General features: G+C 47.7%; 1 pseudogene; it reads right to left on the bottom strand.

Moving 5' to 3' along the window:
* Positions 1–17,395: 17,395 nt before the first annotated feature.
* On the bottom strand, positions 17,396–55,101 carry LOC144140080 (RILP-like protein 1; annotated as a pseudogene).
* Between the last annotated feature and the right edge of the window lie 16,988 nt (positions 55,102–72,089).

Here is a 72,089-nt window from a genome sequence, read left to right as displayed (position 1 = left end):
CAACATTCATTTTTCGAAGAGATGTGATTCAGTTTGACATAGCGGCAGTTTTTTTCCAGGAGCACAGCGACGAGGTGATCCCCATTGTATTCACTGGTCACACTCTCTCAGAAGCAGAACAAAACAATTCAGTCGCTCAGAAAGAGTGCCTTGCCATAGTGTAAAATGTATCTCTGTGGAGCCGTGTTTGCACTAAAGACTGACCACTAGACACTCTCTTGGTAGCCGCGATTGTAGAACCAGGTTGGTCTACTCGGTTGGTGACCCACGGGGACTGCATCCATAAGTACGATTGCAAAGGGAGTATAAAAATGGTTGGTCATTAACAGTAACAGAGTGTATCGCTGGAGAAGGCAATTGCAGCAGGAGGTGGTAGAAGGTTAGGTGGGCTGATGAGATGAAGATATTTGTGGGGATAAATTGGTCGCACTTAGCACAGGACCGGGATAATTGGATAATAATAGGAGACGTTGGCCCTGCTATGGGCGGAGATAGGCAGGTGATGACGATGACTAGAAAGGGTCCACAAACAAGGCCGCGGACACCTAATCCGCGCTCGCCTGCCGGCACATGGTAACATGGTACCACAGGTCCTCGGCGTTACAAACTTTGAGGAATCCTGAAAAACACTCATTTGTCGCCTGCAGATGCTAGGCGTGGAGCTCGCAGACGATCAGTGCAGTCGGATCAGTCAATGAATTACATCTGCAGAACAGAATCAGGCTACAATGGCGCCGGAACCCGTATACAAAAGCTGCGGGAAAAGCCTGGATAGCCTTCATGTGCTGTACTTTGTCAGCGAGGACGCCGAGAGTGGTGAGTCTACATTCCATGTCTTCATTCTTTGGCGCCTGAGGAGGCAATTTCTGAAGTACTACGGTAAGACCACCCGGACAGGTCCAGTAACGGACCAAATACATAAAAAATCTGCGAAGTAGCTACATTGCCTCGCATGAGAAAGGGTGTTTTGTGGTATGTACAGATATGCTATATGTGCCAGTGGTTAAAGCCAAGGCGCGGTAAATCATCGGGCATAATTCAGTCTGCAGAGATTTGTTTTGCGTGATACAACGTGTTGTACCACATAAAGGGCCCCTACCCACTATCTGTCAATACTTTATACTACCTTCTACAGGATTTCCCGCTCAGTATAATTCAACCGCCAGTGAATATCATCATAGCGCCAGTGAGTATAATCCCTGTGCCAACCAATATAATCTAGGACCCACACAGTGCAGGATACTTGCCAGTGCTTTGTAATTTATTTGGCAACCAATACCATCCGGGAGCAGTTTATTTTCATTCAAGCTGAATGACCTAGTTACGTGACGACTTTAAGCAGATGACCTGCGCACAAAAACTGTCACGTGGCTATCCAACACTCGCCTAATTACTGTACGGAATCCGAGGATGGTGTCATAGTTATAAATTGAGGCATTTAATTGGCTCGCTTAATCAAAATTTTTGGGGAAACTGCGAGATTGCCAAACTCTCGAAACCCAATACGTGCACGAACGGGGCACACAATGGCAGCACTACTGGCGCTGTTTACCATCGCCACCCGCGGAAGCAAATCGCAAAAATGGCCCGGAGATGTCCTGGCGTGTAGGTGTGGAGAACGGGTTGTTCCATGTTGTTTAAAGGGGCAACCACTCGTTACCGCGTTAATGTTAGGCATACGAAACTCCAATTTTTTTTGTCAGAAATTAGGTCCATCGACACGCGTTCCAATAAATTATTACATAATATAGGTAGTTATTTTTATAATTCGATATTGATTTATTTTGTTAAGAGCCCATTTGGTGTAATGAGGCATTGTTATATAACGAAATAAAGGTCTGGTTAAGGGGAATTACTTGGGGGAATTTAAAAATTGATTTTGCTTCCTGTTTATAGTAATGAGAGTTGGTCACATGAGTCATAAATTGGGTTAAATGTCCAGGTAATCCTAGTCGGTGTTGTGAGGTATGAAATTAAATATCACAATAAGTGCAATCGCCTGGGACAATTAAAAATTGCTTCCCAGCTGTAGACATGAGATAGCCACTTGATTCCCTAATTGTGTTAAAAGTACAAATACTAGGACTAGGGCTTGTGAAGTATCAAATTTAATTTCCACATGAGAGGAATCTATTGTGGAAATAAAAAAAAAGCTTCCTGGTTATAGTCATCAGATAGTCACATGAGTCATATATTCGGTAAAAAGTTACATTGATGTCAATAGTGCTTGTGAGGAATCAAATTAAAGGTCTCGATGAGGGGAATCACCTAGTACAAATTAAAACTTGCTCCGTGCTTATAGTCATGAGATAGCCACGTGATTCACCAAATGTGTTAAAAGCCAATGGGACACCACTAGTGCCTGTGAGGTATCAAATTATTGGTGTCTATGAGGGAAGTCACGAGGGATCAATTAAGAATTGCTTCTTGGTTATAGTGATGAGAAAGCCACGTGTGTCATAGATTGGGTTAAAAGTCAACGAGATGTCCCTAGGGCTTGTGAGGTATCAAATTAAAGGTCTCAACGCAGAGAATCACGTCGGACAAAGAAAAAAATTGATTTCTTGTTATAGCGATAAGATGGTCTCGTGAGTCACAGATGGGGTTAAAATTGAAATTGATGCCACAAGGGCTTCTGAGATATCACCATAACTCTATCGATGAGCAGAATTTGGTGGGACATTTTAAAAATTGCTTCCTGGGTGTAGTCATGAGATAGTTACATGAGTCATAAATATGGTAACGTTCAACATTATGTCACTTGGTCTTGTGAGACATCTAATTAAAGGTATCGAGTGTGGGAATCACTTGGGATGAAAGAAAAATTGCTTTCTAGCTATTGTCGTGAGATAGTCACGTGAGTGATTTGGTTAAAAGTCAAAGCGATGGCACTAGGGCTCGTGAGGTATCGAATGAAGGTACCGATGAAGAGAATCACGTGGGACAAATTAAAAATTGCTTCCTGGTTATAGTAATAAGGTAGTCACGTGCGTCACAAAATGGGTTAAAATCGAAGTAATGCCAAAAGGGCTTGCGAGGAATGAAATAAGGGTCTCGATGGGGGGATCACGTTGTACAAATTAAAAAGAAACGTACGCCATCGTCCCGTGGGGAACCCCGATAAGGAGGCGAAGTATCACAAGGGTTCCGTGTGGTTCCATTGTGTGGCCGTTATGTTGACTGATCTGGTGTTTAGTAGCGCCAGAGGAAATTCTGCGTCCAGGTCCACACTGGTGGCAAAGGCACGGAAGTACTGTTGTGTGACGGTGAGTAGGCGGTGGTTCTCGACACGCCGAAGCTCGTCCATCATGTTCTTCACGATGTTGTCGTCTCTGTGGTAGAATCGGTAGTCTCCTTCAGTGTTGCTGAGGTAAAGGTTGCTGAAGTTGGTGCACCGGCTTAGAGCAAAGTACACGCACTCTTTTTCGCAGCTTCGTCTTTTTCTACTGCTTCTTCTTCAGTGGTTCCCCTACGGGAAGATGACGACGGTGGTTGAACACGAAGCTATGTCGTGATGAACTGGCAACGTACACCCCTTCCTCTTCACAGCTTTGTCTTCTCCTTCTTCTTCAGCGGTTCCCCTACGAAGAAATGACGGCGGTGGTTGAACGCGAAGCCCTCTCGACATGGATTTTTTGGTTGGCCAATCCCTAGGGGCATACTGCCACAATCATCATCAGACGCGCCTCGAAAGGGGCCCGGACAGTGACATCCCCACTAGCAAGATATACTCCGTATCTAAAATAGCTTCATAGTTATAATATTGAAATAGTTATGTCACTGATAGTTAAAAGTCAATGCGATGCCACTACGGGTCTTGAGCTTAAAATTATATGTCGCGATGAGGGGAGTCACGTGGGATCAATTAAAAATTGCTTCCTTTTATATTCATGAGATGAATACGTGAGCCATACATTCGGTAAAATTCAATGTCGTGCCACGATTGTCTAGTTTAGTGATGTTACCTTAAAAAAGTATAGTGCTCTTACGTTAAAAAAGTAACTCTGAAAAACCTCCTGCAGGGCGCATCGTGGCATTGTTGTGCCGCGCATTCCCTACGAGTAGGTGACTTTGCCACGAGTATTCTTGGTGACAGTCATCATGGACGGCGGATGCCATGACTGTGGCGTCACTTGTTCTGTCGGGGGCTTGCCACTTATTCTCTTGAGCTTGAAGTCGTCATATCATTTCACTACAGGAAAGTCTTGCAGTGTAATCAGATGTCGTAATGGGATTGCTGTAAAAGGTTACATTTTTGCTTTACAGGCCTTTCAAATTCCTGTGCTTCTGGATGGACAACTCTCTGTTCTCGATGGTGGCTCGAGTTTTTTTCCACCTAGCAGCACGACGTGCCCTGTGCACTACTTTGGAGCAAGCAATTCTTGGTTTCTTGAGGTTCTGGTGTTGCTTTTTTCAGCTTGTTAATTCGAGGAAAAGAGCCATAGAAAAAAGAGCTCTGAACAGATAGTTCCAACGCAGTAAAATCGAATCGCATCGAACAAACTTCGACTGCATTCATTATGGGGGAGGTGGAGCGAAAGAGACCAGGGTCGGGGGGAGACAAGGGGGTGTAACAGGCAAGGGTGGCAGAAGAATGTTGTCTTTCAATGACATTCACAGCAAAGGAAGCAGAAACAGGACCTTTTTTGTATAATTTCTGTCCAAAATCCAAATTGTGGGGTTTAACCGCTCTGGGGCTGTGCAACTCAGCTATAGAATCGAACCCGTGTCCTTGGGCTCAACACCATAACTGAGCCACTGCAGCCGGTGATATTTCCGGTTACTTCTGTAAGACTGATAAGAGATGTAAAGCTGCTTTCGAAGCTCGCTGGTTCGTTATGTGTATATTTTACTAACACAAAACGTAAAGCACATAAACTTATAGATATGTTTACGATCCTACTACATTATTTTATTGGTGCTACTCAGCTCCACATGACATATCAGACACGAGTAACAAAGTAGCAATAAAAAGCAAACAAATAATTGAATTTATTGTATGTATAAAACCAAAAGCATTATTACTAATTGCAAAGGGATGCCACCTCAGTAGAGTTGTAAGTTTCCATCATATAGTTTCCATCACTTTGATTTTCAACCCAATCTATGACTGACGAGAATATCTCATGATTATAACCACGAACCAATATTTATTTCCCCGACGTCATTCTGTCATCGAGACCTTTACTTTGATCCCTCACAAGCCCTAGCGGCATCACATTGCGTGTTAACCCAATTTATGACTCACGCAGCTTTCTCAAGACTATTCCAAGCAAGATATTTTTATTTTGTCGTGGGTCATTACAACCACCGAGACATTTAATTTGATACTTCAAAATGCCCTAGAGGCAACACTTTGACTTTTAACCCAAATTGTGACTCACGTGATTATCTCATGACAATACCCAGTGAAACCTACACGCTGGGCCAGTGGCTGGGCCAAGACAAAGCGTTGATTGCGATAGCGCGTGGTAATGTAGCGTTGTGCGAGAGCGGTTAAGAGGGAGGGAAGGAGAAGGTGCAGTGGTGATAACGGTGGCGTCGGCTGGCGTGACGTCAGAGATACATCATTTCGCTCCCTTTAGGTGAGTCGCGGTCTGGCGGTTTTCTTTGCCGGCACGACCAACCCAACACCGGAATTGTGCTCCCGGCGATCTCGTTGCTCCATGGCACTCACCTCGGCGTTCCTCCTGTGAGGGGTCCGCCGGCAGTGTTTTGCGCACCCGGATTCACTGGAGTCTCCCATGGCTTCACCTGGTCGCTGTGACGCCTAATGGTTTCCCCATCTGAATCGCCGGCATTCAGTGGGCGGGCTCCAACTGTCGATTTATTTCTGGCTGGAGCCCACGGCTTGCCTCGCCTGGAGCGAGACTGGCTCACCGGGCTGCCACACATCGAGGGAGGGATGGTCAACTGGCTAGGGCTGAATTGACACTGTGTTGTCTAGACTGGAGCGAATATCGTAGCCCATTAAGAGTCGCGCGGCTGTCCGGCCCCCGGCCTGCGGCGTCCTGCGGCACCTGTGCAGAATCCTCGCCAGTCGGGTTTTCTGTGACCCCTGCACATTCTTCTTCAAAGAAAACTTGACCCCTATGACACCCAAGGAGCCCCGTGTTGCATGGCTGGAGATGGATGAGCGTTGGGCGAGGCTACATAGCCCAAACGCAAACTTTATTAATCTACATATCGATTTTGCGGGGCGATCGATGGGTACATGCTACTGATTGTGGTGGATTCACACAGTAAGTTGATAGAGGCGATACACAGGAAGAGGTTCATCACGCATGCCACTGGTATTCGATAATGGCCTGGTATCCGACGCTGGTACCCGATAATGGCCCATAGTTTACGAGTTCGGAATTTCGCAATTTTATGAAGCTGAATAACATAGTACACCTCCGAACAGCTCCGTATCACCCCCAGTCCAATGGGCTCGCGAAGAGGGCTGTTCGTACTGTCTTGGATGCAACTGGGGCAGGACTTAACCATTTGCTCAGTGTCTTTATCGATCCGGGGTTACACATCAAGGAGCGGCCTAGCCGCTTCATTGCGCAAATGTCGTGATGAGTATCATGCAGCAGACGTAACATCACTGATCGCGCACTCTAAGGGACGAACACTCGATAGCCCCAAAAGAGAAGCTCGTAAATCCCCGTTATCTCAGCTTTCGGTTTGAAGTATGGCACCAAGTGCCGGTCCTCAGGCCCCAATTTCTTGGCCACTCTCGTGCACCCATTTTTGCACGTTAGCTAAATCGTCATCGTGCTCCGTGAGAGTGCCCAGTTGCTTCGCTAACATGACACCATCATTGAGGGTTTCCGTGTGCAGGACATACTCACCGTCCCCAGTTTCATCCTGCATCTTTGGCTGGGAAGTTGCGGACGTGGGTAGCCGGCTGAGGGCATCTGCGGGAGCGTTGTCTTTTCCGGACAACGTACACGATTACGTAATCGTGTGCACTGAGCAGGAGGGCCCATCGCTTAATTCGTACAGGGGCCATCACGGGTACTGGCCTGTCTGGATGAAAAAGTCCCAGAAGCGGCTTATGGTCCGTCATGAATGTGGAAGTATTTCCCAGCAAGTATTGCTGTAATTTCGATGCACCAAACACAAGTGCCAAGGCTTCACGATCCAGCTGCTGGTAATTTTTCTAAGCTTCCGTCAATGACCGAGAACGGAGCCCTAAGGGCCGAAGTACTCCATCCTAGACATCGTGTGAAATCACTGCGCCGATTCTGTCTGGGGACGCATCGCATTCCAGGACTAGCGGCCTGTGTGGGTCGGAATAAGCAAGAAAATTTGCGGATTTGAAAAGGTCTTTAACCTTGCTGGTTGCCTGCAGTTGAGTGGTACACCACCCCCACTAAGCTTCCTTCCGGAGTATTTGATATAAGTGCGCCGTAGGGGACGATGCGTTGGGGAGAAAGTTCTCGTAGTACATAACCATGCCAAAGTAGGACCTTAATTCTGAGGGATTCCGCGGTGCCTGAACCTTCAGGATGGCGTCTAGGTTCTCCGTCTTTGGTTGAAGACCTCGCGCGCTGATTCAATGTCCCAAAAAATCCAGCTCTGGTTGGTAGAACTCTCACTTGTCTGCATTCAAGCGCACGCCATATTCCTGGAATTGCTTCAATACTGCGCGCAGTGTGGTGCAGTCATTGCGTTTATCTGCCACGATGACGTCATCTAGGTAGACATGAACACCCGGAAGCCCTTAAAAAATGGTCTCTTTACGATGTTGAAGCACAGCCGGCGCAGACGCCACTCCAAAAGGCAGGCGAGTGAAGCTGAACAGTCCCTTATGCGAGTTAATGCTCCTGAGTGGCATGGCTTCCTCGTTGTGCTGGTTGTGCGCCTCCCACAAGTCTCTCATGGTAATAACTTCACCACCTTTTACTGTCGCGAGGATATCCTTGAACCGTGGCATCGGATATTGCTCAGTGTCACAGGCTTTGTTTACCGTTAGTTTAAAATCGCCGCAATGGCGGATGCAGCCATTGCGCTTCACCACCGGTACCACTGGAGCGGTCCACTTTGAATGTGGCACCAGGACAATAATACCTGCGCCCGAAAGGAGGTCCAGTTCAGCATCGACATTTGGACGAAAAGCATAAGGAACTTCGCGTTCTTTCCAAAAATTCGGCACCACGTTTTCTCGCGTCTCGAAGTGTACCAGAGGCCCTTTTTTGAGAACGTAAACCTGGCGCGAACACATCAGCGAATTCTGCTAGCAACCGGTCCACGTTGATGTCGTCAGCACCGAGTAACAGCAGTTGCTCACCTGGCGTGTTCACGTTCATGACCGGTGCCTCCAGCATGTGGAACGCTTGAATCAGGTCGCGTACGCAAAGGTTGGGGCCGGAGCAACCAAGGAATTGTAGAGATGTATCCGTCGACCTGTTTCCGCACGAAACCTTGAGCCTCATTTGTCCCCGCACTGCCACCCGTCCCAGGAAGCAGGTCATTTTCAATGGTGAACCACGCAGCTTGTGCCAAACTGTTTTTTTACGTTCATATGTGGGCCACGTGATTACCAAAACCTGTGAGCCTGTGTCGACCTGCATGTCAACTGGAACCCCAGCACAATCCAAGGTGCACACGATGGGTTGTGTGATGCCGATGTGGCCGAAATGACTGTTCGCGGCCTCCAGCGCGAACATACCGTCGATTCCCGTGTCTTCCTCCCGCGCCGACAAGACGTGTACTTGGCCCACTGGTGGCACCACCCCGAAACCCATCTCACGGCGGCAACAGGCTCGGGTGATATGACCTCGTTGTTTGCACTTGAAGCATGACGATGATCGGAAGCGGCAATCCTAAGGTTCGTGCCATTTTGCTCCGAAGCAGTAGTACGCCATCTGTGGCCGGCTACTTGGGTGATAGGGCTGGCCTCCCAGTGCACGCAGAGTTCTTTCAGAGGCGGGGCTTATTATCTCTTGCGCGTTTGCTTTGGCCATTTCGGCGGATATCAGAATTTCTTCCGCTTTGCTCCTCGTCAGCTGTAGTTTCGCGAGTAGCTGCCGACGCATTCCTGCGCTTTGCCGTCCACACAAGATGCGATCTCGTAGAATTCTCTCTAACGATGTACCAAAATTGCAGGTGTCCGCTATCTGTCGAATCGCCACGATAATATCCTTGACCGGTTCGCAGGGCAGTTGGTTGAGGCTGAAGAACTTATAAGACTCTCCTATCTAGTTCAGTTGCGGTGAAACGTGCTGCTTAGGGAAGGCTACCACTTGTAGGCACGGAAATTCATTCACCTTATCCGGAGCGCAGGGTCCGCTCTGTACGTCGATGGTCTGGGTGGACAGTGCCGTCACCAGCAGTGCCCTTTTAAATGCAGAGCATTTCACCCGCGTTGACGTCCGTAGTCGGCACGCTCACTGCGCATGCGCGTCGAGTCGAGGCGATAGCGAACACTCTCTCGCGAGGGGCATTGGATTGAATTCGATTGGATTGGCTTGGATTGGATTGGCTTGGCTTTGCTTGGCTTGGATTTGTATTGGATTGGATTAAAGTATATTGTGTTGGATTGTGTTGCGTCATAGCCGCGGCACGTTGCGTGATAGCCGCGGCAGACGCGCTGGGGCCGGCGCATGTGCAGTACTCTCTCTTCCGCGGTTTCCTCTCCTTCGGGCGCACTGCGCATATAACCGGTGTGCCGTTCTCCGGCGAACCAACATCCGCACTTGGCTCAAACACCTAGAGTCCACGCCGCTTTACAAGTACGCCAACGTCGTCGACTGGGACCGGCTTACGCAGTCCCCTCAACGTATATAAGCGGCGGAGCGCGCGTTCGGAATTCACCCAAGGACGTCTTTGCTTGGCTTTCGCTTGACGTGACGCTTTGCTTTACTCGAGTAGATGCGACGCATTTACTCGAGTTCCCCCCGTGGGAAGATGCGGGCGGCTTTTTTTCTTTTTGTCTTCGTTATGCCATTTCCCTCAAAGAAGGCTTCCAGCCGGACCTGGTAATCGGGCCACTTGTCGCTCGTTTCGTCGAACTGCGCCGGGCTTGCGTGTCCTCCCGTGGGTGCAGTGGTCATGGTGGACTGACTTAACGCCCCGTTCTCAACCCATCCTTGTTGCCACTGAAACGAACACGCCAGGTCACTGGCTGGGCCAAGACAAAGCGTTTATTGCGATAGCGCGTGTTAATGTAGTGTTGTGCGAGAGAGGTTACGAGGGAGGGAAGGAGAAGGAGCAGTGGTGATAACGGCGGCTTCGGCTGTCGTGATGCCACAGATACATCAGCCAGCAAACAATTTGTAATTTTTTCCACATGGTTCCCCTCATCAATACCTTTATTTCTTACCTCACGAGTCCTATTGGAATAATAATGACTTTTTACCCCATCTATGACTCACCTGTATCATTACTATAACCAGGAAGCATTTTTTAGTTTGTGCTACGTCATTCCCCTCATCTAGATATTTAATTTTATTCCTCAAAAGCCATAGTGGCATCAGTCTGACATAAAACCCTATTTGTAGCGTGACTATCATGACTATACCAGGAAAGTAATTTTAATTTTTTTCCACGTCGTTCCGATCATCAAGATCTTTAATTTTATACCTCACAAACCCTGTTAGCATCAATTTATATTTAACTGAACCTATGACACACGTGACTAGGTAAAGAATATAAAAAAGAAGAAATTTTTTATTTGTCCCACGTGATTCCCTTCGTATGTACCTTTTTTATACCTCAGAAGCCCTAGCAGCATCACTGTGACTTCTTACCCAATATTTGACTCACGTAATATCTCATGGCTATAACCAGGGCGCAATTTTTATTTGTCGCGCGTGACTCCCCTCATCGAGACTTTTAAATTGATAGCTCACCAGCCGTAGGGGCATCGCATTGTTGACTTTTTTGTAGCACCCGCATGACAATGTGATTACTATGAACACGAAGCAGTTTTGAATTTTTACTACGTGATTCTCCTCATCGAGCTTTTTTGATTCGTCACAACACCTAGTGGCATCATTTCTACTTTTAACCCAAATTTGGGACTCACGTCACTATCTAATGACTATATGCAGAAAGCGATCTTTATTTTTGTCCTACGTGATTTGCACAACCGAGAGCTTTATTAATATGTCTCGGAAGACCTAGTGGCATCATGTTGACTTTTAACCATACCTATGACTCACGCGACTAGGTCATGACTATACCCAGGGAGCAATTATTCATTGGTCACGTGAGAGTGCCCTCATAAATACCCTTCATTCGATGACTCACAAGCCCTAGTGGCGCCACTCTGACTTTTACGAAATTATAGAATCAAGTGGCTATCGCAAAAGTACAACGACGGAGTAATTTTTAAATTGTGCCATGTGATTCGGCTCATCCAGGCATTTCATTTGATACCTCAATAGACCTAGTGGCATCACGTTGACTTTTTCCCAGCTTTATGACTCACGTAAGTTTTTTATTACTATAAATAGGTAGCAATTTTCAATTTGTACCACGTGACTCCGCTCATCCAGAGCTTTATTTTGATATCTCACAAGACCTAGTGGCGTCATTTTTACTTTTACCCCAATGTGAGAATCGCGCGACTATCTCATGACTAAAACCAATAGGCAATTTTTAAATTGTCCCACTTGATTCCGCTCATTGAGACCTTTTATTTGATACCGTTAAGCACTATTTGCGCCACATTGACTTTTAACTGAATTTGTGAATCGCGTGTATATCTCATGACCATACGCAGAGAGCAATTTTTAAAATATCCCACCTGATTCTACTCATCGTTACCTCTATTGTGATATCTGAGGAGCCCTTGTGGCATCAATTTGACTTTTAAACACATTTATGACTCCCGTGACTATCTCATGACTATAACAAGGAAGCAATCTTTTTTGCCCAGCGTGATTCTCCTCATCGAGACCTTTAATTTGATACGTCACAAGTCCTATGGACATCTTGTTGACTTTTAACCCAATCTAAGACACACGTTACCATCTTATTATTATCACAGAGAAGCAATTTTTAATCGGTCCCTCTTGACTCCCCGCATCGAGACATTTAATTTGATACCTCATAGGCACTAGTGGTGTTATATTGACTTTTAACCAATTTGGTGAATCACCTGACTATCTCATGACTATAAGCAGGAAGCAATTTTTCATTTGCTCTACGCGATTCTCCTTATCGAGACGTTTAATTTGATTGCTCACAAGCACTATTGGCATCAATGTGACCTTTTACCCAATTTATGAATAATGTGACTATCTGATGACTATAACCAGGAAGCATTTCTTTATTTCCGCAATAAATTCCTCTCCTCGAGAAATTAAATTTGTTGCCTCACAAGCCCTAGTCCAATTATTTGTACTTTTACCCCAATCTAAGACTTACATGGCTATCTCACGACTACAGCTGGGAAGCAACGTTTTATTTGTCCTACGTGATTCCACTTATTGTGATATTTAATTTGATACCTCACAAGACCTACTTGCATTACCTGGACATTTAACCAACTTTATGACTCACCTAACTATTTCAGTACTATAAATAAGAAGCAATTTTTAATTTCCGCCACGTGGTTCCCCTTAACGAGACCTTTAGTTTGGTACGTCATAAGGCCTGATTACATTTAGTGGACTTTTAACCAAATAAGTCATTACGAATATTAAATTAGGCACCTTTATTATGTAATTAATCTAATCTAACGCGTGTCGACGGACCTAATTTCTGACAAAAAATGGGGTTTCGTACGCCTAACCTATTCACGGTAACAAGTGATTCCCCCTTTAAGGGACACGGAACAACCCGTTCTCAACACCTACACGCCAGGACATGTGCGGACCATTTTTTGCGATTTTCACCCGCGGGTGGAGATGTTGAACGGCGCCAGAAGTGGGGCCTTGGTGTCCCCCGTTCGTGCACGCATTCGAATCTTTATAAAAATGATGGTTGGTGTTTACTGGCGCAAGGCCAACGAGAGGAAAAAGCGCCAGATAAGTTATTTAATGAAAAGAAGGAATTACCACGAAACGTAGGTATAAAACGTGTAAACCGGACATAGTAAGATCAATGAAGATAATGGTGATGGCTGGTGTATAGGGTTACATTTCAATATGCATGAAAGGAAATCAGGTTTAAAAACTTAATGTGTGACAAATACTTAAACACGCCTTTCACAGAAACCGTGGCATCGTCACTCAGAAACAACGATGGGTGTAGGGCATTATGTGGTCTGTAGAGTTCTCTAAAGTGTTTGCGACGTGTAGTGTCGAGTGCCTTGCATTCAATGAGGATGTGGACCACGTCTAGGCCCTACCCACACCTGCTGCACAGGGGTCTTGGAGATCCCGTAAACAGGTGCGGGTGTGTTACATGCGCATGGCCTATCTGTAACCTAGCTAAGGTAAGTTCATTGTGCCTTTTGTGTGAGTCAGTAGTGTAGTGTCCCAATTTGGTTTTATTACGTGTAGTTTGTTGTCTGTCTGTTCGCTGCAGTCGGCTTGCCAAGTTTGATGGAGTTTTTGTCTAATGTCTGGTTTGAGGTCGGTGTAAGGTAGTTTTGTAATGTGTAGTGTGTTTCGGAGTTCAGCATTGGCGGCCATTTCATCCTCCACTTCATTATAGCCGACGTCAGAGTGGCCTGGCACCCAACACACATCACCCCAATGTTTGAGGAATAAGTTACCATAATTGTTTTGAAGACAAGAATAATGACATGGTTTTTGATGACTTTCCGGATGATAATGCCCGGACTACGCTCAGCGAATCTGTATAAATGATGGATGTAGGTATATGATGTTCAACTATGTGACCTAAAACTAGAAATATGCCATATGCTTCTGCCGTAAAAATACTTGTCTTTACATTCATTGTTCTATATGCTTCGAAATTTGGATCATGCGCAGCACAAGACACTGCAGTGAACGTTTTAGATGCATGAATGAAAAACTCTGCAGCCTTGTATTTATTCTGCAGATGCATAAAATGCTGCAAAAATTCCACTTCCTTGTGTTCTGTTGTTAATCTATTGCACGAAAGACAAGTCACATGCCACAGGACGCAGATGCCATGGTGCTACAAGATCAGTGTGAGATGATTTCAATGTGCCTAAGAGGGAGACCTCGTGAATAGTCACCTCGTCTCTCACTCTCTGCGAGAAAGGAACAGAAATTGATCGGCGTTTTAAAGAGTGTTTAGTTGTGGACGTATCATTAAAAACCGGTGAGGGATGAGCTGACATTCATTGATCAGATTTTGGAGGCATATAGGAGGTCAACATAAGTTCGCTGGTACGCTAAGCACCCTTTGTCGCACTCTGCATAAAGACTGTGGACTGGACTGGTACAGAATGCCCCACAAGACAGGTGAATCCCAAAGTGAAGCACTGGATTGAGCATTTTAAGTACGGTTTTGGTGGCTGACACATACACAACGTTCCGTAGTCCAACCGTGACCATACCAACGCGGCATAATGTCGAAGTAGGAGTTGTTTGTCTGCACCGTACGATTGGTGAGGCAGGAATTTTTTGATATTCAATGTTTTTAGGCATTTTCGTTTGAGTCATTTTAGGTGGGGTATGTATGTAAGTTTCTCGTCAAACACCACACCCAAAAACGACTGTTATTTTTTACTTGAATTGATTCACCAATTCAAGTAACGTTGGGATCAAGCCGGACGCCCCGCCGTTTTTAGAATACAACGCAGGTACTTTTAGAAGGGTTAAGTTTAAATCCATTTTTATCTGCCCAGCGGAAAAGTTTGTTTACCCTAAGATGGACCTGACGTTCACAAATAGGTATGTTACATGGTTTGATAGATATTTGAACCTCATCTACTTAATCAAGCAGCATATGGTTGGCAGCAGTGCCTTTCGGTGAGAGTTCATCTTAACTGTAAACAAGGTGCAGCTGAATACGCCACCTTACGGCACGCCATTCTCCTGTACGGGAACGTTTGAAAGTGCCAAACGGACTCTGACACAAAATGTTCACTTAGACAGGTAACTGGAAAGAGTATTCAGCATGTTACCTGTTATACCATAGGAATTTAGGTCTGCAAGAATGCCATAATGCCATGCCGTATCATAGGCTTTCTCGATATCAAAAAATACGGTCATGCAGTACTATTGTGGTATAAAGGCATCTTTAATATAAGATTCCAGTGCAACTAAGTGATCGTTTGTTGATCGCCCTGCCCAGAAGCCTCCCTGGCTGCTCTAGAGACGACTATTGTACTCAAGAAAGTACATTAGCCTACAGTTTATCATCTTCTCGAGGAGCTTGCACAGGCAGCTTGTAAAAGCAATGGGCCGGTAACTGGCAGAAGAGGAAGGGTCCTTCCCTTCTTTCAGGAAAGCTACTACTATGGCCTCCCTCGAAATCGAAGAATGATCCCCGAAAGCCATAGGGTATTGCATATATGTAGAAGTGTTTCAAGGGTGTCTGAGTGTAGGTGTTGTATCATGAAGTATGTGATTTTGTCTCCACCTGGCGCTGAAGGCTTACTTGTGGTCATGGTGGCCTTCAGCTCATGAATTGAAAAATGAGAATTTTAAGAAGTGTGTGACTTCTTGTTATCACGCAGGGACTTCTTTTCTACAGATGTTTTGTGTTTCATGAAAGTGTTTGAGTAGTGTGCTGGGCTGGACACGTGTTGGAAGTGTTGCGCGAGTGTGTTACCCTGGTGTTGCAGTGTGTCCCCTATTGTACTAACCAGGGGCAGGCTGTGTGTCTGTTGTCCTTTCCGTTTTTGTATTCGTCTCCAGACTTTGTGTCTGTCTGTGTATGAATTGATTGAAGTGAGGAAGGTGCCCCAACTCTCCCTTTTCGCCTCACGGCGCACTGCCTCCAAAAAGCCTTGGCCCATTTAAAAGAACTGAAATTATTTGATGCGGGGTACTGGCAAAGGGTAGGCCAAGCCTTCTTCTGGCCCTCTCCGCACGCCTACACTCCTTATGCAACCAGGGCCTCCTTGGGCTGTGCGGAGCACCGGAGGCCTGGGAATGGACATTTCGGCGGCGGCGAGGATGTGTTCCGTGAGGAGTTGGGCAGATTCTTCAATGTGTAGGTGTGTTATGGATGTGTGGTGTAGTTTGCATGTTTCTGTAAATGTAGTCCAGTTCGCCCTGGCTTCATTGAACCTGTTATGGGAAGGTGAACTGTTCGGGCCTTTACCTATGTACGTTAATAAGGTTGGGAAGGGGTCACTACCATTAGGGGTTAGTGCCAACATCCATTCTAGAGATGGAAAATGTACTGCACAGCCAATAGCCAAGACGAAGTGTGAATGAGTGTTGTGTCCTATATTATGGTATGTAGGCTTGTTTTTATTGAAGAGGCATGCTCCTGAAGATGTTAGACATTTTTCGATAAGGCGACCTCGGGTATCCCTGCGGGCAGAGCCCCAAAGAGAATGAGGTGCGTTGAGGTCGCATAACGGAATGAAAGGTACAGGTAGCTGATCTGCAAGGCCCTCGAAATCCGAGCTCGAGAGCTAGAAATCAGGAGGAATGTTAACAGAGCATAGTGTTATTAGCCGATTGAAAATATGGTATGGATGGCGACCGCCTCAATGACGGTCTGTAACTGGATAGTGTGACACGCTAAGGACTTTCGGGCAATGATGGCAACACCCCCGGATGATGTAATACCACCATCTCTGTCCCTACTAAATACCAGGTAACTATTCAACAAGTTTGTATGTTTGGAATTCAAATGTGTTTCTTGTAGGCATAGGACACTTGGCTGATTGGAGTACAGTATCTCGTAAACATCGTCAAGATTTTTAAGAAGGCCTCTACAGTTCAACTGAAATATATTTTCTCTCCCCATTATTTTGTGTGAGAGCTACTGGAGTGTGTATGTTTATGTGTCGTCTTTTGGGGGTGTTGAAAATCGAGGAGCGGGCGACGTAGAGGGAGGACCACTTTATTGTGCCAGCGGCCAGAATCATTCCAAAAACCTGATGAGGGCACGCGCCATCTCATTCCCCCCATACCCGAAGTTTATGCTATATTCGTCGTCCTCTTCTTGTCCCCGTCGCTTTAAATATGTAACAGGCTCCGGGCCAGCCAGATATGAAGCAACAGGTTGCAGCTGGGTGACGGAACTTGACATTAGACCAGGACGTCTTGAGTCTTTAAATTGAGTTAAAGCAATGCACTGCCACAGAAAGCGCCCAGTGTGCCGCTGGTGTTTTGGCCAGTGGACACCCGCTGGTCATGGAATGTGTCATAGAAAAGCACTGCTCAGCAGCGCGAGGAGAAGAGCTTCACGGTGTCACAGCAGGAGTCCGCAGGGAAAAATGAAGGGAAGGCTTTGACAAATTCGAAGAAGAGTGCAATGTCAATGAGCCACTCCGGTGGCGGGCATTGGGCGAGCAGTCCATTCAGAAGGCTCCCCGCCAGGCCACTCGGCGGCGTCATCCAGGCTTTACGCGGGGCCACAGGGGGCTGGGAAATCTGAGACGTTCGGGCAAGATCTCTGAGCGGGGATCCTCCTCTGGCATGTGCAGGTTGTGCATCACGTACTGGAACAATTTGCGGATGTCCGAGGACCTTCCGAGAGAAACACGCTTCTCCTCAGGCTGCTGGTTGATGGGTCCCTAGACGGGCAGGTCTTCATCCTTCATTGGTGTTGGCAGATCAGCCGGCCTGGTCAGAAGCGAGGTTGCCTCATCAGCCTGCTTTGGTCTGTACAGTGCCAGCTCATCTTCGAGATCACTAACGCGTGCCTTGAGTTCGTTCTTCTCGAACAGGATGTGTTTCAGCTCGTCCAACGTGAAGCGCGACCAGTTGGGGTCATCCAGGACGATCACCAACTTCCCCTAATATCCGCACAGGAGGCGTCCTCAGCGTGCAGCAGCAGGTCATCGTGGTCCCGTATGGTAGTGCCCAGCCGCTCCTGCTGTGCCTGTAGCTGACCCTGCTGGTAGTGTAGCAGAGCCTGCACGTCTCCCCACTCGTCGCACAGCTGCCGCATCTGCTGCTGCAGCCGCCGATTCCGGCGCCCGTGCTCCTGGCTTGCCTTCTGGCTCGCTTCCAGCTGCTGCTACAGCGACTTGATGTCAGCAGCACTGGTGGCCATCTCCCTCTTGCATTGGCTGAGCTTGGCGGACTGCTTGTAAAAGGCATCCCGGAGTCGCTGAAGCACAACGATGTCATCGTCCAGCTCCACGCTGCATGGTTGGCCATGGTGGGAACGGTGACTCTCTTTCGCCTTGAGCGAGCTGCTCAGTTTGGAGTTTTCCTCCTGCAGCCGAGCGACAACGCTGCTCAGTTCCTTCATCTGCCACCAGACGTCCTCGTACTGCTCCATCTCGTTTTCAAGCCAGTTTCTCGACGCGTCCTCCTCCAAAACGTAATGTTCTTCGTCTGTTAATTGTGGTTCATCTTTCAATCCGAGGTGTTCAATTTCCCCAAATGTCTTAAGCTGATGTGAGATTTCTTCAGTAGACACCTAGAAAATCTGAACCTCTTCCACTCTGCCGCTGTTGGTAACGCTCTCGCTGTTCCCGTGTAAAGTCCATCCGACTGCAGTGTTCACAGCAGTCAGCGATTAGTTCAGACGCTTGATATCTCCAGTGAAGAATGTCCAGTAAAAGTCGTCGCGAATTAGTATGTTAATGCCTGGGTGAGGCTGGGTGTTGAAGACGGCAACGTCATCGAAGGAAAGTTGATCACTTTTCGTGTGTTGGAAAGACTGCTGCTCCGTTAGAGGGGAGAGGTCGTTACATATTTCTGATACTTCCAGTGCCTAGATCTGCAAGGCTCGGTTGTCGTACTGACTGTACAGCGTGACTCTCACCTTTCGATACTGTTCTCTTTGAAACAAAGAATTTCCGAACCCCGAACAGTTGTTCAACAGTTCGTGTCCGATCGATTCATTCTGCAGACTTCATGCGAGAGATTGTGTAATAAAGCTGCGCTGGCTGCCTCCATCAAAGAGGATTCTTACAAAACGTTTAGTTCTTGTGCCCTTGGCCAAAACAAGCGCTGTCTGCAGAAGAACTGTTCGTTCTATCTGGTCAGTCACCGAGCTGGAAACGATGGTTGCCTTATGTGGTAGTGCACGCTTCCCGTTGGTGTGCACATCGATGATATGTGGCGTCCCCCGCAGTTTACACACTCCAATCTTCGCGCCATCCTGTAGTCTTTGGCGCGATGAAACGGTGTCGCGCAGCGGAAGCAGCGACCCAGTTTTTGTAATTTGGCCCTTTTGTCACCAATCGTCGTACGAGCTGTACAGGCCTCCGTCGTATGACCTGGAGTGTCGCAAAGAAGGCAGGTACCTGTGTTCTGATGAACCACCCGCATAGACACCCAACCTTGAAAGGTGTCGCTGTTCAGACTTCGCTGTGTTGACTTATACGAAGGGCGCTTGTCACTTGAAATATACATCTCTGCAGATTCACGGCTTCGTACTTCGATATTCAAGATGTTGAGCAGCGACGACAAATCATCTTGCCGGTTTCCTTGCCTTTGCGTGGATGCCTCCTTGAGAAGTGCTGGTGGTACTTTAGTACAAGCTCTTTTGGCAGGGCGCGGAGTAATGCTGACTTCAGTAGGACACCGTGGCCATCAATGACAACTCCGAGGTTCTTTAAAGAGCCCAAATGAGCTTGCAAATCCTCATTCAATCTATGGAGGCCCCCTAAATCATCTTAGGACTCAAATCTTTTATATATAGTAGCTTGCTCATGAGGTCGTTTATTATTAGCCCCGTATGGTCGAATCGTTGCTTTAAAAGGTCAATTGCCGTTCCGTAGCTTTAATTTGTTGTTGGTAACCCGCTGATGACATTTTCGGCTTTTCCTTAAGGTGGCTGCGCAAATACTTCAAATTATGTACGTTTGCAATCGAATCATTGCCGTGAATGGTAGACTCAAATTGGTCCCAAAAGGCAGACCACACCGCAATGTCTCCTTGAAATTTGGTGAGCTCTAGTTTGGGAAGTCTGACCTGAGCTCGACCGTGTGCCATCGCACGAATTGCGTGAGGGGCACTTCACGATTGCGCCTGCGCTGCTTGCGCTGTGGAGGTAGCTTGCGCTGTGGACGAAAGAAGGCGTTCTGCACGAAGCTTGGTGAGGGCAATAGACTCTTGACAACGGGTTACTGAGGTCAACTCTTCTTGTAAATCGCCATGCTCAACAAGCCGTTCAATTTCTTCATCTACCGCGGTGAGTGGTCCTTCTTTATTCTTTAAAAGTACAAGTTTATCATTCAGTTCACCGGCAGAGATGGGTGTCTCGTCCATCAAGGTGTTGAGTTCGTTGATCACCCTCGTTGTGGCTGCGCAATGATGCGCCCGTTTCTGTCTCAACCGATCCACAGCGTTGCTGTGACCAGGTTAGCTGGTCTGGATCGCGAACGGCTGGTCTGCGCTGGCCCTGGTTCTCTTTAGTAGGCTCGCTGTTCGATGGGGTCTTCAACGGTAGGATTTCACATCCTGGTCGCACCACCGAATCTGTTGAAAACCGAGGAGCGGGTGATGTAGAGGGAGGACCACTTTATTGTGCCACTGGCCAGAATCATTCCAAAAACCTAATGATGATGGCACGCGCCACCTCGTTCCCCCCATACCCGCAGTTCATGCCAGGTTCGTCGTCCTCTTCTTGTCCCCGTCGCTTTAAATAAGTAACAGGGGGAGTTACTCTGGGATTGGGCTTTTTAGGCCTTTCTGTAGGCTTGGAAGCCGGTGGCTGCTCCTTCCGCTGGATTGCAGGCATGAACGACCAGACATCCATCTCCTCATCAGATGTCCGAGGGGTGCCTGAAGGACCGGGCCCCCCGGACATGGCCCCTTTTCGGGAGCCCTTCGTTGGAGCCGCCACTGCTAAGGTCGTCCGGGGCACTAGAGGTAGCACGGTCGGTGCAGTGGTGGTGGAAGCCGGTGCGGGGCCCGTGGTGTCCATCCCCTCGGCACCCTCCAACGCACTGGAGGACGGGGAGCCAGGGCGGAAGCCGCAACGGTCCCGACGGAAGAGGTTGGAACCACAACCGCTGCTGCCTCAGCAAGCGGCGTGGTTACAGGTTCGGCTGCCTGAGGCCACCCAAGGGGGGTTGGGGGCGGGACCATGTCCGACTCGCAATACTGGGTACCCGCCGTAACCAGACGCCACTCCCCCGCCACCCCTGTGAGCTGGGTCGGGATACCTCCCCAGAGGGAAAGAGGCGAACCTCTTTCTCACCTCTGAAAAGGTGATGTTCTCAGTGACACTTATATTTATGATTTGTTTTTCCTACTTAATTTTCTCACAAGTGATTGACCACGCTGCGTGGGGCCCCTGGCAGTTGGCACATGTGAAACTCCGGGTGTTGCAGTTTTCGAACGGGTGGTCATTTTGGCCGCATTTTGCACAGGTAAGGCGGCCGCGGCAGGAGTTGGCGCCATGCCCAAACCATTGGCACTTAAAACACTGCCGCGGGTTAGGCATGTAAGTCCAGACCGGACATCCCATAAATCCTGCATTGATGTATTCTGGATGGCTCGACCTGTCAAAAGTCAAGATAAGATGCTTTGTAGGTATTTGTTTGTCATCTCTACGTATGTTTATCCGCCTGACCCCTGTTACACCCTGACCTCGAAGGCCCACCAGCAGGTCGGCCTAAGTTTCGTTCAGTAGATCGGGATCGGAGATCACGCTCTGGGTGCAGTTTAAGCTGCGGTCGGGCATGACCCTGATGTGAAGACCACCAATTAGGGTCTGTCTCAATAGTTTTTCTGCCTGCTGCTGCGTGGTGACTTCGACCAGCAATTGCCCAGTTTTTTTTCTTGGCTTTGTACGCCTCACCAATTATACTTGTCAGGAACTTCGATACCAAGAAGACAGACAATAACGCCACAGATCTTTCTGTGTCAGTTGACTCAATTACAACAAAACGGGAATAGTTGTTTACGGTTGTTGGAAAGACAGTTGTTGAAAGAGGTGGAAATAAAACTTTGGTGCCGCCCTTTTCGGAGGCCGATTACGTTTAGAGGGTGGTTTTGAAAGTGCCATATACCATAGTATGAAGGCAGGGAGACGGGGATACTTTCTGCTTTGACCTTACCCTGGTAGTCAAAGAGGTCCCGGAGCTCCCTGTATGGTAGACAGGCCGTGAGCCCATCGGCCCAAGCTTGACCAAGGCGCCCCTTTAAACACTTCGCCACGGTTGGACCCGGCCTATGTATGGGAGCTCGGGGACCGCGGTGTCGCTGCTCACCGTCACCATGAATACTCAAGGTGCCTCGTGCGGGGTGGCAATCTTTATAGCAGCCTCTGTCTGCTGGTTATGCCGTGTTTGCCTTTTTTCTGGCGTTATAAGAGAAGAATGTTAGGCACATTAACAAAAAACCGCTTTTCGAAATCTGCTTAGTAAAATTCAATTTTACTTTTGAAGACGAACCGAGACATGGAAAGCATGAGGGGGACAAAGGAATGCGGTGCGCATCTTATAATACGCTCAGTGAATAGTTTACACTGAGGAGGGCCGAGCAGATTTACCAATGAGCAGATATGCGTGCAGCCGAAACGTTGATTTCTGCTCCAGCAATACAAAAATACAAAAAACCTATTTTATCAGAATAGCGGGTTGTGGTGCCAGCACCTCAAAAACTCTTTCGCAGCATAGCCCCAAGGCACCCGTGCTTTTGTTGTTGTTTCGGCTACAGTGAGTAACGATATCGCGGGTGGTTTGCGTTGGTGTGCAGTTTCAGCACCTCTTTTGGTAAACATGATCGACGCCCCCTCATTTGCACAGCTTGTTTTTTTCGTCATATGTTTACGCGTTTTGGGGGTTTACCGAGGGCCGTTGGCAATTGACGACTTCATGGTACTCGGCCAATTGTCTGTCTTTATGTGATTTATAAATTGTCTTCATCTACCACAACACTTTGCCTGTAGATACTAAGGAGTTCAGTTGGCCATCCTGTGGCCAGGGGGATCAGTTACAGATGGGGCTTGAGCGGATGAGTTGACAAATGTATTGCCGAAAACAATAAGTAACTGTTTTTGTGGAGCAGTAAAATTCTTTATCGCATATTATTCTAGTCCGATTATGTTAAATGCCTGAGCGATTAATCGGCGCTTTTCGTTTGCATTGCAAGTGACACCAATCGAGGAAGTGTGTAATACCGAATGAAACAGAAATATGGGAGTATGATAGCTCTGCTGCGGACAGTATAAAGAAAATAGGCTGCATTCGCGAAATAGGCTCGGCAGTTAATACAGAAAGGCTACATGGAGTATATAGAAACATAGCGGCGAGAATTAGGTCGTAGCGTTCCTTTTGGAGACCACCTACGGCACGGCGAGGGAATGATGAGAGGGGTGCGCAGGCGGTAGTACAAACAGAGTTCAAAGTAGACTTCTGTCGTCTTGCGGACTGGAAAAGCCGCCCGCCGTTTCTCGAAGATCTTGGGCCGGTTCTTTACGATTCCCGGAAAAAAATATCATGTTCTAAAAAAAGAGAGAGTAAGCACTTTTTTCTGAAAGCTGTGGGAGGTTTAATAAGTGCGTTAAAGAAAACGAGGAAGGTAGGCCACTTTATTCCGGTATGCCACGTGCTATGGCTACTGAGTACGCTTGTTCGACCAGTGCAGACCGGTCCTTGAGCTTGCCACTGCGCAGACCGCTCTCCCATTGCTCGTAGAGGGAATGTACGCGGTGAGTAGTTCGTAGTGCTCTGCAAGGCGTTACGAAGTGGAGAGCTGTAATGGCGATTTGTAGTGCGTGCCCTTTAGTGAGTGGGTGCTCGTATTTACGTAGTCTAGATGTTAGTGGGTATAGAAAGTGTTGGCCTATAGGCGGCGCCTGATTCGTGTGTTCTCGATGGGAAGGGAGGGGTGAGCTAGAGCATACAGGCGGCAGGACTAACTTTAGTGGGGGAGTATTTAGGCGTCTTTGGGGACTAAATGTGGCTGTGATGGGGTGTCTGGTGGTGGTGTTCATCCCCTCCGCGAATGACCCGTAGGTTAAGGAGCGCGCAGTGGCCTCCGCTATCTATGTCCCGTCAAAAGAATAATGCTCGTGGATTTATACTATGCGGCTGTGTGGTAGTATAGGTCGTTGGAGAGGCATGTAAAGGGAGAGGTTGTTGATACGATCCATGGAGTCGGAACGCCAGACGAATTGGGAAGCAGTCAGAGTGACGATGTGCGTATCAGGTGTATGTGCAATGGGGAGTGCCATGGCCGTTTTCTCAGTTGTGCCAAAATATGTGGGGCATAAGGTAGAAACAGTGTTGGTTTTGCTTGTTGAATGTATTATTGTGATGGCGTAGGCAGGTTGTGGAATGTATGGTGCTTCATCTGTGTGGTTGGCGATGAGGTCAGAAGTAGTAGCCGTGTCAGGCGTAAGCGGTGTCCCATGTTGTAGATGGGGTGCACGTGCTTTTGAATTGGGAGTACTTGAATGACAGCGCGTGTTTGGGGTCGGGGTGCAGAAGGCTTGGATAGTGGGGCTGGAGGGGCAGCCTAGGACGTTTAAGAGGTTGCAGCCAGTGCAGGGTGCTTGTAGCTGCTGGCATTTACTTGTAAGCTGTGCCTCAGCAAACTCTGGTATGGTGTTTTGGACGCCCAGCCGGAAGGGGCGCAACGTCGGAGTGAAGTTGGGAAGCCCAAGGGCTGCCTTATACTACTTTCGTATTTCTGTGCATAGCTTGGTTATTTCCAGGACTTTAGACCAAGCTATAGGGCGCTACACACCATGCGACTCATTATCATGCATTGCACTATCCAGGAGGTGTACACCTCACGATGTTTGTGTCGAAAGGAGCCTACTTTTTGGATAAGGTGAATCAGTTGAGATACCGTTGTCCTGATCTCGGTAGTAAAGACTGCCCCCAGCGAGGTAATGGTGTTGCGCGCCGAAGATGCGTAGTGTCCAGACCATTGCTGTAGGCCGGGCATCGATGGTAACTGTGAGGTCAGAGATGGCCTGTGGCCGGCACACGCTAGTTTTGTTGCATACTATTAGAATAGTGAATTTGGTGACTAGCCGCAGAGCTCACAGTTTCGTTAGTGCGCAACAGCGTGTCTGGGCTCTTGCACTCGCTGTTACCGGTAGCCACGAGAGCCTTCCAGAGAATAATACGACCTGCATAAAATGTTAACTACGTCTAGTATGGAGGATATCAGTGGTGGAAGACCTGCTGGAGCAATATTCAGATGTTCATTGCGGGGAGAGATTGGCGTTACGGTAAGGATGCATTATGTGGTTGGGAATTGGGGGAGGAAAGAATCTAAATAAAGAGAAGGCACATTCAATGGCGCTGACCTTGAGGGATGTAGTCTCCGTGGGATGATGAGGTCCGCTAGGGTGGATTTCATGTTTGGGATGGTAACGATTGAAGGAGAGTATCTTTAAGAATTGAGGGCGTTGACGTTGTGGCATTAACTCGCCCCAGCACACAGAAAATTTGTCAACGCTCCCTTGAAAACCCTACTTAATTATTCGTAATAAAAACAAATGCTTTGTTATATGTATTGTCCTGTATTGTTAGTAAATACCACTTTTATATCAAAAAATAGGGGTTGGGGAGAAAGCACGTAGCTCTCGTTTAGTAATAAATAGAGCACTTGCCTGTTCTGAAAGCGCATTCGACACAAAAGGAAGTTCCACGGTAACTAATGGGCAATATACCAGAAAAAGGGAGAAAACAAAAATAATTGTTTTCATTACGTGAATAACATTTATCAGTTCCATGAGTTACGATAAGACCACCCCAGCAACAGACACTTCTGAACATAATACGCCGACGCCGGCTGTTTTATTAACGTACAATTTATCAGTATTGGCCAAGTTGGCATATCATATTCTCAAATTTTAGCTTGAATGGTAAACTGTGAATAACGCAAACAGGGACACAATTCTGACTATCAATTGTATTATTAGCGATAAAAAGCGCCCCAATACAAGGAACTTGCACAACGCTGACAGCGTTGTGCCTGTGTTTCCTTTAGATATCGGCCCTATTGTATTCTACAATCAAGATTAAATTTGCATTCGTAACCTATATTTATTGCGACCCCTTTCTCTATCAAGGGCAGGACTCTATAGAAGCTCTATAGAAGCATATGTATTAAAAATGTGAGCAGTTCCACTCAATGTGACGGCTGTCGGAGGGGCGGGGCAGTAATTCGCCCTAGGTTCTCTGGCACCGTCTTTTGCTTTGCTATCAATCTCACGGCCTTCCCATGTCGGCCTTAGTCCGGGTTTATTGAATTGACAGATGTTTTGTATGGAACTCAATGTTTGTCATTTCGCAGCGCTCCTGCACGCTGAATTAAAACATCGCATTTTGTTGCTATTATGTTTTATGGATTGTTCACACTTAAACAGCACCATCTGGAGCATTGTTTATGTGCTTTCTTTTACACGGTACGTGCTGGAGCGTTCGTGCGCAATTTTGGACGCTTCATTTTTATCGGCTGCGAACTGTTTTCGCATACAGTATTAAAACCAAAAAATGAGCACTTCACCTAAATGGGCGAGGATGCGCCGGCTACTTACATTTATTTTGCTTCAAATGCACCAGCAGTTTTGTTTCTGCTCAATAATATGGTCATGCTTAAAAAGTGCTGGCAGTTACAGCAGTTTCGAAGAGTATGGCTACATGAACCACTTGATCAAGCATTCTCCTCACTTTTTGGCGAAGAATCTGAATATACAACGTTTGGCCGTAAGGTAGAATCGGGGCCGGAGCGGGTCACTTCGCGCGGCCCTCAGTTCTGCCGGGGTCGATCACCGTCATCTCAGCATCGTTCTTCACGTTCATATTCGGGTATTCGTCACCGACATTGTCCGCCGAACGCCTTCTAAGAGGCAGGTAATCGATGTGAATGATTGTCAAGGAAAAGTGCGAAAATCTGTGTAAACAACTGCTTCCATCGTCTCTACTTCCCAAATGTACGGGGGGCAGCAAAGTAAGAAGTTCCGCATCAATGTCTGCGAACATTGGCGTGCTCACATAACCATCAACAGAGAGCGCATCCCAATTGTTCCAGATGGCCCACAAGCCACATAGGTAATGGGTCTTCCTTCTACCTTTGCACGACCTAAGTGAAGTGTTGCCGCAAGTACCAAGTCAATACGGAAAGGGCCTAGATATCAGCAGAGGCACCACTCATTCGTGGCTATTCGTGCACTCGGGCACACACTTTCTCAATATGAAAATTAGTGAACGCAACCACTGGCTGAATTTCATCAAAGTCTGGGCCATAGACAAACGCGACAATGGTCGAATGCAGCAGATGTGCACGAGGTGCGGCTCCGCGGGCCACGTGGGCGCACCGCGTAATGCTAGGTATTGCTCTTGCTATTGGTTGTACAGGACTGTTGGAGGAGTCTACGTTCTGCAGCGCCTACACCTTGGCAGCAATCTTGCGATGGTGTCCTGAGGTTTATGGCATTCGTACTCTGAGGCAGCTCGGCAAGCGTTCCATCAGGTGCCGACCGCATCCGACACACTCACCATGTTTACTGTTCATTGTCGATGATGGTCTAACATCGATAGCGACGCGGTAGGCCCCCCAACAGAGCCTGACCGTTATTCAGAGGAAGAGAAAAGCGCTCCACTACATCCCGGTTCCCCTCCCCCATTATCTTCGGCTTCACCTGAATAAGTATGACGAAAACTCGATTGCCCTTTCCAACGCGCCTGAGGACTAGGGCGACAAAGCGGAATGCTTCGGAGGACCCCCTTACTGTCACTCGCTTCTTTCAAAAACAAAGGCGTGTATTGTTGAGAAACCCCACCGACACGGACCAAAACGTCATCATAAGGTGCAAATGAGAGGCAGCTCTCTCCTTCCCTGTGCTTCGCAAATAACCGTGCCGTCTGTACAATTATTGGCTTCTAGTGCTCGTCTCTTCTTTCAAGAAAAGAGAAACCGCTTGAACAAGTCCAGATGCCTTTCCGGAAATCGTTTCAGAGCGTTTTGACACACAGCATGACAACAACGCAGAACGAATTGGCTCTTTGCGCCAAGAGGCAAAGCGGGGGTATGTCTCTACAAGAGAATCTGCAATCCAGTGTACCCTAGGATTCTTGTTTGCGGTTTTTTCTTACCACAGGCCAAGTTCATCGAAACCGATTCTGCCCTATCTTTGTGTGCATTGTGCCTGTTTACTACTAGCTCCGACGAACCTGTCTGGAGTATGTTTTCGCTCTTATTCTTTCTTTCCTAATTACTTAGCTTTTAACAACAACCTACTCATGTAAAGGTAACATTTCAACTGTTTCGTTCTATTGTAAAGAAGAGAAATGTTTGATGTTTTCATGAAAAATGTTTTGCGGAGTACTTTCTCTGGAGGAAACTAATTTCTGTTCACTGCGGAGATGTCCACTAATTTACAAGGGTTTAGATTGCAGAGTGTTTCTTCTTATCCTCTACAGTGCGATGCACGGACGTTGGTCGTGGCGTGTTTAGTCACCTCTTTCTATGGGTGCATACGTGTAGTACGATGGGATTATTCATATTGCCTCCTTAGACTCCGCCTTTATCCAGGTAAGCCTAATAATTGCATACTCTTGGCAGTGCGCTGCGTAACAGATCACACATTATTTTTGATACCTTCCGATTTTGATGGACCGCTTCACGTAATTTTATGGTGTTGTTTAACAATATACTTGAGATGCGATGTACGTACAGGTATCTGGGAAAGGGAAATCCAGCTGCTCTGCTGGGAGCTGATATGTTTTGTGTAGCAAACCTCACTGAAGTACGTGCATTTGTTGACACATAACACAATGTATGTGTGGACTTGGCACCGTGGCATATCGTCCAGCCAACTTGATCGTGTGTTGGAGTCACACGGCCGTGATGCAGGCTTGCAGCCTGCTGACGTGCAAGCCTTGACGGGGTGTAAGACTCACGTGTGTGATCACCAGCCAGTTTGTTTTTATTTGCGAACGTTTGCCCTGCCACATAAAACGGTGAGGTCCAGTGTGTCTAAGTGTACGTAAACAGGAAGTTCTCACTCAGAAAGCCTAAAAGGCTGCGGTGATACGGCCGGAACAGCCAGCGTGTGTAGTTGGGCGGCCGGCCTGGGTTGAGTCCCACACTATTTAGTATTTGCTGTGGGGAACTTTGGGGGCTACGGCAAGTCCACTGGAGATGGTAAATATCTGTGGTGTTTCCTGACCTGGTGCAAAATGAACATGTCCGGGCAAATGGAGCATGTCGACGCGCGGGCCAGGTGTGGGTGACAGCTGGTGTAGGAGCAGCCTCGACACGAATCCTTCGTAGCGCCAACTCCTCACGGCGGGTGAGGCCACCAGAGAGGTTTGATCCACAGTTTATAATCGGTGCGCGTGTGGAGCGCCTAAGGTCTTTTTTGTTGGTGACCAACTTTTACCCTTCGTCGATTAGAAATAAGGACACTGGATGCATCGTGGGAGGTATACGAGTCGCCGCATCCGCCTGTTGCGGTCCAGGAGTCAAAGTCCTCTAGGCTCAAGTAATCTTCACTCTGAAGCTAAGGGTCGCAGCCTTCGCGTGAATGGTTTGGGACATGGGCACTTGATGAAGTACCTTGTGGAGTTCTGGAACTGCTGTCATTGAATTGTTAGAGATGTTGACAGGTTGTGATTGCTCTGGCATCAGCATTTTTATAGTTGTCAAGGCATCGAAAATCACTTTGAGCTCACCAAGCGTTGACGGGGGCCTCTGAGGGGCGTAGTAATGGCAGATTTAAGAAACCTGCAAGGCTGGGTGTACGACGCTGTGGCAATAATTCGCACTGAAATCCTGGGGTCGTCGTAAAACGTATCTTGGTGAGCATTGGATGAGAGTTGCGGCGCAATATGGCTTCACCGACCTATAGGCTTGCAGTCAGTGATATTATTCGTGTCCAAGTAGGGGGTTCTAGAGAGGGATCTGGCAGCATGTTAGTTTGGAGTTCGATATACCACCTTAAAGCAGCCACAGATGTATACTGCTGTGCTTTATTAGATGGCGCCTGTCGTCGCTGGTAATGCAACTCTTCTATCGTGTTAAGGCCAGCTTTTTCCTGTAGTGTAGAGATGGGTGTTAAGCGAGCAATTCAAGTATTATCCCTTATGGCTTCTCTATTGACTCTTCAGCTCCAAGGCTCTTCATTCGCACCGAAATAGCTTTGGAAATTTCTTGATCGCCTTCTTAACAGAAGGCTAATGCGGGTGAAGTCGTTCAACGTGTAGCGCGTGCTTACGAGTTGTTACGAAAGTCAGTAGTGGGATTCGCTTTGAAGCAATGTACTTGCAATGCCGTCTAAACGGCCATGACCTCTGCCGTACGTTTCATAGGAACTTGAGAACACTTAGGCGAAAATTCGCATTGCCCTTCAAGATATACCGCAAGCTATTGTAATATGCACTAGGCTACAAGAACTGCTTGGCTGGTAGCAGTGTCTGAATTGTGCATCTTAACATTTGAATACAATTTGCGATGCCATCGAACCAATGTAGAAACAGTGATAGTATGGGCACTGCGAATAATGCCCTGTTTTATCATACTGGAGAATCTGGATTTTTATCTTACCATCCTCTATACAGGTTGATGTGGGCACAATATTTTGACTCTTGTACATTACTGCTTTTACCTACAGGAGGAACTTAATTTACACCTGGCCCCCCTCCATCCAGGCCTGTAAGAGCATCCAATATATTACGCCTTTTGATTATTGCTGCTTTATTCCAGGGAAGTATCTGGATTTGTTTCTTAACTCACTAGGTCCAGGCCGGTAAATGAGCCTATAATTCTGTTTTTGTAGATTACTGCTTTATCCTAACGGAATAACTGGATATCGACCCGATCTTATCCGCCCAGGCCAGTAACAGCACCCTATATCCCAACTTTTGGAGATTTCTTGAGTGGGAAGGCATAGTCTGCTTCCAGTTTAATTGAACACTACATCTTCTCTCAGCCCTTACCTTCTCAGCCCTCTCCTTGTGGTCTCAGCCCTTTCCAGACGTGCCCACAGGGTGGTATCATACTTTTACTGTTCCATCGACTATTACTGAAGTGAAGCACGTTCTTTAGAGCATAAATGCGGGTCGCATGTGAACCTGATGGTCTGCCTAGAGAATTATACCTGGCTAATTTCGAATTATTTCAGACGCACCGAACAAATATCTTATCTCACTGCTTTTAAGACAATAAATTTCTGCAGCCTTTCTAAATAGGACACATTGTCTTAGTTCTTGTGAAATATTTTGCATCCCGTAAAACTCACAACCGGTGAGCTATCACTTTGGCTTAGAAAGACTAGCTGGTTCTAGCTCGGTGCGCAGTCTAACGCGTGTGAGCATCTATAGGGTCATTTTTCTCTTGCCCCTGGCCAGTTCCGTTCGTGGGCGCAAACAACATATCCCGTCATATGTCAAACGTAGCGTCGTTGACTCTACATCACTACGTGAAGCTGCAATTATAGTAATATACAAAGAAGAAGTATTTTATTACTTCGAAATAAGTACCCATTTGGCACCCCTAAATTTTCAAATTCCGGGATCGTTTGTATCTGCTTCATAACAGGTACACCGGTAACGGGCCGATGTCTTTGTACATGTGGTAGAAAGCGCATAATTTTTCCTAACCCGTGCCGAGAGTTACAACTGCTCGTTATCGCCTGTTCGGTTTGTTCTGGCCTTGGAGCCTGTTTATGTTGTAGTGAAGTACCCTAATCTGAAAGGCCTTCCTTTCCTAGGCAGTGAAACGGTCAAAGCCGCTGCTTATGCTAATCACGTAACACCATATTGCCGCGAACAATGCATTCAGATTGTTTATTTATTTCCTCTTTTTACCGCCCGGCTGCACCGGTATGTGCGCCAAGGGAAGCTCGTGTTTCACTCTTTCTTTATAATCCGCATGTGTTGTCACTACAGATGGGTAGAGCGTTCGGAACTAACGTGAACAGCCTACAATATTCTTCTTTGGTTTGGATGTACTCCTACGGTTCCAGAAACACTCGCGCCCAAAGAGAAATTCCCAAAAAGGTGACACTGCAGCATTCAATTCCTCGAAACTAGTCAGCGCAAGTCCCTTTGTTGACTTCTGTTTCACCGCCCATGTATTTGAGTTAGGGGAGCACAAGTTCGCTTCAATAAAATTGTATAGTCTGCAAGACAGCTGTGTCGTCTCTGGCTACGTGACATCTACTCGAGGTGCGAGGTACTCACCCTTCATGCCCTCTACCATGTCTGGAAGCCGCCAGGCCAGTACAACGAGAACCATCCGCCGACTGCAAGGATTGCCGCTTGAGTTCGACCAGCTGCCAGAAAGACCCAAGACAACGACCGCTGCAACCACAACCATTGTGCAAGAAACAACGTCGCGTGCTGAAGCAGGCCCGAGTAGCACCATCATGGCGAGGAGTCCCAGAAGTATACCCAGAAGAATGGTTGGAGAAACTGGAGCGCGTCGGGATCTTCAACATGTGGGACGACGAAAAAACGTTCCGCGATGTTTTCTTTTCTTTAGAAGATTCAGCTCGAACTTGGTTCTAGAACCATGAGAGGACTTTGACCAACTCGACTCAATTCGAGAGCGAGTTCTTTGGGACCTTTTCTACAGTGATGGGAAAAGACGCGCGGTGGTTCTGCTTGAAATTCGAATGGAGCACCACAACAAAGGGGTCATGATGTTCATCGAGGAGATTTAACGACTTTTTCACCATGCGTACCCATAAATGACGGAGGAAAAGAAACTAAGGTTTCTGATGCGAAGGAAAAAGCTAGAGCTCTTCGCGTGCCTTGTTCGCAACCCCCCTCCCCCAAGACCGTGTCAAAATTTGCGTCTAAGGCTGCCGGTATTGAGAAATTAAAACTCGGCAGTTCGACCGCCGAGTCTATGGGCGAGTTTTGGAGGCGAGCGGAGCCGCGGCTATTAGCTCCCACACACTACGTGACACCATCGGCGCAATAGTTAGGGACGAGTTTAGGAAACGTTTCCCAACGACACCGCAACCCCAAGTCGCCTCCCTGACCGACACGACCACAGAAGATCAATATCCCTGGGAACATCGACCCCGTCGGGAGCAACCCTTGAGCCGCAACCTATGGCCTATTCTGCAGCTATTCCTAGACCCCAGCCAGCTCCAATTCTGGGTCAGGAAGCCCCGTTGTACAGCCATCAACTGTCACCCGCCCGACCCCCTGTTAAGAACGAGGCGCCGAGGAAGACGGACGTATTGCGAACCACAGATAATCGTCCTATCTGTTACACCATAGGAGGCACACCATATATACCATAGCTGCCCCAACAAGAGGCTCAGTTTTCGAGGGTTGTACGTCGACGTTCTACACTCTCCATCCTGCAAGCGGTCAGCTGAGATTGAAGAAAACCTGTCCAGCACCAGCCAAACACCAGCCCGTTGTAACTGTTCGCCGTCGTGCTACGTGTGCCAGTCGCCGGACCGGCGTCGCAGTGCTGACTTTGCGCGTGGAATGTCCCCAAGCCTCCGCGGGGGAAACTAAAGGCAGCGACTTCTGGAGGTGATATTGTGCAACAGTGAAAAACGAAAACTCTTCAACGGCGCAGCAATTCACCGAAGCCTGTTACCCACGACATGCCCTCATCCTGACGACCCGACCTAACCCTGACGTGACTCCCCAACACGACGACAGCTACACGGCGTGACGCGCACTAGACATGACCTCGAGTGCCGTTGAGAAGACGACGACAACGACGACGCCCAGTACCCGACCGTCAAAGTGCAAAAAACTAGATACGACTCTATGACCAACCCAGAGCTCGAGGAAGGCGGCGTCCAACGCCAAAGTGTCCATCGACGGATTTGAGGTAGTCGCCCTCATAAACGCTGGACCCGACTACTCAGTTATGAGCGGATCATTCGTCTAAGCTGAAGAAAGTTACGACCATATGAGACGGTCCGCACATACTCACAGCAGGGGGCCATCTCGTAACACAAAGTGGAACGTGCACATCGCGTGTGACCATTGATAGCACCACGAACCCTGCTGCGTTCGTCATTTTGCGTGACTGCTCCCGCGACGTAATTTTCCGAGTGAACTTTTTGACGGTCAACGGCGGAATAATTGATCGGCAGACAGGTCTATAACTTCGTCGTCCATTATTATGCAGCCTAACGCCAAACATTATGCTGTTGTAAAGCTCGAGGACGATCATGTCCCCCTGGCACCCCTCACAAGCCTTATGATCACCGTGTACTGTGAAGATATTGCTCCTAACATCGACGCTATCGTGAAAAGTGATCAAAATTTATTCTCGGCGGCGGTGTCTAAATCGCAGAGCCATTGCACGCTTAAGGCAATGCATCTCCAATGTTTTGATCACTGAGTTCAGCGAGGAGTAGAGGATTTTAAGCAATGGCGCTGAACTTGTGTTTCTCGCAGAAACGCATGAAACAAGTCAAGTGATCTCGATCACCAATTTTTAACGCGTACGCTCAGATGCTTCCAATCTACGCAATCCTTTCGACGTGAACCCCGCGCTGCGGCAAGAAAACCGGAACGAAGTATTGCATTTGCTGTCCCTCTACAGCGAGGGGTATTCGCCGAACTCAAAATAATGCCAGGCACCCCTTCCGAAGCACCGAAGTATAACCGGAGATGGAGCCCGAGCTACCTGACAGTCACCGTACCACGTGTCTTCACAGGAACAGGAAGCCAACGGGAAGACGACATGCTCAGCGACGACATTATACAGCCTTCAAAAAGACCCTGAGTTGGGCCGGTCGTACTCGTGTAGAAAAAACATGGCACATTAAGGTTCTACGTTGACTACCGCCGACTGAACAGTATCACTAACAAGGACGTGTACCCCCTTGCACAAATCGACGAGCCCTCGAGCACCTCTGCCACGCAAAGTACTTGTATTCGCTGGATTTGCAAACAGGCTACTGGCAAATTGATGTAGACGAGGGAGACCAAGAGAAGACTGCATTCCTAAGAAGACTGCATAACACCGGACGGCCTATACGAGTTCAAGGTGATGCCGTTCGGGATGTGCACAGCACCAGCAACGTTCCAAAGAGTCATGGACACTGTGCTAGATGGTCTGAAGTGGCACACCTGCTACGCAAACCTCGACGACGTTTTGGTATTCGCCCGGACTTTTGACGATCACCTAGCAAGGTTGGAGTCCGTACTCGAGGCAATCCGGAACTCGGGGTAAACGCTGAAACCTGAAAAGTGCCGTTTTACGTACGAGGAACTCAAGTTTCAAGGCCATGCCGTCAACGCCGGGTGAGTTGTGCCTGACCCGGCGAAATGTTCCGGCATAGCGAACTTCCCAAGAGCGAAAGACAACAAAAATGTATGAAGATTTCTCGGACTGTGCGCTTACTACCGGCGCTTCATCGCAAAGTACGCATGCATTGCAGAGCCACTCACACACTCGACGAAAGATAGCACGCCTTTCCGCTGGAAAAGTGCCCAAGAGAAAGCATTTTTTGAGCTGCAACAAACACCTGCAAATCTCGCCTGTGCTGGTTCACCTCGATGAAAACGCCGAAACCTAAATACACGCGACCGCCACTGATGTAGGCTAGGGCGCCGTTGTCGTCCAAAAGCAAAGCGGTTGCGAAAAGAAAATCGCGTATGCCAGGGGAGGTCTGTCGTAGGAGGAGAAAAACTACTCTTCGTCCGAGAAAGAGTGCCTATCTATTATGTGGTCTCTTTCAAAATTTTGCACGTACGTGTAGGTAGACCTGTCATGGTTGTGACAGACCACCTTCCGGTCGCCAATTTGAAAGACCCCTTGTTGGCTCGCGAAGTGTAAAGTCCCTGTGGCCGTCTGGGCAATGGAGCTTGCCCGTACAAGAATCCGCTTTTACAATAGTCTGTAAATCTGGCGGGAAACCATCCGATGCCGACTGTCTGTCTCGTGCCCCCATCAATCCACCACCTCAAGAGTCCGATGCCGAAAGCGGGTTCTTCAGAGTCGTGACGGAGAGGGATATAGCCACCCAATCGCGGCGACGGCCAACTCCGTGACAGCAGGTGGGATGCGGGTCATCAGAAGATGCCATGCAGCGAGAACTGGCCTGGTGTGTCGCTAGTTCAGCCGTGCCCTGGGAAATGGCAGCACCGCTTCCCGCACTCCCAGGCTTGCACCCGGATAAGCGAAAATGTGTGCGTGGAGAGAAAGAATCAGGTCGTAGATTAGTCCTTTGTGACATAGGCAGAACTGCGCGGCCGGGCAGGTCATGTACCTTAGGTGGGACTGTTGTTGTCGAGCGTGGTTAGTGCCTCTCATTCGGGATCAATAACGGATGGCACGATTCGTGAACGCTACCGACCTTATGAGCTGCCATGCTTCCAGAGATACCAAATGAACAGCTGTTCTTCGCGCTGATGTATACTGTGTTCGCGAAAGGGTGAACCTCTCTGGGGCGCCGTGGATGCTGCGATATACATGGTTTATGCGCCGTTCGATAGGGTGGGGTTCTACCACGAATGGCAGGCTAGGTCACACCTCAGAATCAAGCATTTCCCACAACCTATCGCAGCCAGAGAAGGCGTAGCAAAAAAAGTACCACTGCGGTCATTTGCTAAAACGTCCCATCGAATGCCGCCCGTCTATTCCTGTGTTGTTAAAAAAACTAATTTTCATCGCCATTTTTCCCGCACTTTAGTTACGACCATATATACCAGAAGGACAATATTCCGGGCCAGCTTTTTTTGGCTCTTATTACCAATACTCTTTATCTCTTCCTTTTCGTTTTCTGTTGCTCAAGAAGAGGGTGGACAAGAAGATGGTTGTCAATTCAAAAAGCGACAATTTGTCGTTCATATTTCGCCTAAGACTGGTGTATGGCTCGTCATGTGGAAGTTTATATACGACGATGCCATGGTTTTCTTCAGTTTGAGGTCGCCGACAGGAGCTTGCAGTACTGTTAATCTGCTTTCTTCTGGGAAATGTTTTCGTGCAGCGTTAGCGCACTGAGTGGTTCTAGCTGCGAGATATTGTTCCGCATGGCCTTTACAACGCGTCAGATGTGCTATGAAGGTTTGCCAATATCCAAATTTGCGGAAAAGTCTTGCCATCGCTGCCTTTGTAACTTTTCCAAATGGCGTCTCACATGTCTCTGTGCCTTGCGAGCTTGTTGCAGGTCTTTTAAACTTCTGGTGTGTAGCGCTTTCGTACCACTACCAGCTGGCGCACCGACCTTAGACGTTTCATTTACAATAGCGAAACTGAACGCAGTAATTTCCGGCGTCAGAAAACGCTCTTCACCTGGTTATGACGAAATTACCTAAGACGCCATCTCCCACCAATCTCAGCAGTCCCGTGTACGTCTTTTACAATGTTTTATTAGAGCATGGCTACATGGCATTGTCACCTCTTGATGGAAACTGGTGAAAATCCCCGATGTCTTGAAACCATCAGAATCCCCGACAATCTTTATCTTCTTCCGACCGAGAGCCCTGCTCAGTTGCGTTGGGAAAATAATTAAAAAGATAATTTTTAACAGGGTCACTTGGTACATGGAAACCAAAACAACTTTATCCTCCTCAAATGAATAGATTTCGGCAAATAGTTCGGCTATTGACAACATCATTGCTCTGGTATCGTCGGTAGAATAACTACATTGTCGACATGTCCCTGTGTCAGTGTTTTAGACGTTAAATCAGCATTTGACTCAGTTTGTTACGATGGCATACCAGCATCCCTTATGGCACTTGGACTAGGTGGAGGAATATATGCATGGATTTCAAAGCTCTTCAAGGACGGCAGAAGTCACAACATCGCATCATGAAATAAAAAGAGTGCCTCAAGGTTCTGTATTAAGCCCTTTACTGTTTAACCTCATGCTCATCCACCCGAAGCATGTTCTCCACCGTGGCTTCAAATCACTCTCTATGCGGACGACATCGGTATTTGCAGTGCTTCAAAATCTCGGAGTGTAATGCAAGACAAACTTCAGAAGGTTCTTGCCCAAATATCTGCATACCTAGTGCTTTCAGGACTCTATCTTTCCCCAGAAAAAGCGTCGCCATGGCATTCACTCGCAAATGCATGAATAGATATCACTTATTCCGGGGTTGCCGACCTCTGCAAATAAGGACAGACGCACAGATGTATTTGTATTCTCTTAGACTGAAACCTCTCTTGGGACACTGAAGTGCAGAGGCTACGGAAGAGATTCTCAACATCATCGCAAATTCAGCATCAAAAGCATCGCAGCCACTGGGCCAGCAATTGCCGCTTCAAGGTTTTGCTGTTCGAGGCGTATTTGGATGGCGCGTTTCGCTATAGCCTTCCTACCCTACAGTAACTGACACCTTCAAGCCAAAGACAGCTAGAGGCGGCGAGGAATAACAGCCTCAGAAAAATCCTCGCACTTCCTAAAGGCTCGTCGTGTTCTGGGACAACTGGTAAAGCCGGTTGCCTCCCATTGGACGTGCTACGGCTCCAAGAAACGCTCCGCGTTCATTTGAGGATTACGCTACATTCAAAAACCCATTTCCTGTAGCGTATTGCTGTTCAGAATCCGAATGATAGCTTTGGACAAACAATAAAAGCTATTAATGCCTCAATTCCAACTCAAGTACCACCGAACATGCTACAGAACTTCCCGCCCAGGAATCTGACACCTATCCCGATAAAATCATTGATACCTGGAATTGATAAAAAAACATAAACCTCAAATTGACGTGCTGCAGATCACGCTTGCTCATATTAACATATTTTACTCTGCAACTGCTCACACTTAAACCGATGGATCGGCAACACCACAATCCAGCTCCTCGGGAATTTTTATTGTATCAAAGGAAAAACCATTGTCATATCGGCTTGAGCGACCGACTTCCCCTGCGTTGGCAGAGCTATATAGCATTAGAGAAGCACTTGGATGCACTATACGCCAGCCGCCGACATGTTGGACCCTTTTTTCTGATTCAAGCGCAGCACTTCAAAGTTTACAACGCGCTAGAACCATATGTCAGAATGTGGTTGCGGAACGGCTACCCCTCCACTTGAACACGTTGTTCCATTGGATTCGTCTGAATGCAGCACTCACAAATTCCTATCTTCGCCGGATTGGCCAGACTTCAAGCCCATATTGTGAAACATATGGTACTTGCCTTTTGCCTTTGCCGACTCAAGGAGCCGTTTACTACATACAATTGATTGCCTCCACCCTGGACCATTGACACTAAGATTGGTACTTGGACCATGTCCTTCTCCCTCCGCTCAGCGCAGAACCCTGCCCGCGCTGTTCGAATTTCTTAAGGAATTTGGTGTTTCAACGAGATTGTAGTCGTCCCTTAACTTCAGGAAACTTTTAAGCCAATGCCCCAAAGAAGAACCGTATTTTATTTTTTTCCTCACTACTACTCCCTTCTCATTTGCTACACCTATTACTTTTCCCTTTTTTTCCTCTCCTCGCACAGTAGCATGTCAGAGAACTGATGTCGGCAGACCTTTCGGCATTTACCTCTTTAATAAAGGGTTTCTCTCTCTTTTCTTCAGATCGAGAGAGGTAAGTATTCCTCAAAACATCTGCGACTAAGTTGTCATTGTGGTGGAAGAAAATCTACCGAGTATATATTGTAAGTTTTGGGATTACCCGTGGTGACGGTTGGACTTCGGTTTGAGGTTTGGTGAGCGCCGCTGCCATCCCCAACCAATGAAAGAATTACGCATTGAATTAAGTGGCAAAGCGATAGAGAAAAAACGGTGGAGAACATTTCTGATTCCCGCAGGTCCGAATAAATTGACGTCGTAGGAGCGTAGTGGGCGTGGACCACTGAACTCCATATTTGCGGAAGGAGAACAATTTTTTTGTTGTGCATATGCCGAAATTCAGTTGGCAAGATTTTATTCGCATCGTTGCAATGTCGACTGTTTAATCGGGGTCTTTGAAGAATGGAATTTTTCGTACCTGAGGAATTAAAACTTTGAACTCCAACGAATAAACCCAACAAAGAACCCGAGACATCCTTTGAAGCAGCTCGTCTTCTTCCTAATGACTGGGGTCACGTCGTAGCGGTGGTCACTCGCCTAGCTATGCAACGCATTCTGTACTTCTACAAAAGCGAGAGCCTCCAAAGGAAAATATCTATATATGCTGCTGTTCTATGAGTACGTACGACTCAAGCAGCACCATTTTTCTCATGTCGACCACCTTTACAGAGATCGAAGTCCACTGAAATTGCATTTGAAGCCTGCTGCTTCGCAGTATTGCACGATGGCCCTTCCGTCTACCGATGTATCCGGACGTAGTTCTTGTGCGGCATGAATTGTTACGTTAATTTCATGAGCAATAAAACAAGTATACGTATTCTTGTATACGACACAGAGCGTCCTGTCGCAAAACAAAACAATTAATCGAACTCTGCAAAAACATTTTCTTCATTAGCTTTCACAAATTCACACAACTTAGCTGCCGCGCTGCCCCAACCTTATCTTAACATCGTTGAGGATAGGCACCGCTAAGTGTACCAAAGGGCTGGTGATACGAAGGGAAAGGCGTTGCCAGAAGTTTTTAATTGCTTGTGGTAATATTGTGTTCTGCAATTTTTTCTCATGCGCCGCAATTTAGGTGTCCCTCCACCAAAGCAATATATTTCCGTAAGCAGCGTCGCCACTAGGGGCCTGAACTGTGGAGTCTCTCTATCACTACGCTCCTGCTACAGAAGCTCTGATCCTACTACAGCGTGCCAGGCACCCAGACCCGGCCCCACGACCGTCTTCTAGCCGTCCGCTTTCACCTCATAGCTTTCATGGTGCGCCCAGATCACCCACATCCTGCATTCAACCCGATTCTTTGGGGACCACGTTATCACCCTAGGCTAAGCCTAACGCTCCCTGGAAAGATACCGGCTCGCTAGCAGGGGAGGTGTCTGCCACGCTAGCTGCGTCCGCTTAACACAACAACCCCCCTGGTTGCCTCGCGTGCTGACTCGCCTACGCTACAAGTGCAGCCATGCCATCCGCTATGGAACGCGTCGTAGAAGGCCAGTCCATCGACCGCACCGTCCTCGACGAGCCGGGCTGGGAATGCATCCGCCGCAAACAGTTCGCGCACCCTGACTACCCCGCCCCGAACTTCCCCTGCACAAAAAGCGCCATCATAATTAGCAGCGGTGCGCCGCCACCACGTTTTCAGAAACGCCGACCCGCCCCAAAGCACCCGCAGCCAGCTTAGCCCCTTCCTGCAGACGACCTCAAGATCATACTCCACCCGCAAGGAGGAATGGCACTCCAAAGCATCTCCGCAGCAAACCTCACTGATATAATCAAAGAACATGCGCTGGTACCTTGTACGCCGCAAGAACAAGTCCGAACACACCATTGTTCCAACTTCATTACACTCCACACTCATTTAGAAAAAAGAGCCTATGAATACCTTGCCCTCACCTCCCTGAACTATCAAGACACCACGTACCTCCTCGGCAACCATACACCTGCCCCACCCAACACCACCTCAGGCGTGCTCTTTTACGTAGCACCTCTGACGGCTCGAACACCATCCTATGCAGTCTTGCAAACTACAACCGGGCTCTGCAATTTCTTGACGCCGAACGCATGAACAACACTAACCCTATTCAAATACTTTTCGATGGCAGCCTGGTTCCTTTCTGGGTATGCTATAAGCCGCTATTCGCAGCTACCCTTTCAAATACTAGTCTGAGGCATGTTTCAACTGCAGGACCTCTTGACACAGGAAAGACGTTTGGCCAAACTTGTCACCTATCTCAGGGTGCACCACTTGTGGCACCACCAACCCGGCCGAACTGCACCCCTGCGAGCCGTCATGTATTCTCTGTGGAGAAGCCCACATCACTGAAACAGCAGTATGCACCAAAAGGTTCCAGCCGTGATGCACACAGAAACATCAACCTGTCCGTAAATCCCTGTCAGACCGAGCCAAAACCTCTCCAACTGCATCTGGAACAGCACCCCTAACCTGTTCCAACTCATCGAAGACCTACAGCCAAGATTTTACGTCAACAGCAGGACCATCGAGTAGCTGCACTTCTACTCAGGTGAACTCCCGGGTTCTCCTCCCGCCTTCAAGCCTCCCTCACGCAAACACATCTACCACACACACCATCCCCTCACAATGCGAATCACTCATCAAGAAATTCCCGTCTCTTCGGGCAGAGGTCACCCGCCTTCGACAAGCAAACGCCCTACTCCGCCAGCAGCAACACAACCAATCCCAATCCCCTCCATTTCCCGTCCCTCCAGCCCATCCTCGACCCAACATCCGTCCCCATCCGAACGCCAACCGTCAAACGCAAAGCCCTTCTTCAGCAAAGGGTTTGGACAAATCAGACAAAATCCGCCCGGTCTAGAATAAGCCTTTGAAACACAACGACAAAAGTACCTAAACCTCCACCAAGCCACTGAGCTCCCAACAAGACGCTATCCCAGACCTATCAGTCACCGGCCACCTCCCGCACACCTCCTGGCTACCCACCCCCAACCACCTTGGTAGCGACCACTACATCATAAAAACAACACTTCATCGTTTTCATCGGCTATCATTTTTGATCACGTCTCACCACATTACTTACTGGGACGGCTTTCATGCCGAATGTGCCGAACTGCCACCCACCGAAGCCTTTCCTGAATCGGACCTAAATGGCTAACTCGCCGAAATATTCCGCATCAAGTCTACCCATGACACCGACGACGACACCGAAATAACCTCTGTCCTTGCCGACACCCGAGTGACGCATCTCTTAGAAGAACATAGTAGCATTGAACGTAGGAGACGCGCCCCCAAACACAGATGTGTCCTGCGCCACAAGATTTGCACACATCCAAACACAAATTAAAAACCACGCCGCAGCGCTCACCCCATTTCACTGGTACCAACTATGCGACGATATGCGTGCTGGGCTACCCATTAAACGCACGTGGGCGCTACAGAGACATTTACTGGACCCTACCACTACCAAGGAATACACTTCGTCCCCGATTCATTCCCTCATCCACACATACCCTGGTGTCACAGCCCAGCTGCTCTCCGAACTCCGGTCCCAATACGTTCCGCTCACTACCACTTACACTCGTATGGCTAATACATGGGCTTGCCTAAACCCCATTGGACGAGGACATCACCGTCGCAGAGACCCAAAATTTTACCACAAAACTTCGGCACTAAACAGCCCCCGGAGCGAATAACGTAACCAATAATTTCCTAAGCAAACTAGACGGATGCACCCTCGACACCATCTTGAAACTCTTCAACCACCACTGGCGATCTGGCAGCCTCCCCACTTCCTGGCGCCATGCCGATATCTCCCTCATACCCAAGCCGAATAAACTTATCAAAATCGAACATCTCCTACCGATATCCCTCACCTCGTGTTAGAAAAACTCCTTGCAGACATTATCACAAGCCGACTCACAACCTACCTAGAAGATCGTTACCTTCTCCCACACAACCTTACCAGCTTCCGACCAGGGCACTCCACTCATGACACCCACCTTCAACAACACAATGACTTTCCCATCCAAGAGTGAGATTGCGGCTATCCTATTCCTTCAACTTGCTCAAAGTATTCGATAACATCCCTCGCGCAGCCATCTCCCGGTCGCTAAATTTCCTCAATCTGGGATCACGCACTTACTACTATGTCACCTCCTTTCTTAGTAACGCCAAAGTAACCCTTCGCGTAAGGCCCCTTACCCCAGACCACTTCCCTCTACCACCAGTCGGCATCGCTCAAGGTTAAGTTATATCTCCCTTCTCTTTAACATTTCTATCATCCCGGAGGCCCACGCGCTACTAACCATCTCGAAAAAAACTTCCTGCGTTTTTTGCAGCCGCCCCTTTCCATACGGGCGATTTTCCGTGCAAGCTGGGTGAACTTCCCAAGCTCTGTTTGACCACAAGCAGCCATGGGACGCCATGTGGTAGGTCCCTTGAACCCCTTCGGGTGGGGTCTGGGACTACCTGGCAGCCACCAGTTCACATGGTACAAGCGCCCCCTGCCTCGGCGGGGGATAAAGGGCTTGGGCACGCACTACCACTGCGGCAGACGTGGTAGGTTCCTCTGGAGCCGCTGTACACCCACCAGAATAAAAATGGGGACAGGCGCCCCCGTACGGGGGATCCAGGGTACTGGAAACCATTCCACCAGGTCGGTTTTTACCATGGGGTACGAGAATGTGGTAGATACTTAGGTTCTGCTGTGCACCAACCAGTGAAAATTGGTTCAAGCACCCCCTGCACAGGGGATCTCGGGCTGGAGAAGTTACCCGACTTTGTTGGGAAATGCCCCAGTGGAAGGGCTTGTAACTTTTAACCGCAGCGAGGTCTCAGAGGTACAGGACTCGATTTATATGCGGGCGGTACTGGGTTCGAATCCCGGTACCGCTGGGCACCCACCGGTTTCTTTAATGGGTACAGGCGTCATGGTCGAGTGCGGACTCTTGAAAGAAGAATCCCATCCTGGAAAGCTGCCTTTAACCTATCGAGGTGCCCCTAACCCTTGTCCATCTGGCGTGGCCCCCGGCCATCATGCCGCGTTGCGCCAATACCGGGGGTGAAAGAGTCTGGCGGCATGTCCTACCACAGGCGGTTGCGAGTTGAGCGTACATCGTGGCTGTGGAAGGCACCATGTGAATTCGTGTTCCTTGTGGCGCCGGGCACCTACCGGTAAAATAGGTACAAGCGACTCTCCGGCCTGGCGCTAGGCCCTTGTGTGGGACTGCAACATTTGGGAAGTTCACCTGGCTTGCACAGGAAATCGCCCCTATGGAAAGGAGTGGCTGCAAAAACTTTTATTGTGATGTCTTCAGCGTATGCAATTGACATCACCCTCTGGATGACCAGCGGTGGTGACGCTCATATCGAAGAGATGCTGCAGCTAGGAGCATAAACTGTGAGCACAGACGACCGTAAAATCGATCTATCATGTTCACCGCGCAAATGAGAACTTTTCATTATACATCCCATCTGTTCACACCAAGCCCCGCGCCCCCCCCTTGCTGTCTGGATTGACAACACCCAAGTGCCTATCGTACCCTCCGAACGCATATTGGCGTCACCATACAATCTAACCGCGGATTTTCGCTCACCTTCCAACGACTCCACTCGCACACTATTTAGACCATAGGACTCGTATGACGCATTACACCTTGGCACCAGGGCCTGACGGAGCTCGACTGCAGCTGCTGCAGTATTTTTTAATCAGCAGGTTCACGTACCACCTGCCTTACGGCAAGTTCACCCGAACCGACAAAGCCAAATGGGACTTCCTTCTCCGCAAACTCCAGTTGGCTGCTCGTTTGCTTCCTCCGAATGCCCCTACTGAATGCCTTCTGCTTGGCGTACATAACACCGCGTCTGAACTCATCGATGCCGACCGCACAGCCCAAATCCACCGACTGGTCCGCAACCACAGTGGGCGTTTCATTATTACTCGACTCTCCATCTAAACCCCTATCTTCCCCCATCATCCTTTCACATCCCCGGGAATTTCGCCAACTCATAATAATTGAGCCACTACCTCGCAACTCGAGTCCCACAATACAAGCGGCCCGACGTGCTGCACGCGCGGCGAACCTTCAACGCCTTCACCACCCTCCCCTCATACCATCTAAGTAGACGCTGGTAGCTAGCCCTCCCAAGCTGCATGTTCTATAGTAGTGCTTTCCGAGGCTTGCACACCTCAGGACTGCCTCACCGCTCGCACGAGTTCAGCCACAGAGGCGGAGGAGGATCTCCTAGCCCAAGACCCCTGTCCAGACACCATTCTTTTGGATTTGCAACCCGCAAACGGAATTTTTTAATATGGCAGGATATCTAAAATTGCCCTTCAAACTTTACCCCCAAAACCAACTCCCCAGCTACGTGTCTTATTGTTGGTCCCCGTCTATACGGGAACGAGGACGCCAAAACAGAAGTTCATGCTATGACTACCCGAGCAGGCCCTTCGTTTGATACGAACCACGGCCGTCCCAGCTCCCGGTAGATTCTCATCTCGTAGCAAGATATCACACAGCATTAGCACCTCTTCCACCGCCACCATACCCCCCACCCCCCAGCCTCACACTGGAGGAGGCCAGAACCTGGCGCCTCCTCCAGACGCACTCCTTCCACTCATACCACCCCTCTTTTTCTCCCCACTCTTCGAATTCTGGCGCCCGAACTGTCAACTACCCTCTCTCTGTGGCTCCCCGCGGTCTCCTTTTTCCGCTTTCCGCACACCCACCCATTGGGAGCGGGCTTTATGGTGCTCGACCCTGGATACCCAGACCACCCTAGTCTCCATGGCCGAAACGGTTGCGGAGGCCCTCTGTGCCCCCGCCGTCTCCTCCCCCTGAATTAGATGTAAATAAAGCAGTTCTCTCTCTCTCCGTCAGTGGCTACCGATGCTTCTTCACCTAGATCTGTGTGGGACCTCCACCCGATGACGATGATAACATGAAAACAATGTGCACATAGCTTTTCGCTTTGTTCATCCGAGAACCACAGAAACATAGAAATCCGCATTTGTGTTTCTTTTCCCTACAGCTCTATTTTTGTAGATTTTATAAACAAAGCCCCATCGGGTACGCCTCCCTTACATCTCTAGAGCTTCAGGCAAGTGTTATATTTACTGTGTCGCTGGGCCCAGTGAACGAAACTAGACTCCTTAAAACCTCATTAGGCATCAGAAATTGATTTTCGACCCGTCGCGAAATACGTAGATTCAAAAGTTGATGGGTAATGCAACCGCGCAAATTAGTGACCGGCGAGCACTATAACCAATTCTTTGACACCTGACCTGTCCTGGCACTCTACTCCTACTTGCACGAAGTATTTTGTAAAGTTAGCGTTTTTTCACCAAGCTCTATTTTATTTTGGCGGCAGTGCAGCAGCGGCTACTGGCCGTAACTTCCGCATTACAGGACAAAATAAGAAGAAAAAAAGCCGAGTGCTCGAGATCGCGTGCCTTACGCAGGTCCCCTACCAGAGCCAACCGTGCGTCCTTGGAACGTGCGGTAACTTTAGTAAAAAACTAAGACACTAGCGCTAATACAAATTTATTAGGGCTTACCTAGCTTGGGATAGGTGGTGACAAGTGGGCCAATTCTTCTCGCGCCGACTCGCAAATCTGACTCCCGCTGTGTCCACAGATGCCAAAGGGCTAGTGGGAGTCTACACTGCTTAGAATGACCTTCATCTACCAGTCGCCACAAAGAAGACAGAGACCTCTCCGATGGGTATGATGACCACTAGCACAGCAACATTCCCAAAACACTATTATAATAAAATTTAAATACGTGTTCATCAATGCACACCCCCAACAGCTTTGCTATTCAATTCTTTCGCACAAGCGCAAGCTTCCAGAAACTTGGCATTTGCGTTAATCTCATTTTATTCTTTGTCCACGTTTTATCTATATCTGATGTTTTGAAATTACTTCATTGTAGTTACCTCTGGAAATTCTGGAACGCGGGCTATAGTAAATGGTCTTAGGCGAGTCAAAATCAAAACCATATGATCCCACTACCACTTGTGGGCGTTACAAAAAGTGGTGCACAAGCCGTCAGGACAACACCCGAGCATGGTAAGCCCCCCTTCCGCCCTTCCATATATCTGCCACCCGGCGCATAATAATTAGACGCAATGCGAGGCACTTTGTTTGGCGCCGCCGTCACTCCTTCCATCGAGGTACAAGTGTGCTCCCCGCACCTATTTTTGTGTCGCGGGCCCTACGAAGGCCCCCCACACCAGGGACCGTTCTTTCAGAAGAGTTCACGTACTCCAACTGCACTTTTCAAGCTGATGCCATCATCGATACCAGGGCCACCGATTCTGAGGACTAGCCAAAATAAATAAGCAGGAGAAAGGTGCTGTCTCCTTACTTCGTCTCAGTCTCTGCACTTCTGTCTCCTTACAAGTGGAGCCCCCCCAACCGACAGGGCTGGTACGCAGGACGCGGGGCCAGCCGCCTTTACGACATCTGTGCATAAGGGTGTGAGAAAGCTGCATTTCTCTAAGCTATTATCTGGGTTGGCAAACGAAAGCAATAACGCTGCGCAGCCGCATGAAAATGTCCTGTGTGAAGCCAACAAAACAAGCTCAACGTAAGGAAATGGATTCAAAAATTGTTAGAACAAATACTAGAGAATTAGGTGCGCAAAAAAAAAAAACAGGCCAGAAAAAAGGACAAGAACTGAACAGAACAATGCTACATCTCATTCTTTTTTGCTGCGCCTTTTCCGCGCTGAGCTTTGACCATCAACGTTGAATAACTCACCCAAATTAGGATTTATTAGGTGTATGGATGGGTACGGTGGCTGTAGGTATTTGTGCTGAGCTGCTAACAACTGCTTCTGCAAAGTACAGGGGAGCCGTGAATGCTAGAAATTGCGCTTTAAATTGAAGGGCGGACGGAATGAAACATAGTCGTAGAAAAGAGCAAAGCAATAAAGGGGAAGAGAGAGAGTCTATGGGTGGACGTACAGGCACAAACGGGCGCTTGTGTGCACTTGGGCAGTAAAGGGTGGTCCATCCCAATATTTGCTTCAGCCTCTTTGTAAAGTATATGAGCTGCAAAATAGATGCAACAGGGAGGCCAGTGGGAACAAGGCGGGCTGAGTAGCTAGGGTAGACGAAAACCGTGTGTATTACGAGTGCTAAGTAGTGCCAAGCCTTTGACATCACACTACGAACTATTTCGAGGGCAGCGTAGTTAGCGGTTATGTGGCTTCGCAAAGCATAAATTGAACAGAAAAGTTGCCCATATTCGGGTTGCGCGAGGAAAGATTGTTTGAGATGTGTCCAGTTGCGTAATAAACCAAAAAAATGAGGACGTGTTTTGAATATTAGCTGGCAGACGCAAGTACTACTATTGAGTGCAAAAACCTCCTAAATTCAGGACGCCTAGTCGTGATGCACTCAAACGTGTGGGAGATCACAGCCACGCACTAGGCGTGGAAATGCATGCGTGTTACCACGCTATGTCGAGAGATGCTTGAATAGAAGATGATGACATTGATCATAGAATAGTAAATGAGACGGGTTATGGTTTTAACTTGCATTTAGGATAATATGAACTCGACACTACTCGAGGTCTGGTTTTGTGGGCCGTTGTGAAATATAGTATGCTCTGTTACGTGAGCAAATAATTTTAAAGAGGGTGCGTCACTGTTTTTTGCAAGACAGTTGAGCAGATATGTTATTTGTGGGACTCCAGATAGTTTTAAATTGTGTAAGAAGCATTGAAGACGCCGCCAATGCTAAGACTGGTGATGAACCCAAGACAGTAAAAAACTTCATTTAGCACAAAAAAGATATTTCATAGAATTTGTACCACACAATTAGTGAGACCTCGTAGGGACGGTGATTACAGAGCAGGCAACTAAATGTTTCAGAAAACTGGAGAGAGCGTCCAGTGGCTCTATAAGCACGTTATTAACGCCGATAAATGTTAGCTAGTGGTTTAGGATCGCCGTATGGTAGGCATGGTAACCTGGGATAGTTCTAATCCCATGCGTTTCCTGCAAAACAAGGGTTATAATAAGCAGGTATGAATGGAGAAGTGTATAATAAACTAGGTTCCGGCCGCTCTAATAACCTAATGCCGATCCTTAGTACTCGGCATCTAGGACGAGTTCAGTGAAGAGGGGCGTCCAACCCTTCTAGAGAAGATGAAGCCAGTCGTCTAAAGGTATAGGAATAGAAACAAAAGTATTTATTTTATAGAAATACTTGCAGTGTGGTGTTTATTTTTCAGAACGGATAGTAAAGGCTGAAGTTATGGCGGTGCTTTTGACCGAGTAGGCCAAGAAACAATTTGGATTGGGTGCGCGGGACGGCTTTCTAGCTTCATAGCTAGCTTCACAAGCAGCATGTTTAGCTTCAAGAGTAGGCGGTAAGAGAATCGCCAAGGCGGTGCGAAAGAATTTGGATAGTGTGCCAATTTATTCTTGGTGTTCGTGCTAGTGGCGTAAGAGAATTCCATGTTGAAGCAATAATAAGCCGCTGCTCCCGTCGATTCAGGAAGGAGAACTGAAGCAAAACAGCGCAAAAAAATGAAGGACGAGGGAGAACACACACACGAGCGCTGACAACAACTGAGCACGTTTATTGCAAACGCAAATATATACGCTATACAATCAGAGATACAAAAAACAACCACAAGATAAGCAAACAGCGTAAGCATTTTTTCGCCGCGCCCGAACTAATCACACCACTCTGGGTACTGCTTCATCTTTTCAAATACATCATCTCTTTCGCAGTTAAGGTGACCGATGACTTGCTGACGCACTTATCCCCTCTCTCGGCGATTTGGAATGCTTCAACGATTTCCCGCGTGATTTGGTCCTTGTGCTTCTTGATGAGGTCGCATCTTTCGAGAAAAGGCCAACAATCTTTGCAAGATGCGCAGTGGGTGGCAAGGTTGCTTCCTGTGCGATTTTTGACTGTATTCGCGTGTTCTCTTAATCGGTCGTTTACGCGTCTTCCTGTCTGTCCAATGTACGAGCAACCGCAGGAAAGTGGAATGTCATACACCACCGCGGTGTCGCACTCCCGATAGCGCTTGTCATGCTTCTTACGGCACGGTTGGGCCCTTGGCGCGTCACTATTCACTCGGCGGCACATACCGTTCAACTTGGTCCTCGCCGAAAAAACTACCCTCACATCAGCTCGGTTTCCCCCCTGTTTTAGCCTATGGGAAACCCCGTGCACATAGGGAATGACAGCTATTTTCTTCTTCTCCTGGTCACTTGTCTTTTTTGTCCTTTTCCCCCTCAGTTCGGCCACCAACCTTTCGGCAACGGCCCCCAGAAATTCGCGTTTTTTCGCGCTGTTTTGCTTCAGTTCATAATGAACCAACTGGCCCCACTTCAGACATTAATAAAGGAAGGAGAAAACACAGATGTAGAGTCAATACGCGTATATAACGACGATGCGTTCAACGAATGGCGTAGAGCAACTGATTAAGTATCAGGCTTAATGGGGGGAGTTGAATGGGTGGTCTCTTGAACTAGCGCAAAACTAGGCGAGGTAGAAAGCCATTTTGATGCATGAGGGTGACCGTTCAATACTGAAAGGGCGGGTAATAATAAGAGTATAGTGCGTGTTTACTTGAAAGAAACCCACTGGGTTGTGCACAGAGTGGGCGGTAGGGTACGTTGGCAGAAGTGCCGCACAACCGTGGCACTTTGCTGGAGCACTGTGTTGCAGGCAGTGCACGGGTCGGTGTCCCACGCCGAGTCAAAGGCTGAAGGTTGTGAGTTTCATTTTTATGAAGAGGTCCAGTTTTCCCGGCCAGAGAAACAGGATGTCTTACTTCATGCGCAATGTAAGAGCTCAGCAATTCTAGGGCACCTTGAGTTAATCGACGTCTGGGAAGCGTTTAACATTTTTTCGTCGAATTGCAGAAAAAATTCATGGCGGCGGCCTTTGACGGTCCGGTCAAACGCCGCCGCCTACACGTGTCCCAGAAACTTCAGCTCTGTGATAGCAAGGCGAAATATCCCAAGTGTTTGCGACAGATGGGCTGACCGCACTGCCTTATCATCATCTTTGTGCCTGTTGAAGTGCTCTTCAAGTGTTGTCGAAAATTCATAAACATTAACTAGTCACAGCACGCTTTTTTGCCACAGCAAACCAGTGATTATGGCGTCCAGAATTTTCTGGAATATAGCAGGGGTGGAACAATGGCCGAACGGAAGCACCTAAAAACGCAAGGGTACAAAGTGCTTCCGTAGAGACTATTTGGGTGTTGAAAACCGATGAGCGGCCGATGTAGAGAGAGGATACCTTTATTGTGCCATTTGCAAGAATCATTGCTAAAAAGCCTAATGATGATGGCACGCACCACCTCGTTCTCCCACCACTCAGTTCAAGCCAGGTTCGTCGTCCTCTTCTTGTTCCCGTCGCTTTATATATGTAACAGGCTCCGGGCAAGCCAGATATGAAGCAGCAGGTTGCAGCTGGGTGAGGGATCTGGACATTAGAGCAGGGCATCTTTACCATTTGATCCACTTTGATCCATGTCAACATTACCCTCGACAATTTCTCGGTGGTATAGAAGTTGCACAGGTCAGTGCAAAATTGTCCCAGAAGAGGTACGGAATTTACACGAACCACCTTTACTACTTCTGCCTGGGAAAAGGTCTGTCACAACCAGCATCTTCCACATTTGTCTCGATGTGCCTCTTTCTTCCAAAAAGACGACGTCTCCCAACTTGACGGACGCTTGTGATCAGCTATCTCTGATTGGTGCAGAGCGAAATCTAGAATGTACTCACGCCGCCTTCGTGCCCAAAGCGCATTCAATAGCTTTTCCCGAGGCCTCCTACTTTTACGCAGTATCTCAGCTGACTGATGCTTCGTTGAGTTAAGAATTGATGAGTCATAATTTAGCATGGTCAGCTGTTGTCCCTCCAGAAAATGTCCTTGTGGTAATGACCTGGATTCAGAGGGCTCCGAGTATGTGTAAGAAATAGGACCAGGGTTAAGCAATGCTTCTACTTGCGTGATGATATTGGAAAGTTCTTCATAGGTGGGACAATTCTTTCCAAGTATTTGCTTCAGTATATTTTTGCTGGACTGAATGAGTCATTCCCGGAAACTTACCCACCAATATGCACTAGCTTTGAAAATAAGGAACCCATATTCGATTTTGATCAGAGGAAGGAGTTTTCTTTTTGGAGCCCGTGCTTCGGTGCGTGACGATGTGAAAACGAGCTAAAAATATAAATAGGGCCCATGAAGTGCTCCACACTTAAAACGACAGGGATGAAGTTCACTGGCAACATGTTTTGTGCGAGAAATCATCTCATTATATATACATAGTATAAAGATTTTAATTGTGTAAACACTAAAGTATATAAGTACTAAGTACTAAGTATAAAGTATAACTACTAAAGTGTAAAGATTTAAAGTGTAAAGACAGTGTTGAAGTGCCTGTCTTGTGATATTTGTGACCGCCATCGGTATTTAATTATGAGGGGGCCTTCGTTTCCTGGCTTCTCTTTGGGTGTCACTATATGTCGGTCTCTAATATAATATTTGTTAGACTCGGCAGAGCAGATAAGAAAAAAATGCTTTTGGCATCGCGAAAATTCTGCATTTTGGATTGAGGTCCCCGTGCCTCCCAGGAGCGAACGAGTAAGCTCATCCACAAGCATTTGCTGATGCCGGTTACAATTGCGATTTTTTTCCGTATGTTTTAGGGCATACGTTGGCGAAATAATATTCATTTTGTCTGGTATATTTCACGAGAAATTTAGAAGTAGAGAACACAAGTAGAGAACACTGCGGAAGCGCGCCGATAGAAAACACGCAGTGCACATTCAATGCGGCTTGATCACAGTAAAAAGCATGTAGCTGCTGAACTGGAGGTGGTTGTCGTTTTGACCGAAGTGGTATGGGCAAGCTTGCATGGTGGGCGTCCTTTTTTGCGGTCCTGATATTGCGTGTTCACAGCGTCTTGCGAGCTGCGTCGTCTTCTCGAGGTAAGTGGTAAAATATGCACTTCCGTCACACCAAGGTTGACTCAATAAAGCACCTTACACGTCCGCTTTATCGTATTCGGGTCTTCTTTTGGCGACGCCATGACAACGCAGTTATGAGGCTTAAAAAGCCTGCTGCGTAAAACGGAAATCCTCAACCGGACCTGCGTAGGGCGATTCTCGCGATAGCCGCTAGCGAGCAAGCACAAACAAGCAGTCACCAATAGCCACTCTAATAGTGTCAAGTAGCCGAAGACAGCGCCACTTCGTTTGAAGCGCTTGTGACCTCGTGCAACGTCCGTCGCCCGAGTGTGCCGGAATCACTTTCAGTGATAACCTCATAAATGGGTTGGCCAAGTGGTCAATGGGCTCTGCAAGGCCCGAAGTACCGTTCCAGGCTCTTTTCAGTACGTTCGAGTGGTCGAGTGGGTGACAAATGCACCTAGGTTCACAAGGGTGATATTCGGCGTCTCCACTTAGGAGGTTGTAGTGTTCAGAATCCTGCAGATGCTGGTCCGTAGTACGTAGGCAAGCAATCTGGCGGGCTTCGTTCATATGGTACAGGTATCCTGGACGTCCGCGTTCAGGTCCTCATTATGCACGCGTGCCTGCATGGTGTAGAGAAGAAACGTCGGCTGTGGACCGTATGGAAGCTCGAATTGAATTACTCACGTAGTTTTTGGTACAGCTTTATTGTACTCGAACAGGACATAAGAGATTATTTCGTCCCATGTTTTATGCTGACTTCGACGTACATACACAGCATATCGTCTATTGTCTTGTTTGAGTGTTGCGTTAGTCCGTTTGTATAAGATTTGTACGCCGTTGTCCACCGGTGATCCGTGTTTGGTGTACTGTAGCACGATTTGCATGAGCTCCGCCGTGGAATGCACTTCTGCGATCTGTGATCAGAACCTCAGAGTCACCATGTCGCAGCACAAATACATAAAAAAGGAACTCTAAAATTCCTTCTGCAGTACCCTCTCAAGAGACCGGTCTTTGTATTGAGTGTCATGCAGTCGATCACTACGACAATCAACTATTCGTCAGGCCCTACCACAGTAACCGGGCCGAGAAGATTCATTGCGATGTGATGGAAGTGCTGCAATGATACAGCGATCGGTTGAAAAAGTCCGGCAGGTGTTTTTGGTGGCATTTGTTGTAGCCGGTAGTTGTGGCACATCCCTACCTAGGGGAAGGCATCGGATACAAGGCGGGCTCAATAGCACCGGGAGTGTATGATGATAATAAAGAGGCGGCTCGCACGGGCACGCGGCGACGGGCATAGCTAGATCCTCGTGGCTCGTGTCAGTGGCTCGTGTTCTGCCACAGGAATCGGACGATCGGCTGCTTGGCCATTTTCTCCGTCGCTTTCTGCGACATTCTGGTGCCGAAATCCTGGAGATGAAACCACAAACCGAATCGACCGGACTGAATGAATGTCGACTGAATGGATTCCTTGGGATCCAGCTGATTTCAGATGCTGTTCGCTGCTCGCGCTCGTGCCGCGTGCTATCCTGTCGCCCGGCTTCGCTGCCGTCTGCCTTGGAGGATGTACACCACCGCCATGACTTCGTGAGCCAAGCCATCGAAAGGGACATAGCAGCAATTTCTATAGAATCGTTTTTGAAGAATCGTATCTGGAGAATCGTTTCTGCAGAATTCAGACTTACCGACCGAGCATAATTGCACTCACCTGCTCGCCGTCAACACCAAGTATGAGGAAATGAAGGTCCTTGACAAACGCGTCCTGGACCATGTTTCCATCTTCATAGTAGAGCTCCGGTTGTTGCTATTTCAGTAAAAGCACCCCAGAAAGGCTGAAGTCCCGAAACAGTTCCACCGAGACTGACAACATACACTTCATCAGAACAGTGCAGACGGGCTTAAAGCGCAGCATTGTTACGCAGATTACTGGTACCAGCAGAAGCACAGCGTTCACTTAGAAAATACTGCGACAAAAAAGGATACGACAGGGAGTAAAGATTAGCAAGTTGCTCGCTGTCGCATCGTTGTTAGGGCTGTTTTTTTCTAAGTAGCATCATGCACCAACTAGCCTGTCTCTGTTCCCTTGTTCAGTTCGTTACAGCGTTCAGCTTCATATCAGTCAGTCATTTCACTCGCTCGCTCCAGCTTGCTGCGGCAAGCTTCCCGGATGACTGCGGACTCATATGCGCCCTCCTCATTTCCCAAACTAAAATGGCTGACGCCAGTCCGCAACCTGCACCTCTTGGTCGTAGTCGACATGAGGGTTGCGTTCGGTTCCTCGATTGCCACCCGGTCGCCTTGTGATCCGCGGTTACCGGAGGAGTCATAAGGGAATTCGCCTTTCAGGGGCAGCTGTCCTCGATTGGCGCGCTCCGCTGTGTGCCCCTGGCAGGTACGCGTGTAGCCTGCGCAGAGCGCGATGGCTTTCAGCTGGTGACAGGTGACCAGTTGTTCCCGTGTTTTGCCCGGATCAGGATGGTGATCTCCGCCACCATGCTACCCGAACGGCGATCGTAGTAGCGGGTACGACCGCTTCCAGGATCCGTTCAGGGGGCCGCCGAGCGTGGTACGTGAAGCTGCACCGTCAGCATTCACGAGTTTGCCAGCACAGGCTTCTTCAAGAGATTCACGTCACCCGATGTTCCAGCTGAGTGCGTCGATCAGAGGCAGAGATTTACCCAAACATTCAGAGCAGAAGAGAAGCGAGCGCCGGGCGCTGCCCGGACTCCATCGTGAAGGGGGAATGCAGCCCGCGCGCGAAGCCCAACCGAAGAGTACCCCTCTGAGCAACACCCAGGCGGCACAGAAAGTGTTCCAAAGAGCGGCCCGTCTATGGCCGCTTTCTAGCATGTCCGGCCAGCATACAGGTTATGGCAGCCACTGATAATACGATGAGCGACCAACATTCGGCAACCAGAGCTTCGGCATTTTTCCGGCCGCCCGTGTTCGGACGTGCAACGGCAGCTACCCGGATGTCAGATATTCAGTTCACTTTCGACTGCCGAAGATGAGAAAGAGAACGGCCGAAGTACGGCTATAGGTCATTCATTTTCCTTCGGGAAGCGGTGTTCATCCGAAGCGTGGCAAGCGACCGCCTACAGAATATCCTTATTCATGTGGCAGCTGGTGTTCGAAAGAAGACCAGCCAGAGCGCGGCTTCATTGCATTCGCTCTTTCAACGGTGAACCACGAGTCCAGCGGCAGAATATTCGTTTTCTTCGGAAAAACGGTGTTATACAGGAGACGGGCCTACGCACGGCCCCAGAATGTATATTTTTCATTCTGTTGGCGGTCCTCGGCCGAAGCATGGCAAGCTAACGGCCGCAGAAGTTTTGGCAACCGGTGTTCAAGAGGAGACCAGCCTATGTCAGGTCTCACGTTATACATCATTCTTTCGGTAAGCGGCGTACAGCCGAACAACGGCATGGGTCTCGCGCCGAAAATTCATGCACAGACCTGTTTGGAAGGAGACCCACCATTGTAGGACCAGTTTTTCTTTGGGGAAAGAAAGAGCGTTAGGGAGCCCAATGACGCAGACGCGTGTTATATCCGCTCGGTGTTTGTACGCTTTAAATAAACGAACTTCATTTTACAAAAACTAATGAGTGTTCTGCGTGAATCGGCAAGGTGCAAGTACTCACTGGACATTACCAGGGAACAATTTAAACCATCGGACAGCCATTTAGTGCAACAAGAAAACTGTGGCACACCATTGGGTGAGCTAATCCTCGCCAGTCATAACCGCTACCACGCCTCGCCCACCGGCTTCGTCGACGCATCAGATCGAGGCAATTCGCCCCATCACAAAATGAAGAGAATTGAAGACATCGACCCTGCAGAGATGTTCTACCCGAGTTGGCGGGGGTTCAGCAAAATAAATGGCCTTAAAAGGCGTCGAGCAATCGGCTGCCATGTAGGAGCTCAACCAGCGCCTTGTGAAGGACTCCTAATCAAAGGCAAGGGCGCTCAAAAGCGCATGTTTTCGGCTATTGTTTTTACTATATTACTTCAAAAAACAATGCTGCACTATTTTGTTGGCGAGAAACGTAGATGAGGCTAAGCTCGTGCAGTGGTTGGCTCAACTTCGTAACCGACTTCATGGGATTTCATGACTGTGTACTTGGAAAAACGTGTTAATTTAAATGTCCCATAACAACAAAGCCTTGCGAATGACGAAGCCTGGATTATTATAGTTGCGGTGTTTGAAGGTGAGCTGAGCTACACTTCAAAAATGACTCATTTGTTCAAACATAATCGCCAGCATCCTAGCAAACACAAATTACGTCGGGGTTTTCAAGCTCAACGCAGCTTGTTGAGTTCACACACGATTTGGCTCTAGCAAGAGATAAGCTTAAAGTAGTTGACTGTATTTTCTTGTACTGCAAAAAAAAGCATTTGGAGGTGTTCCATATCAGCTTCTTGTTAATACATTGCGGGCTATAAACTGAATGAATCGGTTATTGTATGACTAGCAGAGTAGATTTCTCTCAGACAGCAGTCGGTCACTCTCAATGGTTGTTCCTCTGGATACGTTCCCGTGACCGGTGTACTATGCCTGGAATCTGGCCGGATGAACGTAATTCGGTCGACTGGCAGACGGACAATGGCCGTTGGACAGCCCTTAGGACTGCGGCCGTATACGGCCAATAGGCGCACATTTGGACACGGGACGAACACGGCTGCCGGAAAAAGGTCGTACAGAAAATCACCGGCCACAGTGTACCACCTTGAGTAAGTCCGGACTGTCCTGTGCTGCCTGGGTTTCTGCTGATCTGCCCATATACCTCCCACGCTTGCCTTCTCTAGTGATTCACTCTGTTACCATTACTGTCTAACGGTTATCTTGCCTTCGCATTACATTCCCTGGCCACGCCCATTTCTTCTTAACATTTCTACTATCAGTTTCTAGGTGATTTCTACCACGTACTTTCTACTATCTACCTAATTTTTACTATTCACTAATACTTTTATCAGATAGTGGTAAAGAATCGCAATGTTTAGGGGGTCTTTTAGGGCGGAAAACATTGCATGGTCAGTTCTTACATTGACGGCACTGTAATATTTACCAAAACTTTTTTGCCATTTGTAAGAGCCTTGACCTGATCTTTTTAGTGTGCTTTATAGGAAGGCTACAAAACAAAGCTGGGAAACAGCCAGACTGAGTTGTACATACGTTTCTTGCAGATTGATAAGCGTTTACAGTGAATATAGTACCACCGCGAGTTATTGCTAGACCTTATAGTACGAATGGGTGTGTACTAACATGTTAGTTCATATTTTAACAAAAAACATATCCCAACTAGACTATGCAAAGAGACGGTCAGAATCTGCGAGCTACGTGTCAAATAATTGAATATTTCTTGATTAATGCGTCTAAAATTGAGTGATATGTTAAGCCGATTCGTTTTTGTCCTATTTTTATATTTCGAACGTGGTAAATTTGTGTTAAACGATAACATAGGGTTGTCGCTCAAGCTGGGTAACAGTGCAATACTGGAACATGTAATGGCCTGGGGTGAGTGCAAGATTGGTTTTGTGGGCAGTAGTATAGGTTCATCCTGTTGGCTGCCTAATAAACTGGGTGAAAGAAAAACATACCATGGGTATTGAAATACTCAAGATAAGGTTTAAAGGGGCGTGATGCTGGTGATTTTTATTCCTAAGGTATGTTTAGAGTGGTGAAGTCACCATGTACTGTAGAAACAACAGTATATAAGGAAAACGTGTGTAAACAAGGATGATAGTATCACGTGTGTTAGTAACGAATTGTGACAGAGTTACAAGGCGGAAGGTAAAAAACACAACGAATAAGTTTTCGAAAGTGTAGCTCGAAGATGGCCCAAAGTATTTCTTGGTTACTTTGAACATGACTACAAAAATGGGATATCTTTAAAAAGTTAGAAGGACACCCCTCCGCGATCGCAACGCATGGTAGCAACGAAAAACCGATAATGGTTGGAGAGGTTAAAAATAATTTATGATCAGAAATGTGCGGCTGTAGCCAGGTCTATAGTAGAATGAAAGGTCATACTGATTGTATCAACTGTTGATGTTAGTGCACATGTCTTCTTATGCTTACGAATAATGTTTTAGAGAAACCGATATATAAAACGGACCGTGGCCACTTCGCCTAGAGCGAACTTCCGCGGACGTACGTTGGCTAAAACGAGACTCATTGTTAGTAGGTGTCTGTTCTCGTACGACTTAGGATATTTCACCGGTAGCATTATTGTTGTTGAAGTGAATCTTGTTTTCTACGAGTCGGTTATAACACCGGCCAAACAAAAGTTCCTGTGTTTTAGCAGCCGCCCCTTTCCATGGGGCCGTGTTCCCGTGGAAGCATGGGGAACCTCTAAAGCCTTTTAGTCCCACACAAGGGCCGAGCGCCAGGCCCGGGAGTCGCTTGTACATATTTTATCGGTAGGTGCCCGTGACCACCAAGGCACAAGAATGCCTATGGTGCGTTCCAAAACCACGGTGGACGCTCAACTTGCCAGCACATGTGGCAGGACATGCCGCCAGATTTATTAATCCTAGGCAATGGCACAACGCGACATGAGGTCCGGGGGCCCCGCCAGATGGACAAGGGTTAGGGGCCCCTCGCAAAGGTAAAGGCAGTTTTCCAGGCGTTGAATCCCCATTGAAGGGCCCGCACTCCACCAGGGACTCCCGTACCCATTAGAAAAACTGGTCAGTTCTCGGCGGAACCGTGATTCTAACCAGGTACCGCCAGCATACGAGGCGAGCGCTATACCCCTGAGCCATCGCTGCGGTAAGGAGGGGTTCTCGAGGTTGGCTTTTCGCGAACGAGGTTAGCTTTTCACGAATTTCTAGCGTAGCAGTAGAGAAATATTCAAACATGATTATAACCTTTCTTACAGTTTCTTAGGGGACGAAATTATTTGATCGTTTTTTTTTCAAATCTTAAGAACTGCATGAAAATGGGCATATTAAGGGATAGCGTTCAACTGGCTATGAAGACAAAATTCAAGTTTGGTTCATTCAAAAGGTTGCCTCGTTAAAATAACACTGACACCATTGTAAGGCAAACTTCAATTATACAGTCCATCCTACTCATAACAATAGCAGTTATAACAATATATTGGATATAACAGTGAACAGTCGTGGCAACAATGGTCATTTTCCTTACTATTGCATCACCTTCTTGATCCGTGGCAAAATCACGCAAGAGACAAAGCCTCTTTTAACCTTTTCTGTCTGACACGGGATTACTCGAAGTTCTTTAACCTTGATATCCCCAGGTTTCTTTATTTCCCTCCTAATGCTGTCAATTTTCCTACGTTTCAAACTGACTTCCTTTTCTTCTTCCTCTCTTTCATGGTTATTGCGTACTTCTTCCCCCTTTTCTTTTTTCCCTCCCTATATTCACCCCCATCGGATGTGGATGCCTCGCGGTTTGTGTGGCTGACCTCTGCAGTGTTCAAAGTGTCTCTCTCTCTCTTTTGTTTGATACTCAAGGTGAAGGAGAACAACTTTAAAAAGTCATCTCTACCTTTCTGCAGGGAAGGTAGTCCTCGTAGCCTCTCCTCCTCTAAACTGCAATGGGAGCCGTGTTGAGGAAATGCGGGAAGCATATACAGAATAAGAACGTCTGAAAACAAAAGCATTAACTGTGCGTCGGTCTTTAACGAGTCTTTCTGTAGGATATGTTTTTATCAAAAAGAGAGTAACTGTAATGGTAGTTTTTGTTACAGTTACAAACCCCTAAGTTAAAAGTAAGTAGTCGCAGTTACCAGCTACTCGGAACCCAGTTACCCGGGATTACAGTCACCCAGAATTACGCTACTCAAGATTACAGCTACCCGGAACCCACGTCAGTGTCCGCCATGGGAAGAAAATAAGCTGCGGGTTTACAGAACAATGCTACAAAATGTGCACTTGTATTCTGCTCTTTCTTTGTAAGCCACTGGCACAGCAGCGAAGAAATTTTAATTTCGAAGTTCTCGAGCGCGTTAATCCCTTGACGTGTTGTTAAAAGCCATCTCAGAAAGCACTCACGCATTCGCGTTAGCCACACTTCCAGGATCCAGGTGAGTCTCCGGCAGGGGAAGAAAATAAGCTGCGGGTTTACAGAACAATGCTACGATACGTGCCTTTTTCTTCGTAGCCACTGGCCGCCGACTAGGAATCCAAACTTCGAACCTTCGAGAGCCGCGCTAATCGCCCGCCGTGCATCGACGCCACCGTTTATTTGCGTGTCTACAATACCGCTGCACCGGCGTGCGGTGCACGGTGACGTAGAGGTAGAGCTTCCGCCTCGCCTGCAGGAAAACCATATTTCAAATCCCGGTTTCAAATCCCATGTTTCAAATTGCAGTTGGACCTTGGGGCGCGGTCTGGCCCCGGCGACCATTGCCGGTAACGCACTCCCTCACCAGAGCAGGATTGGCCACCCTGGTGTAGTAATGGCCACTACCTCCCTTGAATACGCCAATGAACCCTCAGCCCTCAGTCTCAGGTGTCTGCGAAGCAACTGACCAAAGCGGCGGTCAGACCTGTGATGCAGCAGAGGGTGCTAAGGATCCCAGGACCCGGACAGGCTGCCATTGGAATCTGAAACTGGCAACGGGTAACACGATAACCTTGTCTAGTGAAGCGAGTGTAGAGCTGTTGTTCTAGGAATTAAAGGGCATCAAATGGGATTACATTTGGCGCAGTGAGGTTAAGAGAACAGGTAACGCATTTATGGTGCTGAAAAACGGACACGTTCTATATCGCCGTGGTTAGAGGGCAGAAGAGAACTTGGAATGGGATTTCTAGTCAATAAAATCATAGCTGGCAACATAGAAGAATACTATATCATTAACGAAAGGGCAGAATGTCTTGTAATTGGGCTCAAAAAAAAGTACGAGGCTCAAGGTGGTACTGGGCTATGCCCCCACAACTAGCCACGACGAACAGGTAGTGGAACGCTTCTATGAAGATGTAGAATCAGCAATGGCTAAAGTAAATTCACAGTATACCGTAGTTAAGGGGACTTAAATGCTAAATTAGGCAATAATCAGGGTGGAGACAAGGCTGTTGGGAACTATGGTCTGGGCTGTAGAAATAGCAGGGGGAACATACTAGTTGAGTTTGCAAAACGGAAAAACCTTCGCATAATGAATAACTTCTTCCGTAAACGGGACAGCCACATTTGGACTTGGAGGAGCCCGAAGGGGGACGATAAAAATGAAACAGACTTCATATTATGCGATAATCCTTGCGTCGTGGAGGATGTGGAAGTGCTCGGAAGGGTAAAGTGTAGTGACCACCATATAGTAAGATCTCGAAATAATCTAGATCTGAGAAGGGACCGTAGTAAGCAAGTACGAAAGAAGCCGAATAAAGAGCTCACAGTAACGCGTAAAGTAGAAGAATTCAAGATCGCGCTGCATAACCGATATTCAGCTCTTACCGAGGAAGCCGAGCTTACGACACAGGAAGCCAGCGCTAACCTTACACACATTATCACGGAGTCTGCAGTAGGACTCGGGGGCACGATGGCTAGACAGGATACAGATAAACTTTCCAAGGAGACGAAAGATCAAATAATGAAACTGCAAACCATGACAATATCAACAATAGGTGACAGAATAGAACTAGCAGAACATTCGATGTAATGAAAAGGCGTAAGACAACTGACATACGGAAGTATAATATGCAGAGAATCGAATACGCTGTAAAGAACGGAGGTAGCCTGGAAGCAAAGATGCGTCTTGGCGTGGGGAAAAATCAGTTGTCTGCACCTAAAGATAGCAAGGCAATGTCATCACAAATAGACATAAAATAGTCACAGTAGCCGAGGAGTTCTATAAGAATCTGTACGGTAGCCGGGACATCCAGGATAATACCCAAGGAGGAAGTAGTTCAGAGGCGATAGACATCCCCCCAGTAACGACCGAAGAAGTAAGGAAGGCTTTGAAAGAAATAAAAGGTGGCAAAGCACTTGGTGAGGATCAGATAACAGCAGACCTCAAGAAGGCTGGCGCAGAATTTGTACTTAAAAAACTGCAAACCTGTATACGCAATGCCTAATGAACGCAAGCGTACCGGAATCTTGGAAGAGCGCGAACATCATCTTAATCCATAAGAAAGGTGACATGGAGGACTTGAAAAATTACAGGCCGATCAGCTTACTGTCAACTGTTCAAGGTACTTACAAAGGTAATCGCTAACAGAATTTCTGCAACCTTAGATTTTGTTCAACCTAAAGAACAAGCAGGGTACCGAAAAGATTATTCAACAATAGACCATAGTCACACGATCACTCAGGTGATAGAGAAGTGCACTGAGTACACTGAACCCTTATATATAGGCTTCATAGATTATGAGAAAACATTTGACTCGGTCGAAACCCTAGCAGTCATTCAGGAATTAGGGAACCAGGGGGTAGATGAGCATTATGTAAAAATATTAGATGATATCTACAATGGCTCCACAGCTTTCATCATCCTCCATTAGGAGAGCAGTAAGAAACCTATAAGGAAGAGCGTCAGACAAGGATACACAATCTCTCTAATGTTATTCACAGCATGTTTACAAGAAGTATTCAAAACGTTGGATCGGTAACAGGTGCGAGTAAGGGTTAATGGAGAATACATCAGTAACCTCAGATTTGCTGATGACGTTACCTTGCTGAGTAACTCCGGGGACGAATTGTAAAAAATGCTTTCCGCGCTAGACGAACATAGTAGAACCGTGGGCCTGAAAATTAATATGCAGAAAACTAAAATAATGATCAATAACCTCGGGACATTACACAGTTTGGGATAGGGGCGGGGTAGTAGAAGTCGTAAAACAATATATCTAATTGGGCCAAGTTGTGACCCCAGATCCTAACCATGATGCAGAGATAATTAGAAAAATCAGATTGGGGCGGACTGCATACGGCAGACATTCTCAGATAATGAATAGCAGATTCTATTGAAACTGAAGAAAAAAGTGTATGACAGCTGCATCTTATCAGTGCTCACCTCAGGGGAAGAGACTTGGAGGTTCACTAAGAGGGTTCAACTTAAATTGAGAAAGACTCAGAGGGCAATAGAGCGGCAAATGATATGTGTAACATTAAGATTCAAGAAGAGAGCGGAGTGGGTCAGGGAACAAACGCGTGTTAGGGACATATTAGTAGAGATTAAGAAGAAGAAATGGACGTGGGCAGGACATGTAATGCGTAGACAAAATAACCGTTGGTCATTAAAGGTAACAGAGTAGATTCCTACGGAAGGTAAGCGTAGCAGGGGCAGAGAGAAAGATAGATGGGAAGATGAGATCAAGAAGTTTGCAGAGATAAATTGGTCACAGTTGGCACAGGAGCGGGGTAATTGGAGAATCATGGGAGAGGCCTTTTCCCTGCAGTGTTCGTAGATAGGCTGGTGGTGCTGATGATGATGATGATTAATGGGCGAGATTTTTTAGGTGGAAAAAGTCCCTTAGCAATGTCCCTTAGCGATGTCCCTTAGTGGGAGAGCATCGGCGTATATAAGAGCACATCTATGGTAAGAGATTCAGATTGATCCCAAGTAACACGGAAAGAGTTCGAGAAAGCACAAAAGATCTCTATACTTTGGCATCATCTATGCTGTTTCTCGTCTCCTCGTGGCCGTAAACTCTTTTTGCTGAGTAGACAGTGGTGCCATCTCGTCATGCATATGCTCAACACTTCAGTTTTTTTTTGCTGCCAATGTCCGCGTTTTAATGTTCTTGAAGCTGGCTTCAAATTGCCTTCGACTAGCTTGCAGCGTTTCAAGGCAAGCTTCTACACCAGCCTCAATCTCCGCCGCTTACATGGCACAAGACTACACGTCCTTGGGCAGGTGAAACAGATCATATGTTTGCTCAGCGGATCATCGGGCAATGTTTCAAGTGCAAGCAGGTCAGCAGAGCGAGTATCGGGACTTGGATTAGTTTCAACATTGCCGAATAAGACACCTTTGCAGACAAACACACAGTCACACATAATAAGTAAACAAATGCGTGGGGACAGCAGGATCACGAGACACCTGTGGCTAGATTTGCATAACACTAACGGTAAATATTCTGCATTAAAACGGTACACGGGGTTCGGCACAGTTTTTGAGCCATTTTCACCATCTTCACTCAATCCGAGGCGTTAAAGAGGTGGCTGTATAGGCCTAGTTGATGGTTTCGTGAAGGGGCGGAATGTCACATTTCGCAGCAGAAGGTACAGCAGGCAGGAAGAATTTGACGGACGAACGAATAGGGGCATAAAAAACTGGTTCCGGTCCGGACAGAATGACATCGACCTTTGCGAGAACCCCGAAGAAGCCATAGTGCCAACGACCAGAGGAACTTAGATAAGAAAAAGCACACGTACGCTCAGAATAGCTGTTGAGCCATTTTCCCCATCAGAAAAGACAATACATGCATCGCGCCGTGGAGTGAGAAGGTATTTAGTGAGGGCTGTGTTTACCATGCGTTGATTATAAATAACACCTGCTGAGAGAACTTATCAAAAAAATTATTTTATGGAACACCATAAATGTCACGGTGGGGGGGGGGGGGGGGCTCGAAGCGTGATGTTGATTACTCGTTCTTTGATTTATAGGACAGCATGTTAGCAGGGGTATTTTTTTGCAGTGGGTAGGAAGTGTAAGTGGGTACTGTATTGGCAATTCTGGGGCCTAATTTGAGTAGTACGGTATAAGCTTTTGCATGGTATATTGACGATTGCACAGAATGCAATCTTTGATGTGCTCTCATCTGTGTATTTTTTTGCTGTTAAGTTAATAAGACATGCATTATTTGCAGGGCGAAAAAGGCATCTAATTTTTCTTCTGTCGTTATTTGATTTTTACGAATTGTGTGTTTGCCTTCACCGCTGTGTGTGCGAAGAAGTGATTGGGAATCGAATTCTTAATTTTTCTTTGTGGTGGATCACAGTTTCCGATTTGTTAACCAACTGTACTGCCTTTGATGTCGCAGTTGGCTGTCTGATAATGGCCTTACTTGAGCGGCATAAATTGTTCCAAGTTCGCCTTACGTTAGTCGTGCTCAATACTTTTGTAGCCTATTGAAATTTCACTCTTATTAGAAAATACTCAAAATTGTTACTTTTTATAGATTTCCTTGTTTGTGTGCTTGTTAAACAAATCCCTGGGGATTTGATGAGGGCTTTTATACGCATTTTGTTTTTCAAATTCCCGACATCCTGTTCCTTTTTGGCGGGGAAATGGCGGGGAATGCCATTTCTCCCAATCGGCGGTTTTTGGGTTTAAATGTGTTAGTAGTATTCCAAAGCTTCATCCCGTTTCCTGAAACATTTCTGCAGGTTCGCAAGAGCGTGTGCCTTCTCTAGACATTGCTTGATTTGCCCCTTCGTAGCACTATGCTTTCTACCTAATGTTTATTATTAGTTCCATTATATTTATTATGTGTTTGGTCTTTAAGAGGTTTTAACGAAGTATCACGGTGTGCATTTCGATCTTCATGTGGAAGTCCGATAGAGAATAATGTCTAAATGGGGTGTGTCACGGATATCTTTGGGATGGCTCGGTTGTTTCTCAATAAAAATTGACAGCTTTTAATCATTCAGGTTCGTACCTTTCTTAAACACATGGACGTTGTCGCAGTCATGATGTCAATCAAGAAATATTATTCTCTGGGTTCGCTTTTCACCACTTGTATCATGGCCGATCATTGATTCGCTTTCTCTGCTTGCACCCTAACTGTCTGAATACGCGGAGTGCACAGTTTTTCTGTTGTACTATTTCTTCAAGGTAATTTGCATTATTGCGTTTAAGATTTTTGTAATACCTCGTGTTTGGCAGGAACGGTGCTACAATGTACTTTTGGTACCATTAAAAGCACCTTCCTCTTTACACGTTTGACTTCTCAAAGCCTAATTCGTCAATTACATCACGGGACCCTGGTGTCAGTCTGGTTGTTGTTAAGCCACTACGGAAATAAACATCTAGCTTACCATGCTTACCTGTCGCATCAAGTGCAGACATCTCCTGAAGATAGGTGATCACTCATTCAAACCGCTGGTCGCCGCTGCAACATTTTGCACAAGGGGCAGGGTCCAACCACTTTATAACCAATAGAAAAAGAGGATTAAAGCGTCGTCAGAACAATAGGCTTCAAGGGTAACTGCAAAGCACGGCCGTCAAAAGCGTTTTGCCCTGCCAGCTTTCGACACTATTTCAGGGTCGGCTGCGATAATGCAGATCCTTGATGGCAATCGCTAATCGTGGGGCCTCAGTTCTCGCAAGAGGAGCTAGAACGCACACCTCTTTACACCTTGGGAGAAACTGCAAGAGTCACCTTGCAACGTAGAATTTTTTTTTAGTTTTTAAAATATCAACCATTCAAAATGAAGTTTCGCGATAAGTTTCTTACAAAAAAGAACGTTTGCTAGAAAAATTCGTCCTTTCACAAGTGGCATCAGACGCCTGGGCACCCAATTTGTCAATTTATGAGCGGCTGTGGCGCAGTTACATCCACCGCATCCGCTTTTGCGGTTGGATGGTATTGGCAGTACAATATTCATTGTGGAGTGCATGTCTTTTCCCGTGTTTGGTGCCCATTGTGACAAACTTTAAATGTCATCCCAAAGTGCGAATCCCTGGATTGCACGGCTGGCCTGTCTAAAGACCTTAAGAAAGATGCGGTCGCCAATGTAAGATATCAAATTAGGTACCTCAAGTCTCATCAAGGTGTGAGCTTTCCGAGTTCACAATTGTTCAAATGGTTTTCTGTTTCAACACAAATATTGCACCTGTTACGACAGCAAAAAACAAAAAGCGTACTTACACTTTTCGGGAGCTTGGCAGGAAAAAACAAAAAAAACAAAAAAAATAATTGAAATAGGACAGGTGCAGTAGGAACGTGCGCCTTCTCAATGCGCCTATTTCTTTGTCAAAATTTCCCGTAAATGCCGGGACAAATTTTAATTTCTATGCCATAACAGCAATTTTTTTCAAATTCTTCAAAAAATATCCGACTGCATAATTTTAGTATTCAATTAAAGAATAAATTCTCACTTGAAAAAAAACGCGTGTAAGTGCACACTAAAGGCCATCCCAATTTTAGGACAAGTGAATTGGATCAACAAAAATAAACTCACAAAGATTTCTATCATAAACCACAAAAACCAAACATTCATGAATTTTATGCCTAAGGAGAACAGAAGAGCGAAAATGATACTGCCTTTTCTAGGACGAAAATTGTAAATTTGCAGTTGTATGTCTCTCCGCACACAGAAAAAGTTATGAATAATATATAGGCCTATATTTTACGTTTTTTTACATAAAAGCACTTTTTGCGAGTCTCCTAAAAACTAGGAGCATGACGATCGATACTCAAGAGATTTAAAAGACCTGTCACATTCAAAAACTTTTATATGTAGTAATAGGTTCCTCTGTAAGTGAAAACTTCCCAGGATTATAATAACACCATGGTATAAAGAATATGCAGAAGAGCTAAACATTTTGCTTGCAACATGGTAATAAGCATTGCAGGTTCAGCACTCGTGTACTATAAAAGAAACAAATGTGCAAACGCGACAAATCCCCCATCTCGCACTTTCTCGCAAAAAAGATTTAGTGTTATGAAGATCATCTGTTGGTAAGTACATAGGTGACAAAGTGTAGTAGTTGCCAGAAAGTGGCGTTTTATAGCCGAATCAAGAGTGGTCATGGTCACTGCTTCAAGGTAAGTGGTTTGAATTGACAAAGGGCGTCTTATATGCCTTTTGATGTTGAAATAAAATCTTGTACAAATACCTACCAAACAAAGAGAAGGACGAATTCAACCCACCTACCCTTCTCTGGACTGATTTATATTGCCGCGAACCATACATTGGGTTTGTTTATTTGTGTTTTGCTTTTACCGCCCGGATGCGCCGGTCTGTCTTATCTCTGCGCCAAGGTAAGCGCGTGTTCCATTCTTTCTTTCTGTGCCGCATGTGTTATCTGTTGTGATAGGGAGAGCATTCCGATCTAACCTGAACAGCCCAGAATATTCTTCTTGGATCTACTATGTTCTCGATGCGAATCGACGTTTCGAGAACCACGCGCGCCAAAAGATAAAACCCTGCAGTGCGGACGCCGGGGCATTCGATTCGACGACACTCGCCTGTGCAAGTCACTTTGTTGACCGCTGCTTCGCCGCCTCTGTATTCTTTTGAGTTGTTAGGGGAGCACAAGTTCGCTCCAATAAACGTGTTTCTCATTCAACACAACTGCATCGTCCTTGTCTTCGTGACATCTGGTTGAGGTGCGGGGTACGCACCCTTCTTGCCCACTACAACCTCGAAAAGCCGCCAAGCCAGTCCAACAAGAGCCAGCCCCCGCCTGCAAGATTTACCGCCCGAGTTCGGTTTGATGCCAGAAGGGCCCAAGAAAATAAACGCTGCAACCAACACCATGGTGCAAGAAACAACGTCGCCAATCGTCCTGCAGCAGCGCCGGGAACCGCCATCGTTCCGAGGAGCCCCCGCAGAAGACCCAGAAGAATGGTTGGAGAAACTGGATCGCGTCCGGAAATTCAACAGGTGGGACGACGCAGAATCGTTCCGGCACGTTTTCTTTTACTTGGAAGATTCGGCTCGCACTTGGTCCGAGAACCACGAGAGCTCCTTGACAAACTGGGCTCAGTTCAAAAGCGAGTTTACTAAGACCTTCACTACCGCCGTGCGGAACGAAAGAGCCTTCTTTTGTTGGAAACGCGCACGCAACACCCCCACGAAGGTGTCGTGATCTTCGTTGAGGAGATGAAGCAGCTATATCGCCGCGCGGACCCCGAAATGACGGAAGAAAAGAAGTTGCGCTTCTTAATGCGCGGAGTGAACGAGGAGCTGTTTGCTGGACTTGTCCGAAATCCGCCCAAAACCGTCGCCGAATTCGTGACCGAAGCCAGCACCATTGAGAAAGCCCTCGAAATGCGTGCTAAGCAGTATGACCGCAACTTTGTTGGCGCGGCCAATGCGAACGACTTTGGCAGCACGCCGATCCCGGCCGACAGCCTACGCGAGACTATCCGCGCAATAGTGAGAGAGGAGCTGCGGAAACTTCTACCAACGCCGCCGCAGCCCCAAGTCGCTTCTCTCACCGACGTGATTAGAGAAGAAGTGCAACAAGCGTTGGGAACTTCTACGCCATCCGAGGTACCCCGAGAGCCACAAGCAATGACATACTCCGCGGCTGTTCGTCGGCCCCGCCCTGCTCCAACACGCCGTCAAGAGGCCCCGCCGTACCGCCGCCCACTGTCACCCGCCCGACCACCGGTAGCGCGAAACCAGACGCCGAGGAAGACGGACGTATGGCGAACTCCCGATAACCGTCCTCTGTGCTACCACTGCGGAGAGGTCGACCACATTTACCATCGCTGCCCAAACAAGAGACTCGGACTGCGTGGTTTCTCCGTCGACGCACCTCGCCCTCTCCCTGGCCAACGACCACGTGAGATCGACGAGTATCTATCTGAAACCAGCCGTGGCCCAGCGCGTTTCAACTGTTCGCCGTCGCCCTACCCCTACCAATCGCCGAACCGCCGTAGCAACGCTGACTTCGCCCGTGGAAGGTCCCCCAGCCCACGCGGGGGAAACTAAAGGCGGCAACTTCTGGAGGTGAAGTTGCTCTACGGTGAAAAACTAGAAACCCTCCAACGACGCAAGGACGCGCTGAAGACAGTGATTCACGACATTCCCTCATCCCGACGACCCGACCTAACCCTGACGAGACTCCCGAACACGACGACAGCTACACGGCGCGACGCGTACCCGACCTGACCGAGACGTCCGTTGAGAAGACGACGACAACGACGATGCACAGTCACCAACCATCAACACGTACAAGCAGAGATACGACGCCCCGACGAACCCGGAACTCGAGGACGACTGCATCAGACGTCAAGGTGTCCATCGACGGCTTTGACGTAGTCGCCCTCGTAGACACGGGAGCTGACTATTCGGTAATAAGCGGACCATTTGCGTCTAAACTGAACAAAGTTATGGCCAGATGGGACGGTCCGCACATACGCACAGCAGGAGGCCACCTCGTGACGCCAAGTGGAACGTGCACATCGCGCGTCACCGTAGACGGCACAACGTACCCTGCGGCGTTCGTCGTTCTGCCTAACTGCTCCCCCGACGTGATTCTCGGAATGGACTGTTTGACGGACAACGGCGCAATAATTGATCTGCAGACCAAGTCGATTACATTTTCCTCCAATCACTCCACGACGCCGCAGCCGAACCCGATCACCGTGCTGCTGTCAGGATCGCCGACGATCACATCACCCTGCCACCCCGCGCAAGCTTGATGATCGCCGTCTACTGTGAGGATGCTGCTTCTGACATCGACGCTATCGTAGAGAGTGATCGAAGGTTGCTTCTCGACCGCGGTGTCCCCGTCGCAAGAGGAATTGCGCACTTCAAGCAACGCCAATCTCACGTTTTGGTCACTAATTTCACCGAAGAGTACCAGCATTTAAACAAGCGAGCTGCAATTGCGTTCCTCGAAGAAACGCAAGAAGCAAGTGATGTGATCGCAGTCGCCGACTTTGAACGCACACCCGCAGAAACATTCAAGCTCCCGCAGCCATTCGACGTGAATCCGGCGCTACCGAAAGAACAACGGAAAAAATTATTGGCTTTGCTGCGTCGCTATAGCGAATGTTTTTCGTCGAGCGCAAAACTACGTCAGACCCTTCTAGCGAAGCACCGAATAATAACCGAAGATGGAGCCCGACCTACCCGACAGTCACCGTACCGCGTCTCTTCACACGAACGGG

Source organism: Haemaphysalis longicornis, unplaced genomic scaffold, assembly GCF_048455015.1.
Source record: "Haemaphysalis longicornis isolate Haplotype H1 unplaced genomic scaffold, Haemaphysalis longicornis Haplotype H1 scaffold_5, whole genome shotgun sequence".
Classification (NCBI taxonomy): Eukaryota; Metazoa; Arthropoda; class Arachnida; order Ixodida; family Ixodidae; genus Haemaphysalis; species Haemaphysalis longicornis.
This window is presented reverse-complemented; position numbering and strand designations above follow the sequence as displayed.